The following is a 70,741-nucleotide window of genomic DNA, read 5'->3' as shown; positions in this document are numbered from 1 at the left end:
TATGAATAATATAGCGTAATAATTATGTGTAATAATTTTTCAACAAAAATATTAGGGACAAATTTTCCAAAAAATCTCTATTTTTATTGAACTTTATCTTTTGGGGAACCATTAAAATATTATGGTCCCCTATTTTTGTCTCCTTACCTTCTATTTTCTGTAGTGCATGTAGTTCAGTACTATTATTGATAATTAACTATAAAATATTTAATAAAGGATAACTTGACCCCCTCAACATGGCACGAAATATAAAAAAGGTTCAAATTTGAGAAACTGGATTAAACAGATCCACTATTAGGTCAAATCGGATCAAATACACCTCTTTTCCACCCTCACCCACTCTCACACTGTGTTTGAAACACCCTCCATAAAAAAATTGATAAAAAGACTAAAATAGTCCTCCTATAGTAAGAGGAGTAGTTATGAAACCTGTAGACCATTTCTATGGAGGTGGTGAAGGGAGGGCCCCGATTGGTAGAAAAAAAACCCGCTTCAAATTTTTTAAATCTGAATTTGAAAGACTAAAAAATAATTTCAAAAACTGATATATTAAAAAAATTATTTAAAAAAATTAAAAAAATTATTATATTTTTTTCATCCATTCACCTATAAAAACAGCTGCCTGTATCTTCCGGAAGCCACCGCCGCCGTCTTAGAAGAAGCCGTGCTCCTCCTCCCCGGGGAAGGAGAAGTCACAGTTGCCGGAGGTTTTCGGTGTGTGTGCGGCAGTTTTTGGGGGTTGGATTATCCGGTTATGCATAGTAGGAAAAGAGATATTCTATTATTTTTGAATGTTTTTGATCCAATTTGCCAAATAATGGGTTAGTTTGATTTTATTTCATGAATTGGACCTTTTTAATATTTCGTGCCAAGTTGAGGGATCCAGTGATCTTTTATTCATAAAATATTATTGCATATTCATTGACTTCAATTTTAGGCTTAACCCATCTAGAGGCCCCTGTACTTTACACTTTTTTTTCCGTAAGTCCTTATACTTCATTTTTGTATTATTTAGTCCTTCTACTTACATATTTTCGATTTTCATGTCCTTTTTGAGTTTTTTTCAGTCCCTCTACTTACAATTGTTTTTTCCTCCAGTCCCTATACTTACAATATTTTTTTCCTCCAGTCACACAAAATGACTGAAAAACACTCAAAAAGGACCTGAAAAATAAAATTAGGTAAGTAGAAGGATCAGATAATACAAAAATGAAGTATAAGGACCTACGGAAAAAAAAATGTAAAGTACAGGGGCCTCTAAATGGGTTTGGCCAAAATTTTATAGTATCATAATCTAACACAATATATCTATTACATATGTATAAGCCCTTAGTTGTTTATTAGTATTGATGGCTAAATATAAAATATGATTGAAGATTCATTGACTTCCATTTTATAGCATCATAATCCAATACATATATAATTTTTTTTAGTTGTCCATCCGATTTTTAGGGTTTCGCTCTGACTAATCCAGATCCGATCCGCGTCGCGCGTCTGGTATAGTGGGTGAATCTGCCAGTGGAAATTTTTTGCATTCATAAGATTCGAATCTGAAATTTTATTTAAATGATATCAAACTGTTATCACTTGGATCAACCCAATTAGTTACATATATAATAAATTTACAATACACATCATTGTTTAAATTTAGATGATGTCACTTGCGGAGCATTACTTTGCCATGCACATGTATTTGATAATGTCAAAGCAGTGCTCCGTAAGTGATTGTTTTGTCCGTATGCTTAAGGCTCTCTCATCACTGCAATTATGGAAATCGGGGGATATTAAATTTCTTCAGTCACTTATCCAAAATTACAGAAAAAGTATTATATTTTTAATTTTTTTTTTAATAATTGGGAAGGGGGAGCGCTTGTGGGAGGAATTGAACCCACGACCTTAACATTTTGTGTCTAGCACTTATACCATTTGAGCTATAACTCGTTGGTATTATATTTTTAATTATTAAAAGAAAGTTGCTCACTTATAATTTTATCATAACATGGATATATTAAATAAAAAAATTAATAATAATTGATCAAACTGACAAAAATTAATAAAAATACGTAAATTTATTTTGTGAAAAAGTTAAACTAGCAAGATTGCTATTGTAATTAAAAATAACCATATGCATTGAGTTATTGGCAGTGGAATTATACCTTTATTTTTATTGTTTTAACTAAATAATACTATCAATTATATTATCAAATTGACAATAAACAAGAAGTTTATATGATAATAAATAAAAAGTTTGAAATTGTCAACATACAAGCTTATATAAATAAAAGATGCAAGCTTTTCATTTAGCATAAGAAAATAATGGATCTTCAATTCTCTTTGTTTTCTCTATTTCTTTCATTCCTCTTTATCTTGATGGTAATGTCATTGTTGAAGATCATCAAAACATCAAGAATCACCAAAAATTTGCCACCAGGTCCATTGAAAATACCCATAATAGGAAACATTCATAACCTACTCGGTTCTCTACCTCACCGTCGCCTCCATGCCCTAGCCCAGGAATTCGGACCGATCATGCATCTTCAACTCGGTGAAGTCACCACCATTATCGTTTCTTCTCCGAAAATCGCCAAAGAAATCCTGAAAACCCATGACAGCATTTTTTCCAGCCGATCCTTTAACGTCGCGGGACGTATCATCTCTTATAATTCTTCTGACATTGCTTTTGCGCCATACGGCGAGTCATGGAGACAGATGAGGAAGGTCTGCACTATTGAAGTGCTCAGTGCTAAACGCGTGCAATCATTCAGACCGATAAGAGAAGATGAGATTATGAATGTTATGAGATCAATTTCTTGCAGCGTAGCCGAAGGATCAGAGGTTAACCTCAGTAAGCTGTTGTTTGGTTACGCGTATAAGGTTATCTCCAGGGCAGCTTTTGGTAAGATGAGAAAAGAAGAAGAAGCATTTATTCCATATGTTAAGGGTACAATTGAAGTTATTTCAAGTTTTAGTGTTGCTAATTTGTTTCCTTCTATTAAATTTTTGCATCATATTGGTGGCATGAGAGCTAGAATAGAAAGGCTGCATCAGGAATCTGATAAGATACTTGAAAGTATCATTAACGATCATAAATTAAAACGAAAAGGTTTGCGAAAAAATATTAATGATTATGAAGAAGGTGATGATCTTGTAGATGTTCTTTTGAATATTCAGGAGAAAGAAGATCTTGACTTCACTTTAACAACAGAAAATATCAAGGGAGTGATCTTGGTAAGTCTTCGGATTAAAATTTTATGCGGTTACCAAACTATTTATTTTTAACAAAATTGTTTTTGATGTTTATTTTTTAAAATTTGATAACCAAACTAATATTCTCTTAAAACCGAGGTTACCCGCCCATTTGAAATTGATTTTTACTTACATGGAGAGTTCATCTGCTCATTTCATATCGTTTTTGCTTAAGTGAGAGGTTACCATGTGCCATAGTAGTTAACAAGCCGGCATCCACGTAAACAAAAACCGATATAAAATGCGAAATAACCGTTTTTAAAAGGTATTAGTTGAATTATTAAAATATTACTAATGAAATGTCTTAACGGTATTATTAAAAGTGCATAGTTTGGTAATAGCAGTTCTTTTAACTCTTCTAAGTTTTTATACAATTTAATGACTACATTCATTGGTGTCATGGGGTTGGTTAAATGTCTAGGTGGTGCTTAAATTCCAAAGATTTATTTCAAATTGGTGCCTAAATACAATTTTTTCTTTTCTATATCATATAGTAATTCATTTTGGCAAAAGGATTTTGTATATCTATATTTTAAATCAAAATGATAAAAATATTCCTAAAAACAATTTCTGATAATTTTATCAATTAATTTTTTTTTCAGTTTTGAAAGGATCATGTGAATTTAAAAATGAAAATTGTATATGCCCGACTCCCGAGAACATGTTTAATCTGAGAGCTGAAAATATTTATCACAAATAAACAAATTAATTGATAAGGTTGACATAATACTTAGTGTTTTGGTCAACTTTATGAATGTACGATATCATATTGCCTTAATATTTAGTTAAGGTGAAAATATCATTATTTTATCAATGTAAACTAACGTAAGAAAAAATAATTTTTTTAACAAATTCTCATATCAACTGCTATGCTTTCAAATTAGTGATGTAGTTTCTGGTAATGACAACCGATTTTATTTTATATTTTTAAGGATATGTTCGTCGGCGGAAGTGAAACTTCATCGACAACTGCAGAATGGGCATTGTCGGAAATGATGAGAAATCCAAGAGTGATGAGAAAGGCACAAGAGGAGGCAAGAAAAGTATTCGGCGAAAAAAAATATATAGATGAAGCAGATTTTGGAGAATTAAAATATCTAAAATTAGTAATCAAAGAAACTTTAAGACTACACCCTCCAAGTCCATTAGCGCTATCAAGAGAATCTCAAGGAGAATGTGAGATTGATGGATTTTGTATACCAAACAAGTCTAAAGTTGTTATTAATGCATGGGCTATTGGAAGAGACCCTAGTTATTGGAGTGAAGCTGAAAGTTTTATTCCTGAAAGATTTTTAGATTGCAAAATTGAATATAAAGGGACTAATTTTGAGTTTTTACCATTTGGTGGTGGAAGAAGAATATGTCCTGGCATGGCATTTGGAATTGCTAATGTAGAGCTTCCACTTGCCAATTTACTATACTATTTTAATTGGAAACTCCCTGATAAAATGAAGGCAAATGAGTTGGACATGGCTGAGGCTGTTGGACCTTCAGTTAGAAGGAAAAATGATTTGAGTTTAATTCCTACTGTATATCATCCTCTGCCTGGTATGCTATAAAAATCTCAAGAAAAGATAATTGTTCAAAGAAATAATGCGATCATAAAAATAAAACTATTTGTGCTTAATTCATAATTAATGTGTGATAACCCATATTTTTTTAACATGTTTTCGATATGTTCTGGTGTGTTTGTTTGTTGGGACTTGATCTTGTTGTGTTGAATCTTTGATATTTGATGTTTGAGATGTACTACATGTTGTATTTGGTGTTGATATTGATTCAGGTGTTTAACCATGCTTTTTATGAAGAAAAATTGGGTTTCGAGTGTTTTTTTTATAGGCGAAGTGCCACGACTCAAATTATTGAGCCGAGACTGGCGATAAAAAATGGAAATAGAAATAGTAGTTTCGAAATCCGTAGTAAGCTTAAAAATTGAAAAAACAATTGCAATTCAATCAATTAACAATCATGTACGTACTATCCCTATCAACAGAAGCATTTTTCATAACATTTATGTAGTAGCGAAAACAATACAAGCTACTTCGGATTTATTATTTCCGTATGTCATAAGTACTAACCCGACATACATACTATTAGTGTTTAAGGTCATATCACGGGAATCTACCTCAGTGGACAAAATATAAATGTCATAGCCAAATATTCATATGCATAAAGACAACAATTATATACAATATTAAAATGTTGCCATGCTAGGCTACGACACTAGTCGGACATGTACTATTACAGCAACTACGGAAGTCGAGACTATACATGCAAAATTTGACTTCGGTCAAAAGACGGACCCCTATCCAAGTCCGCAGTCTAGGCATCTGAAAAATATTTAAATCAACAGGGTCAGCTATAAGCTGAGTGAGATATACGTTACTTAATATATTATCAAAATAAGCATCGCGTTTAAAAATATTTTTCACATATATAATCACATTGATTTCAATCAATTCAAATATACAAACAATTTTATCCGATCTTAATTTCAATCCTGGTCAATTTTTAACCTATGTATCTTCCAAAACTTAGCGAGAGTACTGCTTTCTCATGTCCTTTTAGACAAAGTCCCGGGATAGTTCGACCGAATTCAACTTATACTCAGTGATACAATCCTGGAATAATTCACCGAGTTCAACTCGTTCACACTCAGATCCATTCGATACAGGGCGAGTCCCGAGATAGTTCCACCGAGTTCAACTCTTAGGGTTAATTGCAAATTGATACACGAACTTTACCTTAATTTGCAATTACAACACGAACTTTGAAACTTGGCAATTACCATACCAACTTTTATTTTTTTAGAAAATTGGTACAACGACCAATTATGTAACAACACATGGGTGCATATTAAATTGTCTACATTAGTAGTTTTCCAGTTTTGTATACCAATTTGTCAAAAAATAAAAATTGGTGTGGTAATTGTCAAGTTTTAAAGTTTATATAGTAAATGCTAATCAAGATAAAGTTCGTGAATTAATTTAAAATTAACTTTAAATTTTATACACGTGAACGTATAATATTACACCATGTCACTTTTAAATGAGTTGTGGGTGGAACAATATTAGACCAAACTGGCAACGTCTCAATGTCATGATTTATTTGACAAATGAACTATAGTTGTTAGTAGAGAAATATATTTTGACTAATTTCATAAACAACTTTATAGTGTTGGCAATAATTTTGAACATGCAAACGTTAAAACGGTGTAACCTATTTGAAATGTTCGAGTGCATTTTCTGATTTTTATAGTTCAATATTTTATTTAAAAATTTCTAAATTAATAAAATAAAATTGAATTTTAATTGCTAAATTATTTTAATATTTTTATCAAAATTTAATTATTTATCAAATTGTTTTTGATAAATGATAGATAAGCACAACCATAAAATAGTCTAATGCTAAAAGAACCGAAAAGCGAACAAATAAGGTTGGGTTATATATATAGATAGTTATATGTCTTGAGCATATTTAGATGACTATAGATGACTATAGATGACTTTAACAAGTATCATATTCCTTCTATAAATCTCATGAAGATTGATCAACTATATCATATTTCTTTTATAGATCTCATCAAGATTGATCGAAAGTCATCCAAATACATGCTAAAGTCTTCCAAAAAAATAAAAATTATTAGTAATATATTAATAATAAAATGTAAATTAAATACTAAGGTTTATATGACTTTAGCAAGTATTTTTTAAATTTTTCTTTCCGAGTGAATGACTAAATAATTTAATATACAAAGCATTGATTAACTACTCTCTCCCATCCCATATTATTTATCATTTTTTTATTTTTACACATATTAAAATGCATTAGCTGTTACTTCCGCCGGTCCATAATATTTGTCGCATTTGAGAAATTGTTTTTGTCCATAATATTTGTCATGTTATAATATTAAGAGAGTATTAATTGCTATTTTTCCATATTTGCCCCCCCCCCCTTAATTTATTAAAAGAATACAATAAACAAATGAAAATAGTAGTCATAAATATAAACAAGTTCCAATATAGAGTTAACTTAATAAAAGTGTTTATAAATTAAAATATATTAATTGTTTTTTAATTCTGATGTTAAAGTCAAATGCGACAAATATTATGGACCAAAAGAAGTATTTGTTATAGATTTATTTATTTTTATATTTCTCATTCTTTCCTTAGAAATATGATATACACAAACACATTATAAATATTACTCATTAATATACATCAGACTCATTAAATTGAACAGTAAAAAAATTGATAAATTAAAATATATTAAAAGACACAAGAAGTGGCATCTCCAATAGTCAAAAAGGTTACGAACAATTAAGGATATAACTCCAAGCAAAGAGGAAAAAAGAGATAATGTAATCTAGAGGTGGCCATGGGCCGGGTTAGCCCGCGAACCGGCCCGGTCAAATCCGGCCCGAAATCGGTCAAATTCGGAACCGGACTAAAACCGGTCCGGAACAGTACAAAGGGCGGTTCCGGGCCGGTTCCAGATTTGTTGAACCGTGAACCGGCGGTTTTGGATCGGAACCGGCGGTTCAAAGATCGAACCCGTTGATAAAAAAATATATATTATATATTTAAAATATATACTATATCTTTATCATATGATATATTTACTTTTATAATAAAATATATGTTATATTTGTTTTAATTAAATTTTTAGTTAATATTTTACTTTTATAAAAAATTCTTTATTTTTTTGTAATACTATCTCCGTGAGTTATTTTATTGTTAAATTACATTTTTTAGTAATTAAATTTAAATTAAATTTTTAATTTTTTTTCTAAACCGTCCTAAACCGGAACCGAAACCGTCCGGTTTCGAACCGTCATGGAACCATCTCTTTGGCGGTTCCGGGCCGATTCCACCTTTTCTTAAACCGTGACCCGGCGGTTCCGAACCGGAACAGGTTCGGAACCGCCGGGTATGAACCGTGGCCACCTCTAGTGTAATCCAAGAGAATACAATCAGAATTCCTAAAATAATCCTATAACCGAATAAATAGAAGATGGTTATTAAAAGAGCAATTTCAAGAAACCACTATAAATGACATCTTCCACTATAGAATTCATGTTCAGAAAATCCGCTTGTTTCCAATATTTTGAAAATCGAACCGGACCGGCCGGTGGGACCGGGTTAACCGAGAACCGGCTGGGCGTCCGGTCCGGTTACAAGGAAAAACCCCACTGTTAAAAAATCGATCAAAAACCGGGTTGAACCAGTAAAATCCGGTTTCTGACCAAAACCGAAGGAATTCGGTTTTTCATAAAATGAGTCAAAAGTGTCTTTTTTTTTCAAATTAAATTTTTTTGTTCCCCTACACATGTGTCATTACTTACACCATATCTATTTTTTCTCTTACTTACACAATATTCACTTTGTCTTTCTCTTACACAACATTTTATTCTCTCCCTTACACACAAAACATACTTTCTCTCTCTCTCTTAAATAAAATATATTTTTTTTCCTCTCTCTCTCTAAAATACACATTAATTATTCTACATACTTTTAAAATATTATTATTAATATATTTTACACAATATAATTTAATATATAATATTTATTTAAATATATTATCATATTTTTTATCTATTAAATTTGCCTTTTAAAATTAATAATTATTATGTTTTAAAATTTGAAAATTATTTTTTCATACATAATAATCATTTTATATACATATAAATATTGATTAATTATAATTGTATTTCACAAATTTAATAATTAATTTTAATTAAATGTTCCATCATATTTTATTTACAAATTTTAATTATATAATTTTAATTTAAGAATAATTATTATTAAAATGAAAAACAAATCATTTTTCCTCATAAAAAATAAACATTCTATATTTTTTTAAGTTGGTCAATTATAATTATGTTTTACATAATGATATTTTAAAAATAGTTTATATAAATATTTTATCATATTTTCTTATAAAACTAATTATTATTAATTTAAATAATTTATATTTATTAAAATTATAAAAAATCCGGCCGAACCCGGTTGAACCGGTCCAACCGTAAACCCCCGATGAAGCCGGTTTGCTCTCCGGTCCGGTTCTGAAAACATTGTTTGTTTCCGCATTTTCAAATCTTCTAAGTCAAAACAATCCGTCTCTCCGTAAGAGATTCACCCATTTCTCTAAAACTCAACAAAAATCTTTGGCATTACCCAAACAAAACTCATCTTATGAAGCACACCATATACGAAATCGAACGAGCAAACTCACAATGCATAAATAAGTGACCTTGAGTCTCAATTATGTTTGTGAGCGGCGGGATGAGGTGCACCCTCAAGATTTTAGCGACCACAACACTATGGTAAATTAAAACATGAGGCAATACCACTAATTTGAAGAATTAGCACAAAGGTTAGAAGTTGCCTCTCGATAAAACCGAAGGTGGTTGGAATACTGATAACCACACTGACTAGAGATTCATATCAGGGTACTAGTATTTCATAATTAATGTATAAATTTTTATATTTTATTATTTTCCAAATTTATCCAATTTGCGAAACATTATAACACCCGCTCTAAACATACATCTAGCCCTATTGTTTACGATTAATTTTAAAATTATCAATGTCGTTTTGTTAATTAACCCTAATTGTGTTTACGTAAGATTAATTTTCAATATTTACGATTTTTCATGCCTATAATTAATATTAAATATCTATATTAATTGGATTAATTTTATTAGCAGAACTAAACTAACTATTTGCTAACCTAGAATTAATTATGATAAATTAATATGCGGTGATGATTGAAATCAGGTTTGACATACAAAATGTAACATTTTATCTTTTAATTTGACCTATATTTAAAAGTTGATCTAATCTTTTATGAATAAAAAGCCAACGTGTCCTCTGAATTTACGACATGGTGTTATTTAATCAATTTGTACTTTTTAGCAACTAATCCCAAAACTCTTCATTTTTTGGTCAAATTATCCTAATTATATTTTTATTGTAAAAAATAGGTTTAGGATAATTTTATCGTAAAAATTAGGGAACTCCCTAATTTCTTTTTCGCATCCCTCGCCTCCGATTTGTATTTTACGCATTTTAAAAATATAATTATGGGGTAATCTGATCTAAAAATGAAAAATTTGCAATTATTTACTTAAAAAATTATAAATTAAATAATTTTGTGTCACAAGTTCAGGAAGCGCGTTAACCCTTTGTTCAGTCTTTTATTCTTCTATTAGTCACTGGACGCACACAACAACCACTGTTTGGATATTTTTCAAAATGGCAAGGTACATAATAAAATTGGCACGCTCAACTCAATCCAACTTAATATCAACTTTATTTTTAAATTTATTGTGACAATGCAGACGTGCATATTATCGAAGAATTAAGCCCCGCTAACTAAGGTAGACCTGGCCACGGTTCAAGAACCGACGGTTCTGGTTCGAATTCGGCGGTTCACGGTTCAATAAAAATATGAACCGGCTCGAAACCGTCTAAAAAGTCCGAAACCGCCAGTTCAGAGCCGGACAGTTTCGGTTCCAGTTCACGGTTCCGGCCGGTTTCAAAAATTAAATAAATTAAAAATTTATCTAAACTAAAATATACTATTTTTTATATCAAAAATCAAAATTTGAACTACATTGATAAATTCATTAGCCGTAGATTACTTTCTTTAGTCTTTAAAGTTTGAATATATAAATATAATTGAGTGATAACTTACAGTTTCTAAGCAAAATGGGATATTTCATATATTTTTTTGAGAAGATAACAAAAATATTCAAAAAAATGGAAGAAAATAACAAAAATGCTAAGTTTGTTGAAATATTACACGAGCACCTCAAAAAACTGAAACTTTACATTTAATACCTTCCCAATGAGAATGCAACACATGGCACACACAAAACAAGTCAAAAAAAGTCAAAAACGCGTCAGAATAGGTCAAAACGCGTCAGAAACGCGTCTGACATGTGTCTGCCACGCGCATCAGAGCTGTGCACCAATCACGCGTCAGTTTGTCAAAACTATTCAAACATGTATCATTTATGTATCTTTTATGTATCAGATATGTATCAAGGACATATTTGATTATTATTTTTTTCATTTTTTTTAACAAAAATAAATAAATAAATAAATAAATATATTATTAATATGTATTATTTATGTGTCTCGAAGGTGTATGTATAATATATTTAAAATTAAAAGATATATGTATCACATATTTTAATTAAAACTCACGCATTAAATAATATCAATAGCCTCTTATAATAATCCATCAATTTTAATATAAAAATTACAATGTATAAATTATACATCAAACATGTATCTATAATGTATCATAAATTAACATTTATGTTATAACAAAATTACAGTTTAAAAAAAATTTAGTCTGCAATGTATCATAAGAGAGAATGATGTTCTCATTTTCTAACACTGTCTCGAGCATAATAATTAAATTGACTTGTGATCAAAGATGAACTAGCGTTAACATATAATTATCACTTGTATGGGCTACTACACTAGTTTAAAAATCGATTGATGTATCTACGATGTATCAAAAATGCATCGGTAATGTATTATTGATGTATTTATGATGTATCAATAATGTATCTATAATGTACTGGTGGATACATTAAAGATACATCACCTGATACGTCATAGATATATAAATAAAAAAAACTAATAACAATATAATGTCGTCATAAAAATTATTATTAAACAGAACACCATCCTAATCAACAACTCTATCTTCCAAATATGAGGCCAACAAACACTGCAATACATAGGTGATACCATCATCATCAGTCAACAATATCCATAAAACCCACACTATAAAGTTTTTGCACTGTTTCCGAGATATATCAAATATGTATCCAAAATGTATCGAATATGTATAACATGATTTAATTGTATATAAAATATGTATCTAACAAATACATCTAAAAGACATATATTAAGGATGTATATATCATGTATAAATTATATATCAACGATGTATCTGTTTAATACATTTTAAAAATATATCTATCATATATATAAATTATTTATCAGAGATATATCAAATATGTATACAAAATATATATATGTAATACATGTAATAAAATTTTCAATCAGTCTTTGAGATGTATAAAAATATTAGTAATAAAACTTAAAAAAAGACAATAAAAAAAAAGTTTCGAACAACGAATATGTATCAAATATGTATTGCAAATGTATCGGATATGTATTCGAGGTGTACCGTATATGTATCATAGATGTATCAAATATTTTTTTCAAATATTTTTTATATGTATCAAATATTCATCGGTTGATTCAATTAAATTGATAAAAATTAAAAATTAAAAATTAAAAGTTAATTAATTCAATTAAACTTCAATGTACTACATCTAGTTCACTTTTCGATCCAAAATTAAAAAAAAAAAAGATTAACTCATCTATGCGTCGAGTAACTATTTTTCTTAAATAATAAATTTAAAATTATCTAATATATCTGATATGTATCGAAAATGTATTTGAGATGTATTGGAAATGTATTAAATGGTGATTTTCCAACTTGCTGTTGCTTCATACGATTTAAGCCTAGAAATTGAGTATGGATGCTTCAAGGAAAAGAAAACGCTTGATTTAGGTATTATTCTGTGAGCTTCAGATTATCCTAGTATATGGCTTATTGGCATAAATCATTCAATATAAACATAATTTATGAATTTTTTACCCTTCATGATCCAAATTGTAATAATTTCATCACTAGAACTCAATACCTATCTAAAAAAACACAATCTACATAACATTCAAGTGCCACTTCAAGATTAACCTGCATTATTATAGACTAATATGATCAAATTGACCCTTTTAAAAAAATGGTAAAATTATCATTTCTAACCTACTCCATCTCTTTCGTTCCCATCATACCATCTCTTCCATTTTCATCACCTGCACTCATAAAATAATCTGACGGCATTCAAAATCATTTTCTCTTCAAAAACATTTCAAAATTATCAATTACACATTAATCAAACCACAAATAAAATTTAAAGTGTTCTTACCCAAGATCAAAAACCCACAAATCCTTATTCATTCAAAACCTTTTTAACAAATTACTTCATAAATTTCTCAAGAAATAAACACATTTACCAATTAATATTAACCTCATAACTCTTCCTCTTCCATTTCTTCACTGCTCAGCCCCTAGAATCTCGAATCCTCCACCTCAAATAACTTGCTTCAAAGCATCAATACCTTCTAAAACCGAACTAAGCAATTGAAAATCAAGTGAGTCATCAGGCTTTGATAATCTATTCAGTTCGAACAATGAACTCTAAGGCTCTGATAATGAAAATCTCCTTGTCCGTTTGCATGACGCCTCACCAAACAAGGTAATTATTTTCAGAGAAAGAAAAAAATGGCGATTGATTTTGGATTGGTGGTTTTGATATAAAAAATACAGGTTAATCAATAGTCATCTCCATCATTGTCTTTTTTTTTGTTTTAGCTTTCTACTGACAAACTCTTTTTTCACCCACCAAAATCCCACTCAAGCTTCATCTTTATCCCACATCTCACTCACTTCACAAGTGCTCCACCACCCACGCCTCTTCTTCAACTCCACCGTCTCCACCAACCCTTTCCACCGCACTCTCTCCTTAACCCTGCGCCGCCCCTCCGACCCTTCAAACGCCGCCACCATTCGTCGAGCTTCCATCGTCTGGCTGCACAATGACCTCCGAGTCCACGCCGCCATTCGTCGAGCTTCCACCGTCGACCCTTCAAACGCCGCCGCCATTAGCTGTATTGTAATAATAGTTAGATTTGTCTATATTTCATAGATCTTGAATAAAAAATTTTACAGAAAAAAGAGAGAGAGAGAAGAACAATGGAGAGAGAAAATTATGGGTTAGAAAAAAAAGAATAAAAAATGACAAATGTAAGGCTAGGATTAATTATGTAGGAGATGTAATATTTTACCGTTTAGTGACATTTAATGTAAAAGAAAAGTTAGCATAGGTGAAAGAATTGGACACCCTTAGCAAAAATGTAAAAAAGGCCCGGTTTTGGCCCAATACTGTAATTTTCTCTATTTTTTTTTATCAAGAGTATAATTCCACATGGAAAAAGTATAAAAGTAATAGATAAAACTTAAATATAAATATAAAATGTATAAATGCGATATCCATATGTTTAAGAGTTCCATTATTCATGGGCTTAAATGGTAGATTATTATATTTGAAGTTTATAATGTTAAATAAATGATTTTTATTATATTTAAACATATATTTAATATATTTAAATTTTAAAATATTTAAATTTTTACGGTGTGGATCCGGACCCGGCGGTTCATAACCGGAACCAACGGGTCCGTTTCCAAAAAATGTTGAACCGGCCCAAAACCAACCTTACATCGGTTCCGGGCCGGTTTTTGCCCGGTTCTAGGTTGGACCGGTCCCAGACCAGTTCCGAGCCGGTTTATGGGCTGAACTGACCCATGGCCAGGTGTAAACTCGGGCAGTCCGTGGATTGCAGATATTTTAAAGCGTTAGTTATAATTATAAAGAGGGATCATAAAACTTGGACACCAAGTTCAAATTAATAAACTTTTTGTTTTACGAATGAAAGTTTATTAGAATAACACAAAAAATACCAATTCCAAACCTCAAAATTTTACGCAAAAAAGTGGCTTACACGAGGTGACATACTAGAGATTACGACTAAAGAAAAAGTACATCGCTAAAACAAAATGCATTACGGAGCCCGAAAGAATCTATATAATTAGAATAAGAAAATCATGAATCCGGACATCTATTCAAGAAAGTCGTTCTAGTGAAACAATTATAAACTAAATTTTTTATATTTTTTTTCTTTTTATTAAATACGAAAGCATTGTGACTGTCCCAAATCTTCCAAAGCATCATGTCCGCTTAAACATACCATAAACGTGTATAGTTGCAAGAGGGAATCAAAAAATACCACTTAGTATAAAATGAATCGGAGCTATTCGGAAAATCCAAATTAATCCAACTTTTGAAAGAACTAAGTTCCACAGTTACAGCAAAGGAGAAATTAATCTTGGTTTTCTGACAAGACATAAGAAGTTCCAGTAGCTGAAATTAAATTTCAGGCGGCTAAAAATTCCAAGGAAGATAATCTATAATGCAAGGCAATCCACAATAAATTCTAATGCGAGGTGGAGAAATCGAAGTGAAGATGATCTATGAATTTTCTAGAAAAATGGATTAAGTGGATGTCTTGTTGTTTATCTACGGCTACTACTATTATTCTTATCAATAGTAGTCTGGTGGACCCGTTTGGTTTAAAGAAAGGTGTTCGCCGGGGGGACCCGATCTCACCCTATCCTATAATTATTGCGGTGGTAAAAGGGTTAAGCGTATTCTTGACAAATATACAGAATTTTATTTTATGGGGGGTTTTCGTTTTGCAGCTGAGCATGAGCCCATTTGTTTATTGCAGTTTGCGGATGTCACAATTTTATACCTCCCCTATGATATTGAACAACTTAGAAATCTGATTCAGATTCTTCGCTGTTATGAGTTAATCTGTTGTTTGACAATTAATCTTTTATAAAAGCTCTATTATGAAAATTAATGTTTGTGAGACTGTTTTATTGTTGGCGGCTTCTTCCCCAATCAAATATCCGGTTCCCCGTTATCTAACAGGAAACTATCTGTGAGTTCATGGAATTTTGTTGTTGAGCGCTTCTAATTGTGTTTGCCTCTTTAGAAAGGCTCTCTGCTCTCTCCTATATGAAGATTAGTTCTCACTAAATCAGTCCTTTGTAGTGTTCCTGTTTATTATATGTCCTTATTCAGTATGCCTCTAATACTACGTAGTCGATTGGAGTTGTATATGTTGATATTTCTTTGGAAGGGAGATGTGAGTTCTTGTGTTCTAAGCAAGGTTTCTTGAAAGGTTATTTACCAGGATTTTAATAAAGGAGGTATAGGTATCTCTAATCTCCATATTAAAAATCGAAACCTTTTGTTTAAATGGATTTGGAAGTTGAGGATGAATAATGTTAACTCTATTTGGTTCAGGATTATCTCTACTTGCTCTTCGGTTGTAGATTGGAATTTCTTTCTCTATGGTGATGTGAAAAAATTATCTTTATGTGGAGAGGTATCAGGAAATTATGTTGCATTGAGGTTGAAAATTGGCGTGTTTTCATCAGTAATTTGAAATATAATATGGGTGAGGGGGAAGCTACTTCTTTTTGGAACGACAATTGGATGGGTAATGGTTCGGCTACGGTGCTCTTTCCTCAGCTTTATAATCTTTCGAATAAAAAAAAGAACAACTATTAAAGATATTTTAGGTGTTTGTTGGCGATGGAGACATATGTTAACGTGGAATGAGCATATTTTAAATGAGTTGCAATCTTTGCTTAATTCTCTTAGTTATACTTTGGGTTGTAAGGATGAAATTTCATGAAATTCTACCTCGGGCGTTTGCAGTTTAGCTACTCGTCAGCGTCATGGAACTGCTCTTTTTGTTGTTTTTATCGAACGTACAACAGGTCTGGGAGATTGGGGTTCGGCTGATGTTAATGTAGGTGGGATGTTGTCGGAACAGGGAGTTGTTCTTTCATTACAACGGAGAGGTACTGCTTTTCCGATTAACTCTGGTTTGCGTATAGTTACAGTTGAGGCTATTCAATAGACATGGGTTGTTGTATTTGGTGTTCCTTTCAAGCGTGTATGGACTTTAATAGCTCTACTTTGAGTTAAGTTTTTTATTTAATTGGCATCACATAATAGAGTTCCATTACTCCATTTTTTTGCAATCCAATTTATTGTTTCATTGGATATTTCGTTGTGCTCTCTTTGTGGCGTTTTGGAAACAAAGGAGCATATTTTTATTTATTGTAGCTTTGCTAGAGGTATTTGAAATATTATTCTTCGAAAATTTGGGGTGGTTTGGATTATTTCTTTTTATCGTTTTTGGATTTATTGGTTTAGTGGCAGGATATTATTCCGAGAGGTCCGTAAGCAGGTTTTTTTGGATGACTGTGATTTGAGAGGTTTGAAAGTGCAGCAATGATAGAGTTTTTCATAATAAGTTTTCTGACATGGATAGTTTTGTGATCTCCAACTGTTTTTTTAAGGGTGTGTTGTGTTTTTTTTATGGCTTAATTCCTTAAAAAAACCCCACCTTGCATTTTTTTTCGTTTATACCCTGATCTTGTAAAAATACAATTTGTACTCAATTTTGAGTTTTTATGTTTAATCTCTACCCAAAAACATTAAATTGTACTCTTTCTATTTAAAAAGGAGTTTAAAATCATCCTTCATTTTTAACTTATATACTAATTAGATATTAATGTTATTAATAGTAAAAAAATATCATCTTCTTCAAGAAATTAAAAATAATAATAATTTTTTTAATTTTTTATTATTTTATAAAATTAAAAAAAATTAATTATTTGGATATATTTGATTATTTTTTAAGTTTAATAATTTATTTGTATTTTTTAAAATAGAAAAAAGTATATTTTGAACTCTTTTCCAAATGAAAAGAGCACAATTTAATACTTTTAGGTAGGGATGAAACATAAAAACTCAAAATTGAGTACAAATGGTATTTTTACAAGATTAGGGTATAAACGAAGAAAAAGTGTAAGGTGGGGTTTTTTTTTAAGGAATTAAGCCTTTTTTTATTGTAATAGAAATTTCTATTGGATTTCTTTGGAAATTCAAATTGTATTTTGTTCTCGAATTTTTGATTTTTGTCCTTTGTTTAAGTCGTAGCCTCTAGTGCATCACTTTGTGTATATTACTTTTTGTGCAAAAACTTTAGCTCTGATTTTTATCACTTTTTTTGGCTTTTAATATACAAATTATTCATAAAAAAAAAAACATTAAAATCGGTCTTAATTTTTCTATGATACTTTCTATAAAGAATAATAATTTGTAATATTGAAAATAACCATTCTTGCTGCAAGTAAGCTGGTACATGAAAATTTTAGGTCCTAAAAATAGATTGTATTAAGGACACATGTGAAGAAACTGATGACTCTTAATTTCTAACTCAGCTTTATATAGATAAACTATAGATAACAAGTTTCATTGAAATTTTCAACCTAAGACTGTTGCAGTAACCTTTACATAAATTTCAACCTAAGACTATTCCATTTTTGCATAGGATAACAATGGATTTTCAAAGTTCTTCAATTCCGTTGCTCTTTATCTGGATCATGGTAGTATTCTTGATTATCAAAAAAATCTTCACGATCAAAACATCAAGATTCAACAAAAAATTGCCACCAGGTCCATGGAAATTGCCCATAATAGGAAACATTCATAACTTACTCGGTTCTCTACCACACGTTCGCCTCAATGCCCTAGCTCAGGTATTTGGACCCATCATGCATCTTCAACTCGGTGAAGTTACCACCATTATCGTTTCTTCTCCGGAAATCGCCAAAGAAATCATGAAAACTCATGACTTAAATTTTGCCAGCAGACCCTTCAACGTCGCAGCAAATATCATCTCTTCTTCAAACCTTGCTTTTGCGCCATACGGTCCGTTTTGGAGACACATGCGAAAAATTTGCACTATGGAGCTGTTTACTGCTAAACGAGTTCAATCCTTCCGACCCATAAGAGAAGAGGAGATTCTGAATGTTATGAAATCCATTTCTTGTAGCGAAGGATCGGAGGTTGATCTGAGTACGATGTTGTTTGGTTACACGTATAAGGTTGTTTCTGGGGCAGCTTTTGGTAAGATAAGAAAAGAACAAGAAGCATTTGTTCCATATATAAAGGATATAATTGAAGCTATTTCAGGTTTTAGTATTGCGAATTTGTTTCCTTCTGTTAAATTATTGCATAATATTGGTGGCATGAAAGCTAGAGTGGAAATGTTGCATCATGAATCTGATAAGATACTCGAAAGTATCATCAATGATCATAGATATAAACGAAAAGGTTTGCCAAAAAAGATGAACGATGAGGAAGAAGACGATCTTATAGATGTTCTTTTGAATCTTCAGGAGGATGAAAATCTTGGATTCAGTTTAGCAACAGAATCCATCAAGGGCATCATCATGGTAAGTTTTTCTCCAATTTAATTGCTATTTTCATTGGGGTCATAAGTCATGGCCGGCAGTGGCGGATCCAGAATTTTTTTTCAGCCCGGGCTAAAATACATGTAAATATTATATGTATAAATACACAAGATAATTACATTTTGCTAAAACTATTGTTGCTTAAAAATTCATCTATCATTTTGTTACACAAATCGGTCTTAATAGTGTCGATTGATATCATTTCAACTTACGCATAATTGTTACTCCACAATTAAATCATTTTAAATTGTCTAAAAATATAAATAAAATATAATCATTGAAATAGGCATATAAATCAAATTAACATATATAATAAAAAAAATGGTTTGATATTTAAAAAGAAAAATATCAGGGAATTATTAAAATTAGGCCTAATTAGAAATTAAATTCAAATCTTTACGGATTGTTCCAATTTTATTCAAAGCTTTGAATTTTCGAAATAATAGTCTAATTTTAACATATCGTTGCAATTTTAGCTATGTATATTTTAATCGATTTAATTTTCTCAATTTTTCACCTCAATACAATACCTATTAGATTTTATTGACTTTTACGGTCATTTTTAACTTAAATTTTTTAATTTTTGCTTCAATCATTGAGAAAAATAAGTTTGAATTTATTTTGCTATTAGGTTATAAAATTAATATTTTTAATTGAAAGTTTTGGTTTGGTTTTGAAAAAATAAAAAATAAAAAAAAGTTGAAGGATTTGGAAAATTAGGTTAGAATACTGAAGACAAATTTAAATTAAAGATTTTCATGTTTTCACAATGAATTTTGATAATTTCAAAAATAAAGAAAATGAAAATGTATGTAATAAAAAATATAGAAGAATTTTACATTTAATGAAATACTACACCTAATAGAGTAAAGAAAGGCCAAAGCCTGTTTAGGCCCTTTTAGAGCTATAGAAAGGCCGAAGCCCTTCAATTTCATTATATCTTAAATTTTCTTAAACCTAAACTAGAAACAGTTCTTCTTCTTCGTTAACTCAGTGCAGCCAGCCATGGCTGAATCTCTGAAAACTGCCGCTTCAGTTCCACCGCACCCTACTCCATCTTTGATTTTCCGATGTCAGCCCTGGCTCTAGCCTACCCGAGCCTTAACCTAGATCCGCCCCTGATGGCCGGCATATGTCTAGGTGGTACTTAAAGTTCAAAATATGTTTCCAATTGGTACCTAAATACAATTTGTATCTTTTTTTTTATGTCATATCATTGTTTTTTTTGTATAGGTATATGTTCAAAAACATTTAATCAAATAAACTCGTGCGATTTTATTTTGTGTCAGAACATGTTCATCGCAGGGAGCGAAACTTCATCTACAACTACAGAATGGGCAATGTCGGAAATGATGAGAAATCCGAAAATGATGGAAAGAGCACAAGATGAGGTAAGAAATATGTTTAGCAAGAAAGGATATGTAGATGAAGCAGATTTTGGAGAATTAAAATACCTAAAATTAGTTATCAAAGAAACTCTAAGACTACACCCTCCAGTTACATTATTGCTACCAAGAGAATCTCAAGAAGAATGTGAGATTAATGGATATTATATACCAAAAAAATCTAAAGTACTTATTAATGCATGGGCTATCGGAAGAGATCCGACATATTGGAGTGAAGCTGAAAGTTTTATTCCTGAAAGATTTATAGATAGCAAAATTGATTACAAAGGAACTGATTTTGAGTTGATACCATTTGGTGGTGGAAGAAGAATATGCCCTGGTATAACATTTGGAATTGCTAATGTAGAGCTTCCACTTGCTACTTTACTATACTATTTTGATTGGAAACTCCCTCGTGAAATTAAGCCAAATGATTTGGACATGATTGAGGCTGCTGGGCCTTCAACTAGAAGGAAAAATAATTTGAGTTTAATTCCTACTGTATATCATCCTCTTCCTGTTGTATTATGAAAATCTCATAAAAAAAGATGGTTGTTCTGAACAAATTCAGAAATAATGGTGGATTTGAAATTTACGGAAAAATTGGATTGAAAATCCGAATGATAGAATTTTTGTACTTGTGACATAATGTAAAAGTGTGCGAAGGGCCAACAAACTGAGACAAGATAATTCTGTACCTAGCCATCTATATATTCTGACATAAAAGTGCATGTAAGTGATGACGGAACACTATTTTGAAACATACGGTTAACTCATTGAGACATATAAACAAACAGGTTGAAGACAATACAATTTACATTTCAAATTAGTAAAAAAAATTATAAAAAATTCAACCATTCACTCAGCTGGATCATTGGGTAATACAAACAGAACAGCAAAAGGACATTTAATTCATCGAAACCTGAATAATAAGACAAAAATCTTCAAAATTGTTCCAACATTCATAATCAGATCGGAAAAAGAAATCACAGAGATTTGAAGAATGAAGGTTTAGCAACAACAGATTGAAGATCAAGTTTGCGTCTTAAATCAGTAGATTACTCAAATTATGATGATACACGAGAGAGCAACGTCAACTATTGCAACTTGGAAAAGAATAAGAAATCGACACCGAAGAAGATGCAGCAACGCCACGCTGCAGAGGTAGAAATTGTAAATTTCAAAATAAAAAGTAGTATATATTTTCAACTTATTTCATGCAAATCGTATATTTCAATAACTTTTGGTCAATGGGTATTTATGAGATTATTTAGCTAATTGGTAGGTATTTGTCTAATTTTTTTTAAAACTTATGGATTCTAACTCTATGTGGCATAAAAAAACTATAAAATAAATCATATTAGTTAAATAAATCATGAGATTACTTACATAATTTATCATTTAACTTTATTAACACTGATAGTTTATATGAAAAATACAGAAGTAATTATTATTTAAATTGTATTATTATTTAAAATTAAATGATTTTTTTTAACAACAATAATAAGCTAAAAAATATTATATGAATTCAAAATGATGAAAATATACTATTACACAAATCATATAAAAGAAAAGAACATAATATAAAGTAAAATAAAATTACAAATAATATTTTTAGACTACAATGAAGTTTTTAGAACTTATAATTCTTTTGCCATCTTTTCTAGTTCTTTTGCCTTTTTCCGAAAAGACTTTTGTGGTTAGCTAATTTAACTATCATTTATTAAAAAAATATTTTTAAAATAGAAAAAGACATATTGTTTAAATATAAAATGTATTTAATATAAGCTCAAAATATACGAGAGGACCAATGTTATAGTTTAATTAAAAAATGGAGCTAAAATTTAATTTTATCATCTTACTAATTTTAATGAAAAACATGCTAAAAAATTTTGTTTTTGTGTGGTTAAAGTATGTTTGTAGTTCCCCGTATAATTATAACTGTTTTTTTTTATTTTGATGCATATGGTACTTTTATAAATTACTTTTAATAGCCTCTCGTGCTCCTAGAGCATTTTTAGTGAAATCTTTAAATTATCAAACTCTTTAATCTAAAAAATTTAAATAGACTCTTTATAATACTTTTTTTTATGAATAATATATATATTAAGGCCACAAGCGGTGGTAAAAACTCAAACTTCAACCTTTCGCACAAAAAACGTCATACTTTAGGTGGCGCACTAAAAGCTACTTTATAGAGAGAGAGGCAACAATTATAGTTAACTGAAAATTATACTTTCTTAATAAGATTGAATGAAAATTAGACTTTCTTAATGAAATTATTTTTCTAGTTTAGTATAATTCAGTGAAAAATAATATGATCTTTAATTTATCCAAATAAAATAATATGAATTTGAATTATTTTCTGATTGTATAAAATTAAAGATAAAATGAAATTTCTATATTCATCGAATTTGACCAATTTTATCAAATATATTTCTTTTTTAAATATTCTAAGGCCTCGCTTGGTTAGAGGTAAGTGAATAAAGGAAGTTTTACTTCCCGGAAAATAACAAAATGTTCTTACTTGGTTCAATTTATGTGTTTTATTTTCCGGGAAGTTAACACTTTGACTTTCCTTTGATTAGGGAAGTGACTTCTCTAGCCAAATATAGGTAAATAGAACTTCCCTCGTTAACTATGGAAAATACAATTATCTCTTTACATTTTATTAGTATAGTTAGTTATTGAAGCTAATATTGTCACTCAATTTTAATTAACTAAATTTAAAATACAACTTCCCGGAAAATTAGCAAGTAAACCAAGTAAAATTAATATCCATTTCATTCACACTAACTTCCTCAGCAATTAATTTACCGGGAAGTGTATTTCCCGGAAAATATACATTTGTGAATCAAGTGAGCTCTAAATATTTCAATTCTCAATTTAAACCTATTTTATGCACGTAATTCTCATTTGAAATTCAAATATGTTTAAACTGGAAGCAAAAATATATTGTGTAAAACACATATCTATTATATTAAAAGTCTTAAAAAGAAATTTTAATATGATATATAAATAAAAATTTGGTTATAATTATTTCAATTTATAAAATAAACTTATAGAAATATAGAAACTATTTTTAAAAAATATATTTAATAAATTAATCAAAATTGAAAAACCATTTTAAACCAAGAAAAATCTGCCCATGTCACGAGTTTTGTGTTGAAAGAGAAAGAAAGAAAAAAACAAATTAAGGACAGCCCGAAAACCTGAAGCCATGCATGTATGCAACGTTTTCTAAATAAAATTTTCTCCAGCTCAGGAATTTAAGGTAACCGAAGAATACAGTTCAGTTTTCTCTTGGATTTATCTATACCAAGTCACTGTTAGTATATATATATATATATATCTCCATCACCTGCAGTAGCCAGTCACTATATATATTATGAGGTTCCTTATACGGTTTCTTTTCTTACCTTACTTAGCACCTTATATTACTGCAAATAAATCTTTAAATACTTTCCTTTTTTTCCATTTTAATTAAATTGACAACGAAGGGGTTTTAATGCAAGATTTTAAAGGAAAGGAATCTCTATTTTCTGTAAATCCTGCCAAACATATACGTATTATAATGTTAATTCCATATTTAAAATCATTTATTTTTTGGGACCACTCCACCTTCATTAGCCGGTAACAAAAACCCTAGGTTACTGGTATTAGCCGGTTATCATGCTCCTATAAAACGAGCTATTAGGGTTTTGATTCATCTCCATCATCAACATAGATTTGGTTATTATTTTATTGATTTATTTTCTTGAGGTTTTTTTTTCTTTTTTCTTGATTTTTAATATTTCTAGTATAAATGTGTTTTGAACAATTTTTCTAAGAAATGTTTTGGATAACTCTCTTAGAAAAACATTAAATTTTAATTTTTCATTTCATTTTCTTTTCTAGTTTGAAGAAATTGATTCTTTTTGTTTTTTTCACTTTTATCTGGAGAAGTATTAGAGGTTATAATCATGCATCATGCATATAAATGTAGAAATATTTTGAGTATTTTCTTACGTTTTTGTAAGATATTTTTCAAATCGGCCTTTCTTGTTTTAATGTTTTCGTTTCCTTACTGGCTGGCTTTGAATAATTGAAATTCCAATGACTAATACCATTAAAATAGCTTAGAAGTTTCACTCATGTAACATGCTGAAATGTTTTTTTATTGATCAAGTGAGACTACATTATCCGTTTTCGGCATATCCATGGAAAAGGTAATCGGTGTGCGGACTGGCTTGCTAATGAAGGTTTTGGAATTACGTTACGGGATCTTCCGATCGAGCTTGTTACTCGAGGAGTTGCATTCGCTCGTTTTTGTGTGTTGTAAAGGGGAAAAAAGGAAAAGATGTTGACAGAAGAGAGAGAGCACAACCCGGCATTAGCTAAAGAAAGAGTTTAGCTTTGTTGGGAGTGTGCTCTCTCCTCTTCTGCCATCATCGCACTCTTTCTGTTTATTCATGTCTACTTCCCGAAATATTAGTGCATAAATATTACATTTCATCCATAACATATTAATTATTATTTTTTTATATAGAAATCACGAGCTGCGTTCGATGAGCGTTAACAGACATATCGACATGTTAGAAACGCAGCCGAGGCGCAAGGTGAACTTGGGATAGCAAGAACTTTGAATTCCATTTGTGGGCTAGTTAGAGCGGAACGGGACGTCAAAACGTCGTTATTTAAAAGTTTTTTACGTTAAAAATGAAAATGTGTGTTAAAAATATTAAATTTCATTAAATGGATTGTCCGTGTTATTCCTAACTTTTCTTGATACGCAGTACAAGTACCTAATTATTTTCGCATTATTAATAAGAACATATGTTATTTAAATTTAAAAATTTCAGATCATCCCTCTGCTGCAATTATATTTATTATTTTTCTCATCTCATAACATTATATTTATTGGAATGCTATTTTTGGATATGGGATGTACAAATTCTATTTTAGTATTGAGTGTAATTTGTATTCTCATCTGATGTTGACACTTTATAAGGGATCCATCAAATATTGAAATTGCGAAATTATATGCCAAAAAAATGGTGCATACTCGGACTTTATTCTTGGTACTAGTTAAAGATACGAGGGTTTTTTTTCAAAATATTGTGACTAAACTGTTCATACCATCATATAATTGATATTGAGCTGCCAACTTTTCTTTGGGCTCGACTTCATTTCGATAAGGCTAGGTCCATGTTTCGGTCGGGATTATGTTGCGATTATTGTAGAGAATGTCACATTCTATATGCATTCATTATTATTCATTTATTCTAATTTAATGATTAAATTTTAATTTTACGATGGGAAGATTTTACCTTATTTCAAATTAAATATTGCCTACATAGCAATGTTGTCAAACCTGGCTCGGTGATAAAACCGGTAAGACTAATGGGTTAAGGGTTAAAGGTTCAACCGGAGTTCAACCGGAATTAAACCCGTGTTATAAAAATAAATAAATGTAAAATTAATTATCAAAAAAATAAATGTAAAATTATAATTATTATTAATCATATATATATTATGAAATAAGAAATATAGACACAAATAGCAAGTTAGTTTGATTGCATTTAATGCTTCTGCTTAAGTTACCAAATAACCAGGGTTCAATTCCTAGTAATGTCATTTAAATTTTTTATTTTTTTATAAGAACATTGGTTTTTTTGTGGTTGATCGAACCGGACAGGATTTTCCGGTTAATTGGCCGGTTAACCGGTCCAATTTAACAGTTAACCGGCCGGTTCAATAGAAAATCAACGGGTCTCTAATTGAAAGGGTTTTAGAGCAACCCGAACCGATGACATAGCCGGTTCGTAGGTTTTTCAGTAAAACTGGACGGTCCGGTTCGGGTCTGACAACTAGCATAGTTGTTAATCATCAAATTCTTATAATATTTTATTTTGGTCATTGTAACACTTTTATGATAAATCCAACAATAATTACCACGTATGTGTAACATTTAGAATAAAATCAGATAAAACTGACCAGTAACAATAAAAAGGATAAAATTTAGTGTGAGGGTTTTTTCCCTCTTTTTTATGAGAATTAACCTATTCCCGCGGTTAGGGGTTGCACGAGCCGAGCCGAGTTTGAGAGTTTATGTTCAGCTCGATTAGCAAATAAGGTGTTCATGTTTGATTCACGTTCATTCGAACTTTAAACAGGGATGTTCATGTCCGGTTCGTTTATATTTTATAGTGTTCATGTTCAGCTCGTGTTTAGTTGGTGTTCGTTCGTTTAGGTTCTAAACAAAAAAATTCACGCACGAGCTTGGGAACAAGATCGATAAGTACCAAACTAGCCCATTCGCTAGTCTGCACTGTATTATGGCATGTTTGTTCTTGCATGGACTAGGCAATATTATGATTATATTCTTAGGCATGATTTGAAATTTTGGGTTGATGTCGAGCATTTTATTTTGATTATTAGTGATGTTATACATATTGTTGGAGTCTGGATTAACTCCGAACATTGAATTTTATATGATTTTGGTTGATGTTGACATTAGTATTATCTGTTTAGTCTTGCTATGAGTTTCAGAGCTCACAATCTCATTCCTTAGCGTTGGTCATGTCTATGATTTTGGGTCGTGATATAACCCAATAATAATGGTTAGATTTTAGACTCTGGTAGTTGAATTTTCATAGTGAAATAAAATCAATTTTTTGTCAATGTATAAAATGACAAGAGGTCCAAAAATCTTGAGGTCTTGGGTTCAAGTTCCATCTTAAATATAAAGTGAAGATTTATGGAATTATTAAAATTTGGAGGCTATGCACTTGAAGATTGAAGCTGGAAGACGGAAGACTACAAAGAACATAGAAGACTCTGGATGGACATGGGATGCAAGCATCAATATTCCGTGAAATTGGCGTCCGATAAAGCGATACAATTGCAAGACGACGTCGAGTTAATTGTAGTTTGTAGTTAATAATCATTGTATATAGTAGAATTCTATTTTATAACAAGTTAGTCTCAATATGTAATTTTAATTTCGGAAAAAAAAGGACCGAAGGTCACATACTATTAAATTATTATTTATCTTGTCTCTTTTATGTTTTTTATTTGATAGACTCCTATACTTTCAATTTTTTAACTATATGCTCCCTTTTCGAATTTGATGATATTGTTTCTTTTTTTAACATATTGAATTTAGGTGGACATTTAAATTTAATCTCACGCGCCAAGATGAATGTAATGTGTGCTTCTCCATCCAAAAGAAAATGTAAAAGTTTAAAATAAATTAAGCACAGTGACTAGATATAAACAGAGTTTAAAATATTTAGATACATAAAATATTAAAAATATAATGTCATAATGATGAATTTGAAAAGAAAAAGAAAACCATAGAGAAGTGTATATAAAGTTAACCAAAGAGACAAGAATTTTTTTTAAAAATAGACCTTCGAAAGCAATAAGCGAACAACTGTTTCGTCCCAATATAGACTCGGATATAAAGAAAGACTTGGTGACTAGGATCAGTCTTTTTAAAATCCATACACTTGATCAAGATATTCTAAAGAAAATGCTTTATCAATTAATAATTTCAACTTTCAAAACAAAGTAATTTATAAATACATGAATGAAAACAACTTGTTCATGATTGATTGAAATATATATAAATTTATGTAAAACATGTAATTTTGGAAGTGTTAAAATTAGATAAAACAAAAATATGTTTTGAATATTGAGTAATACTAAAAAGCAAAGTTCAATGATTTTATTATATATTTATATAGTATGAAAATCTTATTATCGATTTTCGAAATATCTAATCATCCGAAAATATTAATGTATAAAAAATTATCTATGGTTCAATTTTTTAAAATCTACAATTTTAATTTAGTTTTTGATAAGGCAATATCTATCTTAAAGTTTATGTGCTTTTTTTGACTTTATCCCTCAGAACTTTTTTTTCTTTATAAAACTGCAGAAGTGAGATGTACTTTCAGAGACCAAGTAAAATTGTTCTCGAAATTATAAGGCCAAGTAAAGAAATAAAAGAGATTCGTAAAACAATTTTTTAAAATACAAATACCAAGTAAATAAACAAAAACGCTTAGGGATAAAGAAATTACAGAAACTTTAAAATATGTTAAACCCTTTAATAATTATATTTCAATTGTAGCTAGTTGCTCAACTTTTTTTTAAAAGAGAGAATATTATAAAAATTCACCAACTTCCAAAGAATAATTACCTCCACCTCAGCAAATTATACCAATGAATAAGTGGCACCTCGGCATCGTGTATGAATTTGAAAAAAATAAAATAAAAATTGCTATATGTTTACGAGAAGTTTTAAAAGACGTGATTGAATTGAGAAAACATGTAAAGTTGATAAATTTTTATAACAGTAACTCTTACAAAAAAGACGACATCTTTTTTATTATCTTTATTATGGACATATTTTTTATTTTCATCAACTGTAACCTAATTTTAATAAGCATTGTACAAAAATATCAAATTTGCTTATAAATAAAAAAATCAAAAAGGTTTTTTTTTTAAATATGTCTTATTGGCTATAATTAAAAAATAATTATCAAAATTGGGACAAAATTGACGTTTTGAACGTATATAAAAACAATCGAAAAAGTTAGATATTTTGTAAAGATTAAACCTTTTCTAGATAGTTGGTATATTAAGTGAATTGAAAATTAATTGTTTTAAAAAAAATTGTTACAAGAATTTTCATCTCTGTGGATAACTGTATATGCAAAAATAAAAATAAAAATTGATACATAGCAGAGTACTGGCTAAGGCTAGAGAAGAACAGGAGAATTGAAGAGATCTACACATACCGGTAACGAAACACAAGCATATTATCATGGATATGCAGACCCAAGGACGGAGAAAAAAAATAAATTTTTTTAGGAAGAGCTAGGGAGTGGTGAGAGAAATTAGAATTAAACAAAAACTAACCAGTTTACTTAATTTAAGTAGATTAAATTTAGTTAATTTTTTATTTAATTTAAATCGGTTAAATTTAGTTAAAATTTTCCCACTATACTTTTATTTTTGCACCTTCTGATGCTTTTAACTTAAATTAGTCCAATTTCAAAAAAAAAAACTTAAATTTGTCCCATTATGGAAAAAGCCTCTATATAATGGTAGTTTACTCTCGTATCTATTGCATCCCATCCCAAAATTTGCATTATTATAGAGTTGGCTTTTAATTTAATTTTGTGGTATCTTAATGGTTTCAATGGAGTTTCATCTCCTGCCCATCTTTGTTTTACTCTGTGTAAGTACTGATCATCACACTGAATATATTTTCTCCTTTAGCTACTACAATTTACATATCCATGAAACTAATGCTAATGCATATCTGCAGGTGATGTTTGTAAGAAGCAATGCTTCTGTTCCTGCTGAGGTATATTGGCATTCCAAGTTACCAAACACTGCAATGCCTCAAAAGCTGCATAATCTTTTATATTGTGGTTCGTGTTGGTTCTCATTTATATTGGAAACTAAAAATTAACTTATATATATCATTGTTTGCTTATGATATCAATGGATTCTAATTTGTCTATGTGAGTTGATAAATTATTTGGACCATATAATTCGATTCTAACCCTTTGCATTTTTTTATTTTTCTTTTCATTTTAAGTTTTGTGTTGAGAAATGGTATCATGCCGATCTTAATTGAAATGTATTTGATTACCATATTTAATACTCCCTCCATCCCGTTTTAAAAGTCTTATTTGCCATTTTAGGATGTTCCATTTCCCATTTTGTGATGTCCTATTTTAAACAGTTTCATTTCTATCTTTAAAATATTTTTACATTGAACTTCTCCTTTTATTCTTTATTTGGTCATTTCAGGGGTAAAACGAGAAAAAACATGAAAAGGCAACAATAACAAATGTTTTACTTAATCTTTGTATAAAAGCAATTGAGACTTCTATATGAGAAGGAGAGAGTATATATCAATAACTGACAAACCGAATCGAACTTTCTTTTTTAGTTCAATTTTGGTTTAATAACGGAACAGTTGGATGAACACTTTTAGCCATGGATGTGGCATAGCTGTTATATTGAATATTATTTATATATTAAATGAATAATTTGCAAAAGTAACTAATTTATCAATTTTGCAATTTTAAACAGATTTGGGTGAAAAATTTCCTTTTTGGGATATGGGAGCCAAGCCGTCACAAAGATATGTGAATCAAGACCGAGGATTAAAAAGCTATACCTATAGTCAACCATTCAGAACAAAAGAAAATTATGTTTATAGCGAACCTTCAAAGTCAGAAAGCTATGTTTACAGACATCCTTCAAAGCCTTCTGATGGTTATGTGTATAGCCAATCTTCTAAGCCGACGGAGGAAGGCTATGTTTATAGCCAGTCTACTAAGCCGACGGAAGGCTATGTTTATGGCCAGTCTTCAAAGCCGACGGAAGGCTATGTTTATGGCCAGTCTTCAAAGCCATCCGAAGACTATGTATATAGCCAGTCTTCAAAGCCGACGGAAGGCTATGTTTATGGCCAGTCTTCAAAGCCGACGGAAGGCTATGTTTATGGCCAGTCTTCAAAGCCGTCCGAAGGCTATGTATATAGCCAGTCTTCAAAGCCGACAGAAGACTATGTTTATGGCCAATCTTCAAAGCCGACGGAAGGCTATGTTTATGGCCAATCTTCAAAGCCGACCGAAGGCTATATTTATGGCCAGTCTTCAAAGCCGTCCGAAGGCTATGTATATAGCCAGTCTTCAAAGCCGACGGAAGGCTATGTTTATGGCCAATCTTCAAAGCCGACGGAAGGCTATGTTTATAGCCAATCTTCAAAGCCGTCGGAAGGCTATGTTTATAGCCAGTCTTCGAAGCCGTCGGAAGGCTATGTTTATAGCCAATCTTCTAAGCTTTCAAAACCGTCGGAAGGCTATGTTTATAGCCAGTCTTCAAAGCCGACGGAAGGTTATGTTTATAGCCAGTCTTCTGAACCGAAGGAAGGCTATGTTTATAGACAGTCTTTTAAGCCAACAGAAAGTTATGTTTATAGTCAATCTTCTAAGCCGTCCGAAGGCTATGTTTATAGTCAATCTTTAAAATCGAACCAAGAGCCATCAAGAGCTTATAATAGCCGACCTCTTAAAACAACAGAAGGTTATGTTTACAATCAACCCTCCAAATCAATAAAAGGTTATGTCTATAGTCAAGCTTCTAAATCTAATCAAGGATATGTCTATAGTCAATCTTCGTCTCATGGCTATGTTTATAGTCAACCCTCCAAAAAGAAACATGGAGAAACCATTGATCATTCAGCTATATTTTTCTTCTTACATAGTGATCTCCATGAAGGCAAAACAATGAGGTTTGAAATAACCGAATCAACAAACAAGGCAAGAATTATACCTCGTCAAGTTTCCGAGTCCATTCCATTTTCAGCCGAAAAGTTGCCCGAAATATTTATGAAATTTTCGACAAGTGCTGACTCGCCGCAAGGTGAAATGATCGAGAAAACAGTTAAGGATTGTGGGTTTCCAGGGATCAAAGGAGAAGATAAACTTTGCACAACATCTTTAGAATCCTTAATAGACTTTGTAGTTGCTCACATTGGGAACAACGCTCAGGTATTTTACAATGAGATGGACGAGGTTAAGACAACAGAGCAGGAATACAGTATCATGGGAGTGAATATGATCGGAGAGGACCCAGTGGTGTGTCATAAGCAGAAATATCCATACGCAGTGTACTACTGTCACGAAATCAAAGACACCAAAGTGTACAAAGCTCCATTAATGGGTGCTGATGGGACAAAAGTTGAAGCAATAGTTGTTTGTCACTTTGATACCTCAAATTGGAACCCAGGAAACATAGCTTTTTTGCTTCTGAATGTTAAGCCTGGACAGGAAACTATTTGTCACGTTATTAAAAGTGACACTCTTGTCTGGTTACCAACCGATCAAGTGATGATGGGAGACAGAGACAGGTCAGAGATTAACCATCTCTCTACTACTGCTTAAGACTATGGATGCTTTGTAATTCATGTTTGAATATTTGTGTCGTGCCCCTTTGCTTGCATGTCTTCCGTTAATTCCTTGTAAGCACGTGTGTGTCTATGTACTTTGTAAAAAATGTAATGCAAATAAACCTTAAAGTTTGTGCGTGAGTTCAAGTCGTACGTACTTTGTTTACTTTAAATCTCATCCATGATAGAGATTAAAGCATCTTTTATCTTTCGCATTTTGTTACTTATGTTCATAAACTTGCATGATCAATGGAATATTTAGAATGGAACAAAGGGTCAACGCGCCCCCTGAACTTGTGACATGGGGTCATCTAACCCAGTTTATACTTTTTTGAGCAACTAACCCCAAAACTCTTCATTTTTAGCTCAAATAACCCAATAATTTATATTTTTATTTCAAAAAAATAAATTTAGAATAATTATATCACAACAATTAGGGAAATATCTAATTATATTTTTGTATCTCTCACCTCCGATTTGTATTTTACGCATTTTAAAAATACAATTATGGGTTATTTGACCCAAAAATGAAGAGTTTTGGGGTTTGTTGCTCAAAAAAGTATAAATTGGGTTAGATGACCCCGTGTCACAAGTTCAGGGGGTGCGTTGACCCTTTGTTCATTTAGAATGTGTCGATCCGATATAGATTACTCATAGGGATTTATTTAATTGGTTTAGATAGTAAAAAAACACTTCGTAACTTTAATTAAATTAGAGTTTGGATTTAAGAATTCAAATTCATCAAACTGACACATTAAATATTTCAATTTTATTTTAGAAGTATATCTGTCAAAAAAGAACACTTCACTAAATAACGTATTTTTTTGATGAAATATTTATAACTCTATAGAGTGTTTTTATATTTATCTTGTACACTTTGCCTTATTTTAGAAGATATAACATAACAGTGGTTTATAATTATTTATATTCAAGGCTTAATATATTTATGTGTTCCTGTATTTTTCTCTTTTTACACATAAGGTCCCTCCACTAAAATATCCCATCATTAAATCCCTTCACTTTAACTTTCAGCATCCCGAAGTCCCTCTGTTAACTTTCTGTTAACGCGTGCAGTACATGCGCCGTTAATGAGACTATTATTCATTTTTATAGTTTGATATATACAAATAAGGTCCCTGCACTTTTAATTTTAGGTCCCTTCACTTTTAATTTATACAAATAAGGTCCCTGCACTTTTAATTTTAGGTCCCTTCACTTTTAAAAAATAAAAAAATTAATTAACTTTTTATAATATTTAAATTAACAATAAAAAATAAATTAAATTAATAAAAATATTTTTTTATTTTTTATTAGATTATATTAACGATCAATTAATAAAAATAAATATGATTTAGATATTAGAGTATATATCGTAAAGAAGGATAGACGTCTGTTTACACCTATAAGTGCGATGTTATTATATTATTTAAAAAAATAAAAAAATTATTGGTATAGAATATCATTTTTATAATTTAATAAAAATATTAAAATTAATTTATGTGAGTTAATATTTACAGTTAAAAAAATATAGTTCACTTTTATTTTTCATAATAAAAAAAATTAATTAATTTTATTTAATGCTAAGTAATAATAATTTAAAAATATAGTACAATTATATTAACGATTATTTTATCAAAATAAATATGATTTTTAAGTATTAAAGTACATTTCGTGAATGAGGTCCTTACTCAAGAAATATTCAGAATTAGTTTTAAAAAAAATTAAAGGTGAAATACAAAATTATTAAGAAGTTAGAAATTCATTTAGACTTTCGCCTCATATATCTTTTCTAAAGTAGACATCTCGGACTTGTAAACTTATATAACATACTCAACTTCGGAATTGACATATGTCAAGATCAACGTCCGTTTACACCTCTATGTACGATGTTGTTATATTATTTAAAAAAATAAAACTTTATCAGTATAGAATATTATTTTAATTATTTAATAAACATTAAAATTAGTTTTATTTCTCTAAGTTAATGTTTACTTTTTAAAATAAAAAGTAAATTCACTTATATTTTTTCAACATAATAAAAAGATTAATAAATTATATTTTTCTATTTATAGATAAATAATAATAAATTAAACATTTAGTAAGAATAATTTAAATATTCAATAACATAATAGTTAAAAGATAGAAATTTTGACATTATTATTATTTAAATATGTCAAATTCATACTCTTTAAAAAATATTCTAATATTTTATACTTAATTTTAATTTTATTGAACTAACAATTAATGCATATTTATACACAATCTCTACATTTGAAAGTGTAGAGACGTAACATTAAAAAATAAAAGTGCAAGGATCTAAAATTAAAAAAAAAGTGCGTTACTGGCGTCAACACTCGCCTTAACAAAGGGATCTCGGGATGATGGAAGTTAAAATGTAGGAATTTCATGATGATATATACTTGGATGCAAGGATCTTATGTGAAAAAAGAGAAAAGTACAGGGAGACGCAGATATATTAAGCCTATATTTAATTTAAATAATTCAAATATATGTTTATTTATTTTAAATTTTAATTTAAATATACCTTGTTTTCATTAATTTACTATAAATTATTTCATCTGAATAATTCAACATGCGTTTAATTCCTCTGTGATTTTCCTTTATTTTCCTTTATTTTCCTTTATTGTTTTTAGTTTTATTTAGTAATAATTGTTAGCTATATTAAACTATTCAAGAGACACAAACGAGATAGAATGGCAGCTGACTATATATTGCATAATCTTTTTCAAACATTCGATTAGACTGGTCAAAATATCGTTAGAAAACTTACTCGAATACATGCAGCTTTTATGAAGATAGAAAATTTGGATTCCTCCATTAAAAATGACAAAATCGCCCTTGAAATTGATGCGTGTGTAGAATATGATGAAATCTACATATATTATTTTTTTGCCAAAGATAAAGTACGACTCTTATAGTCTCAATTTACTAGTTATTAGTTACGGAGACAAGATTCGAACACATGACCTCTTAATGCACTTGAAGACATTTTAACCATCTAGGTTAGGCTCAGACTGGCAATCTACATATATACAATATGAGTATTTACGACATAACTTGCTTTCCTGACGTCTGATTTAACCGATCTGAACGTCCCTAGAAAACTGACTTAAATACCTACAGTTTTCATAAAAATATTCACTCCGGATTCGTCCTCTAAAAAGGACAAATTTTGAATTAATATGATTTGTTATTAATTTTTTAATTATTTTATTTCTATTATGTATTATTGTATCTAATTAAATTTATACATGTATATCTCTTTATATTAAACAATTAAATATTAATTATTTTAATTTTAATTAGTTTTTTTAGGATATTTTAATTTTAATTAGTTAGACATACATTAATGAGGGTTTTGGAAGTACATGGATTTTATTAAATCGGTGAATTTTATATACATGGAATGTAGAATCAATGGAATTATGGGTTCCACTGTGTGAATTGAATATAGAATCCATATATTTATAAAAATAAAATTAAGATATTTTTTTTATAAATGATAAGTAGATTAGCACAATCACAAAGAAGCGGAAGGTAAATGGGAGTCAAATACAGAAAAAGCTACTCGGAGCCAAAACAGAAAAAATCAATACAACTAAAAATATCCTGAATAGCTAAAATTAATCTTAATTCCAGGATTTGTAGAAGTCTATTGCTTTGCAAATGCATAAGAAAACTAATGACTGGATATCAATGGCTTCGTCTTTAAAGATCTGTTTGTTTTTCGCTTTCCAAAGACAACAAACGCCAAAAAACCAAATGAGCTTTCATAGGCTACGATATCTGCCATCCGATAATGATATCCATTGAAAGAAGAAATCATCCAGAGTTAACGGGGCTGCCCATCTGACATTACATTTAAATAAAATTGCCGATCAAAAAAAACAAGCAAAATGACATTGAAGCACGATATGAATACTCGATTCATCTTCAAAAATAGGAGGCAAGAAGAGTGATTTTCTTCCAACATACCTCTCTTTATCAAAGTGACATTCGAGGAAATACGATCCCACAATGATAACCAAAGAAAAAATTGAATCTATGGCGGCAATACCTCTTTCCAAATACATTGCAGCAGGAGAGGAGGAGGAGACTGGCTAAAACTCAAGTAGCTAAACCAAGAAGCCCTGAAAGAAGCTGCCGTAAACTGCAGCTGGGACCTCATTCAAGGCTGTCCGAATTAGTTGGAAGAGATTCCAACTACAGGAGCTGCTGAAGCAAGGAAGCCAACTGATGTTGTTCTCCTATCTGATGCATTCGACGCCAAAACAGCCTGCTGAAATTATGTCGTTGCAGCATCCATTGCATCTTGATTTTTGGAGAGTTTAAATAAATATGGATACAAAAACTTCAGCGGAGTAGGCTGTCAAATGCCAAAACCGAATACACAAACCATGTTTGTATGCATGTTTCTGTTATGTAGTGTGCGCCTCTGTCCTTTCTAAAATATGAAATGCTAATAAAACTCATGCAGTTTGAGTAAATATTAGCCATCCAAATCTTAATCTTCATGTCATTATAAGAATTCTGAAATTTCTAAAGTTTAATTTAGCAGATTACAAGAAGCAATTAGAAACTCTTTGTTACAGAAAAATGCAAATTACAAGTGTTAAAGAAACTTTATTCTATATGCAGAATACAATATAGTTCAAGAGAGCAGCATTGAACTAAAGCTGATCAACTCCTACAGTGTATACAATTTTGAAAGAATCAAAGAATCATAGCTTGAAAAGTACTAATCAAGATCAGAAACAATGTCGTCGAGACTCATCGTCAAGCCACAAGAGAATGTGAGAGTCGGTTTCATCTTCGGTACAACCACAGGCTCAGCTTCACCATTTAGAATTTGCAGAACTCTTCTCATAGTAGGCCTCTCCATGCTATCTGGATTTGCACAGCTCAATCCTATAAGCAACAGATTCCTCATTTCTTCCTCCTTAAATTCTCCATTCAATCTTTTATCAGCTGCTTCAATCATTTTTCCTTCACCATACAATCCCCACACCCAATCAACAAGATTCACCATCTTTTGGCTTTCGGGTTCTCTCTCAATCGGCCTCAAGCCGCAAGCCAGCTCAAGCATCACGACACCGTAACTAAAAACATCAGTTCTCTCTGTTGCTTTCCCATAGTGAAGATACTCAGGAGCTAAGTATCCCATTGTTCCAGCTGTAAGCGTCGAAACAGGACTCTTATCGTGATCCATCAACCTTGCCAAACCGAAATCACCGAGCCTGGCATTAAAATTTGCATCCAGCATTACATTACTAGTCTTTATATCTCTATGAATCACCTGCTGCTCACATTCATGATGCAAATAGGTCAATGCAGTAGCTAATCCGATAGCAATGTTTTTTCGATGAGACCACGTTAACAACACGCCATGCTCGGATTCTTGGTATAGCATCTTATCAAGGCTTCCATTTGGCATAAACTCATAAACAAGCAATAACTCATCTTTCTCAACACACCAACCTTGCAACTGAACTAAATTCTTATGCCTTAAACACGCAATTATCGACAATTCAGCAAGGAAATCGGCTTTACCTTCATGGGAGTGCTTGGATCGCTTCACTGCAGCAATGTTGCCACTAGAAATAAAGAAAGCTTTATACACATTCCCAAATGAGCCTTTCCCAATAATTCTGCTCGAATGAAACCCTTTTGTAGCTGAACTAAGCTCTTTATAATTGTATTCCTTCGGCCCCGTCACTAATTCTGCTTTAAAACTCTTGACCTTCTTAAGTTTCTGCCATTTCTTGATAGAAATATACCCAAAAGCCACCAAGAACACACAAAAGAAAGCAGGACCAGCAATTCCAAACCCCAATCCAAGCTCTCTATTATGCTTATCTCCAGATCTCGCAATCGGAATAGAAGGTGTTGTACTAAAAACCGAATTATCAGACACATTATGAGGCTTTTTCGGCCTAAACGAACGAAACCCGTAAGTCCTAAAGCTCCAATTCTCAATCAAATGAACCTCAGTACTTCCTTCAGTAGAGCCAGAGAATCCCACATACATAAACTCTTTAAAATACCCAGAAAGATCAACAGCAACAGACAAAACAGGCTTATCCGGCTTCAAAGGAATATAACTCAAATAAACCTTCAAAACCCTAAACTCATTCTTGTAATCAACCCAAGCAGTAATAGAATTCCCACTCTTCAAATCTATTTCTTGCAAGACCAAATCAGCAGTCTTGATAGAGTCAAGACTGTCAATATCTAAACCAACATGATTCTCATTGGGGTCATCAAAATGAGCGTCGAGCCTCGTATCAAATTCAATAGCCACAAACTTATTCTTGGTTAACTGGGAAGAATTAACAAGACCCAAGAACCCGCCGGGACTACCAAGAATTTGATTATCTTGAGACAGAAAAAAGGTTAAACCGTCCCCGAAGGAACTCGGGTTGACATTAGTGATGGAAAAAGTAAATCTTGTTGAAAAAGAAGCGGTGGTGTTGGATTGTGAGTCAAGAAAAGGAATTGGGTAGTTGTAGATTAGAGTACCGGAGCTTGAAGAAGGGACGGTGACGTCGCGTGTGAGGCCGACGGCGCCGTTTCGGAGATAGGAGTCGCCGAGAAGAGTGAGGTTACGGAGAGTTAACGAGGAGAAATCAAAATTGACATTGAAGGATGAAGCAAGAAAAGGGTGGTCGAAAAGAACGGTGAAAATCAAGAAAATGAGTAGCTTTCTTGATGATGGCATAGCTATTGATAAGAGATGGGTTTAGTTCTTGAGGGTTTAATGATGATAAAGACTGAAGATTAGAGTTCTTGAAGGTGAAATCATGAGATGAGTTGGTGGGAAAATGGAGTTTAAACGGTTAGAAGACATGGGCGCGTGGGGTGATTGAATAAAAGAAAGAAGATGGTGGAATATAACGGTTATCATGGGGGGGTCTCTGTATAAAACGACAGCGTTTTGGAGATAGTGAGCTTGACCGGGCTAAGTTGGTTTGACAATGCGATCAGATGTGGGTCTCACTCTTTTATTCAGAGTGCAATCTTTTCAAAACTGACCGTTTTAAGATTCTTCCAATTATTGAATTATGTATGACCAGCACGTGACTTTTTGGCGCCTTTGATCGTGTGCTGCTCTTTAGGCCACGTTTATACTTGATCCACAAATGCTTAACAAATAAAGTTAGTGGAAAAGAACTGTGAAAGTGTGTGTTTTAAAAAGAGTAATGCTATATAACCCTCTTTTTTAATCCATCTTTTTTAACCCACCTTATGTGGCATTAAAAGAGTGGATGAATTAAAAATTGGAATTTAAGATATACACTTTTGAAGGTGGATTTGACGAATTAAATGCTGACACGTAAGGAGGGACAATGAAGATGGTACAAAATAGTGGGTTAAATAGCATTTCCCGGTAAAAAAAACATTAGTATATTCTTTATTTCAATGTTGAATATTAATTTTATAAAAAGATTAATAAAAAGAAAATACTATTGAAATATTCGTATTATGTAAATTTTTGAACACAAACTATCAAACACTGCTATATTTAAAAAATAAACAGTGTATTAAATTAGAAACTCTTAAAAATCCCTAAAATCATCTCAATATTTTAACCTAAGATTCCAAAAATTCTATAGCTCTTAATTTAAACATTAATAAATACAAAAGATATAGATAATAATGACACTATTAGATTTGTTTATAGCAGTAATGATATATTCAGAAACTTATCTTTTTTTTACCGAAAGCTAGACGGTTTTGCTTTTTACCTTCCACTTCTTGTGGTCGAACTTATATAATCATCATTTCTCACAAAAAAATGACACTGCATTCTATAAGCGAAAACTTTATGATTTACATTTTCTGAACTAAAGTTGTTAATCATGGACGGTGGAATATTTTGGATAAAAGGTACTAATAGATTTAAAAAAAGGCATTGTACAGACTTTGAGATGATTTGCTTTGGAGAACGAGTTACAGACAAACAAAGAAATATGAAATTGTAGTATTATCAAATATTCAAAAGTGACAGTAAAAGGCCACGTGAGCTAGGGTCCAACTTCTCTAATTCAAATGAAAAATGATACTACTACACGTCAGCTAGCCGTTAAGAAGAATCAAAACACTTTTTATCTCACAAAAAATACTTGGACGATTCTAAAATCTAACTAGTTGGCTAAGTGGGACTTGTTTAGCCGTCAAAAGATGTTAGGATCAATGGTTAAGTGCACGCCATCTACTCAAAGTCTCTTCCTCTAGATTTCTCATCTGGCCAGGGCAATGATAAACTACTAGCTACAGAGATTGTTAATCTCAGGTTACTAAGGATTAATAATAATATGTACATTATTATAGATTTACAATCTTCCACTATGAATGTGTTAAAAGAACATCACCTGCTCCTAAATTCCAACCCAGTTGCTTTTTCAAAATCTGTCAAATGAATCAATACCACCATAATCAATCATAATTACAATCTACTGCTGCTATTGACAATAATTTTTACTGACAGTGCCCTCAATTTTCTTCTCTCCCATGATAATTTATAAATTTTATTTTGTAATTATGTTTCCGTTATTTCACTTCTGTTTTCGTCAAAATTTAATGATGTGGCGGCTAGTTAGAAACAATTGTATATGCCGACTCACTACATTTGCTCCCAATTCATAATATTTCAGTTTAAATAGCATTTAGATGGCCGCTATATCACTAAATTTTGACAATAATATATTTGAAGTGACATCATAGACAATACAAATATTATATAAAAATTTAGGGAGAATATAATTAATAAATTAAATTTAAGGACTACGGAGAGAAAAGATAAAAATTGAGGGACTGTCAATAGAAATTACCCATTTCCTAGAGGACGGGAAATTGAATTTTTTTAAAGCTAAAACAGACGAACAATGGTAGTAGGAAGAAAAAGGAGGCAAACAAACCTTTCGGCCTAAACAAAAGGCTCTTGATGCAATGACCGAAGAACAAAGACAGTATAATATATAGCATTGTCCAACTTTTTTGTCATTGCCGGCTATTTTCGCTGAAGCCTTCTTGGCAAGAGAACTATAAAACAAGAAATGTATGTCAGTTCAGAGATGCATAACAGAGTGCCATTATCCCATATTAGCTAGTAAGATTACCTTCAGCTAAACGACCAAAGCTTTCAGGTGGAAAAATTGATTTTGGATCAATTCTTTGTTGGGATAAATCAACCGTAGTCCCACGACGTTTACTGTAAAAATAAAAACATGTATTACAAATTTGGGAAGGCGTTCTTGTCTCAAAATAAAATAGAAGATGTTAACAAATTAAAATTATTTCTCCAAAATTGAAGTGATCTATATGAGCCATGAGAGCTAAAGAAGAGACATTGAAAGTGGCTAGTATAGAGCATATGCATGTAAGGTCTGTTACGCCAAACATAACTAGAGCAAAGACAGTAATATGTTGCAGTAAATTAAATAAATGTTGAGTCACCCATACCTTGCCCATGAAGGGATAAATTTATTTTTTCGTATATCGTCTTCTTCGTACTCATCTTCATCATCTGAACCTTTATATGGAGAAATCTCATATGATTGTTCTCGAGTTATACAGGACATTGGGCTTGTACTCTCATTTGTCTTGCGAATGGATTCCATAATCTGGAATAGATTGAGCAGCTTCATAAGTATATATATACTCCAATATTTAAAGAGACGAATATTCAGAAAATCACAACTAATTAGAAAAAAACGAGCTCTCTTTTCAATGGCTGAAAGGGCCGTGCAAATGCAATTCTAAAACTGCCACTCTTTCCTCCCCTTATGCCATGAGCACATTTAGCTTGTGATGTTTGGAAGAAACACCATCTTAAGACCTCTACTTGGCTTGATCTCTCCAACAACTACCATAAACATAATGGAGTAGAAAATCACTTACTATCTAAAGAAAACCAGCCAGTTCCCTTTCAAAATACAAAGGAAGTTGAATAATTTTATCACCCAACTTGCACAGGAAAGTAGTAACTATTTGTGACTTTGACGTGATTTTGGACAGTTATAAGAGTTCTGGACATGTTAAACATTCTAATGAAAATCATTCTAATACATATGTACCTTTAAGTTCTCTCCAAAATCATTCAAAGCCTTATGGCCTTCAGGAATGACACTTGTGTTAATCATGTCAGTCATTGGCGCCTTGGAAGTCTTAGGTTCAGTCTGAGGCACCATCTGCAGATTTTTGTCTTCCTTTGGTCTTTGAATTTTCTCAAGTTTTCCTAGTCTGGCCTTTGATTCCTTCCTCTTGTGTGCCTTTTCATCCTAAAATGGACATCCACATTATTAGAATATTCTGAAAACAGAAAAGCCTGAAAGAACTTTTGCTGCAAGAGCATGAGATCATAGTAGAGCTTGGAATTTTACTTCTTTCTCAACGTGAGATTTTTTATCATGTGCTAACTGCAGTCTCTTTGCTTCCTCAACACGCATTCTTTTTATTTTTCTCTCCTTTTCATCTTCTCCCCTCTGTCTTTTCTTTGCTGCCATATCAGCCTCCTTTTTCTTTCTCTCTTCTTCTTTCTTTTTCTTCTCTAGCTCCAATTGCCTCAAATTTTCTTCTGCTTTTGCTCGCCCAGCTTTCATGGCTTCCTTCCTCAACATTCTTTCATTCTCCTTCTTTTCTGCATTTCTCTTTGCAGTCTCAGCAGCCTCCAAGGCCTTCACTTTGATGTCTCTCTTTCCTAAAGAAAGCAAAAATAGTTTAAATATGATTACCAATAAAGACAAGGAAAAACACGTAAACCATTTGTACTGGTACAATTATACTAGCAACAATTAACTATTTATAGGGGAAACATGAAAAGCCGAGGAGAAGACCGGGAAGTTACCAGTAATGACTGCAGCAGCAGCAGCTTGTTTTTGTTGCACGAATGGGATAAAGGAAGTGATATTTGACACAATATTGTTAGCTCTGGTCTCTTTCTCTGACACACTCGGTCCATTTCTGAAACTAGCTTTTCCAGATAACTTTGGCCTGCTAAACGTGTTCTGAAGTGATCCTTTGCCTCCTTTAATATCATCCCTTCCTAGTGATAATTTATTGTTCTCGTTGTCCTTTCTAGTAATTCTTCTCTTCTTACAACTCTTGTTTCCCAACTTCGTTTTGGCCCTGTCACAAGTTCCACTAAAGCTGACCTGTGTTTTCATAGAAGCAAGACTCCCTCTATCATCACACATCTCAGTTTCATAAACTGACAACAGATGAGTCAAATTTTTTGAGATATCAGCAAGCGGCTCCCTTTTGACTGAGTCAACCACCAATTCTGCACCAGTGCCTTCCAGAAGTATGTCGGGAACATCATCTGCAGTCTCATTTTCTTCATTAATACATGGAAGCTCTGAAACTGAGCTCACTCGTTTACCAGAACTGCCAGATTTTAAAGGAATTCCATCCCAAAACTTCGCAACAGGAGACATATAAGGTTTTGTAATATCGCATGCAGATTGGTTGCTAGAAAGTGGCAAAGAAATGGCATGACGGTCAGTGTCAATTTCCTCATCCAAGAAACTGTAGCTGCCGCCAAGTTGCTCACTCCCATCACCATGCATATTAAGGGTGTTTCTCATTTCAATTTCCTCCAAGAGCCCTTTTGGAATAGACTGATTTAAAATTAGAGCTTCATTCAAACGGTATGTAGCTGAAAAATGAGAAAGTGGTGTATGCAGGCAAGTGGATTTGAAAAGGCTCTCCAGATCCCAATTGTCAAAGTTGACTCCCTTAGAAGTGCATGGCTGATCTTCATCTGTTCCCATGAAAAAACCCTCAAACTCGGGCATATTTTGATCATTACCAATCACAGGTTGGCACATAGGAGAACCAGATGAAGAATATGGCAAGTTGTCATTTCCTTCAAAATGATATTTAATTTCCTGCATGGCATGTTCAGTATAATTCAGAATTTCTGCATCATCAAATTCTAATTCACCTTCAAGTTGAGATAAAACACGGTTCTCTTCTTCATTACACTCCCCTGAAACTAGGTTCTCTTCTGCAATGTACTCCTCAGCAACTTGGTTCTTTTCTGCTTTGTACTCCTCTGTTACTAGAATCTCTTCTGCAGTATTCTCCCCAGCAACTCGGTTTTGATTCTTTTCTGCTGTGCACTCCTTTGTAACTAGAATCTCTTCTGCAGTGGTCTCCGCAGCAACTCGGTTCTCTGCTGCTGTGTACTCCCCAGCAACTCGGTCTTCCTTCTTTTCTGCTGTGTAGTCCTTTGTAACTAGAATCTCTTCTGCAGGGTTTTCCCCGGCGATTTGGTTCTCTGCTGCTGTGTACTTTCCAGCAACTCGGTATCGGTTCTTTTCTGCTGTGCACTCATTCGTCACTAGGTTCTCTACAGCAGTGTACTCCCCTGTTACTTGGTTCTCTTCTGCAGTGTACTCCCCTGTTACTTGGTTCTCTTCTGAAGTGTACTCCCAAGTAACACGGTTCTCATCTGCAGAGTCCTTCTCTATCTCACCAAATACAGTGCTAACAGAATCAGTAACTTCACCCTTCTCCGACAAACAGCTTTGAGAAACTCCAACAGCTAGCCTTTTCAGATTTGAGATTGAAGATGTTCCTTGTTGTTCAGGCATCAAAGGAGAAGGATTACAAGCACTTCTATTTATCCCTTCCAAGCTTATTTGCACCTGTCAAACAATATCCATAAGATAGCATTTAACATCAGCATCCAAACAGCCTCAGTAAGACGGACAAACATAAAAACCAGCAGGGAGTCCCGTGAATTTAGTAATTTTAGGTAAACAAAGTTAAAGATGACACCAGTATACAATTTATTTCTGCAAAAGGATATCATATTATTCTGTTCCAAACACTGAGATTGACCAAGATATCATATGATTTCAAGAGTTGCTAGCAACTGTGAATTAAAACATACAGCTGAAATCTACACTTGCAGCCAGAATTGGTTATAGGAGCAGATAAATAAAGTTTTCATGAGTCATAGCAGAAACTTGAAGGAAATACCATCCTTCTCATTGTCTAGAGGCAATTACATAAGCTGCCTGCCATTACATTTCACATGATGCTTCAGCTTAGGGGTGAGACTAGTTCAGTTTGGTTTAATTTGGTTTACTAAAAATTTAAAATCATACTATATTTTATAAGATAAAACAAAAACCAAGTCACACCAAATATTTATATAAATTTTCGGTTTGGTTAACCAAAATTTACCATCGGTTTGGTTTGGTTTGATTTATATAGATTTAGATTAAAATTATAAATGATATGATGATAATTAAACTAATATGTATTAGTTTATATTTGTATGTGTATTAATTAATCTGTAGTATTTACATGTATGATTATATGATTATGACATCAATAACATTGTACATACATGTTGACCTGATAGGAATAAACTGACAAGTTTCAGAATCTTCTCTTAGAAAAGATTTACCTCATCAACATGCAGCTTAGATAATGAAACCTCAGATTCCTCAATTTTTTTGTTCTCCACACTGCAATGCATGTCTTCAACTGGACACTTGACATCTAATGGCGCTGAATTTCCCTTCTGAATTACAAAAAAAGCATTCAGTTTCTCATAGTAAATTTAGATTGCCTCCTACAAAATTCAAATATTTGCATCTTCTAGAGAGCTCAAATATACACTTACACCATAAGTGTCCGTTGGCTGATACGGCTTTCTTTTCAAGTTTGGAAAAGAAGAAACTGCCTTGGTATGTTGACCCCCTATCTTTATTCTCTTATGCTGAGGCCACGATCCTGAATCTGCTTCATGATTTTGATAAATGCATGGATCCGTTTGCTGGTGCATATAATACATTGTACTTTCTTTCACCAAAACAGCATCACTCATCATAGGAAACTCCGATGATTCCTTGCAAGATTTTCTAGAAAGTTCATGCTCCTCCAGGAGTTGCTTTTCAGTAGATAGGTTATGCATTTCCTGGTAACCAACAGATGTCAGTTTGTTCATTACATCTGTAGATTGCAAGGGAGAAACTCGTTTCTCTATGTCTTCTTGTATATACTCGGATGCAGGATCACAAGTTTTAAGCAAGCTGTTGTCCTCCAAATCATCAAAATTAAGCTGCTTCGGGTTCACAAGCTCAGCATATTCACTAAGCGACCTCAAATCTAAAACTTGCATTCCACATCTGGCATTCTCCGAGTTACACTTAGAAGTAACAGAATGAACCTGAGCTGGGCCATGACAGTCTTTATCAGTGACACATGTAACGGTTTCAGTACATGGGAGGACATTTGGTTGAGTTCTTGATGGAGCCTGAAAATTAAACTTGTGACCCACACTTGACACTTGAGGGGGTTGTGAAGATTTTCCGAGAGACTCTACAATTGTATTATTATCATCCCTCATCATATCAGAAGAGTTATCCACTTCTGAGAACTCTTTAACATTATTAAGTTTCTGAATTGAAGAAGAGCTTCTTATTCTATCACAATAAGCATTACTTGCTGCACCATCATTCAGGCACTCCCTCGTATTATCTTTCACCCCAGTACTATCACGAACAAAACAATCAATATCTAAATGTTTATTTACGCAATTAGATTGTTGGCTAGAACTCTTGGATCTTGTAATTCTTCCATCATAACTGTCACTTCCCTTGTCATTGACATGTTTATTGCTTGTTTTTGCTTCAAATCTATGTCTTTCATAAGAAACAGCGGAAGGAGAATCCATTAATTTCAATAACTCGCTACGTGAACTAGGCTGCTTAGATGATAATTTGTCAAGAGACTTTTCAGGTTTCTCAGCAATGCAAGAAGAGTTGCCAGCTCCCAAAGTCTTTTTCAAAGTGCTAGGTTGAGATGAACTCCTACCTCTTGTAATTTTATCAGAGCAAACAATGCCATTCGTTTCAGTGTTCCTGCACTCAGCCATATTTGCTTCTTCTGCCTTAAAACTTTCAGTAGCAGGAACAGAATGATCAACCATTTCTGGGATCTCATTGCAATTGTTTGGCTGTTCTATTAACACTTCTGTATATTTAATGCAGTCTACCTTGATAGAGCTGGCTTGTTGAGTAGAATTTCCAGATCCCAATGCTTCACCATGAAAAATATGAATATCCTCCTTGCCTCCACCTTTAGCTACTTTCGCATGCTCTTCTTCAGCACAGCCTCCATTATCTACATCAACTGGTTTATCCAGCACCAAGTCATCAACATGATCATACTGTAAAGAATTTATCCCGGATCCTATTCTTTGATTATTATAACGACCATGGCCATCATTATCTTCATCAGACAACTTTGTTTTTCTTACTTTTGAACTGTTACGAAGCTGCAAATCCCTTTGCCTGGACTTTGATCTTTGAATCTTGACCAATGATCGATTATGATCAGCACTACTATCAAACACCCTAGCATCTCCACGATCTGGCGGAGATGTAACAGTAGGATCCGATGCAGCAACACCATTGCAGGTATTATCTAACTTTCTTGCGTCTCCACAATCTGGAGGAGATGGAAGACCAGAATCTAATGCGGAAACTCCATCATAAGTATTATCTATCATTCTTGCATCTGCACATTCCACAGGGGATGTAACACTAGGATCCAATTCGGCAACACCATTAGTTGTACAGCGAGTATCATCATCATCAGGTAACGTAGGCAAACTAAACAACCTATCACCTGGATTTGTGCCATTATGCGAAGCACCAACTTCTGTGCATGAAGCAGTAGGAAACTCCCTAGTAGAATCATTAGTAACAACGTGGTTTCGACATTGGGAGTGGTAGCTACTTGAGAAAGGGTTTGCAGGCCGTGGACGCGGAAGTAAAAGTTCCGATATAAGCTCCTCTTTATTCAACTCTGCAAACATACAGAAGCTTAACATGAACATATAGATTCATGTCAACAGTTCTCAAATAAACCCTAGATAACCATTCCTAATGAACACTAACAATGCAGCACAAATAAACAAAAACCTAAATAAAACTTAGACACTTAATCAGCATAATCCAAAAGGTAAAACCCTAATAATTTCTTAATTAAGAGATACTAAATCAAATCGGAACTACATAGAACACTAAACCTAACAATTATAAGCCAGAATTCACCAAATTCGATAGAGTCAGTGATTAAGAAACTTACGATTAGGATGTGAAGGAAGTAGCCAGGAAGGGGGATTTAGATCTTGAAGAAGACAGAGAGAAGCGAGATGTTGATCGAATAACTGAGTGTGGTTCTTAACTTGTTCGATTGTTCTCTTATTACTCTCCAAGATCTGCACGAACAGCTTCTCCAGCGTCGTCATTTTCGTCGCCTTTGGTGTTCACAGTCTTTTAGTAACTCGTCGTCGCCATTGTAAGTTTGTTGAATGCATGAGAAATTGAGAATAGAGAGAGAGAGAGATAGAACAGATGAAGTGAGCGGGGACTTAATTAGAATTCAAATTTGGGAAGGCGTTTCCCGTACTCCATAGCCGATTGACGCCGTTAAAGTGATACGCCGTCGTTTGTAACTTATATTTTCCAATATTTACGTATTTCCAATTTTATCCTTTATCCACCCAAACATATTTCACCAGGAAAAAACGGCGTCGTTGCGGCTTCATACCGATTGCCGCCGTCAATATGATACGGCGTCGTTTGTAGCTTATTTTATGTTAGCTATTTATATATTTCCAATCTTATCCTTCTTCTACCCAGGGGTCAGACATCAATAACATTATCAGCTTCCACCACAAACTGAAACGGCGTCGTTTATAGTCTTCTTCTCCTACTTTGCTAAAATCGCCAATCATTACCATCCTGCCTTATTTTTCTTCATCATCTTTGCTTGAAGTAACTGTTTCTGAAAATTTTCATTAAGTTAATTCGTTTCCATTGTTAATACAATGGAATTTGAATTGCCCACAGATAAAGTATCTTTTCCATCCAATAATACAATGGATGAAGATGACAAGAAGAAGATAAATGTTGTTCTTGTAGCTACAGGAAGTTTCAATCCTCCAACTTTTATGCACTTGCGCATGTTTGGTAATTAACTTCTTTTTGTTTCAGTTTCATCCATTTTTATTTACTGTTTCAAGTTGTATTTATTTTTATTTTATTTCTTAATAATACATGCTATGTTGACTCCAATTTGATTATCAGAGCTAGCAAGGGATGCAATGCGTATAGAAGGCTATCGTGTGATTGCAGCTTATATGTCGCCTGTTACCGATGCGTACAAGAAGCCGGTATATATAAATACAGCTCTTTTATCAATTTGATAGTTCTTGATAATGTAGTATAAAATGAATTGATTGGGCGTGAAATTGATTTGATTTCTTGGTTACTTTAGGGCCTCGTATCTGCTGAACATCGCTTGCGAATGTGTAATCTAGCATGTGAAAGCTCCGACTTCATAATGGTTGATCCATGGGAGGTACTTGTTTTTAGTTTTCCAAGCTTTCATGTGCAAATTGCTTCTTGATTTGTTAATTTGATTCTTTAGATTCATGACGATATTGTTAATTTGCTATGATCGACTTCAGCTTAACATGTTTATGCGCCTGAAATTGATTTGACTTGTTTTAATCTTTCTTACAGGCAAATCAAAGTGCTTACCAGCGTTCTTTGACTATTTTGAAAAGAATCGAGAGTTCTTTTATTGATAAACATATATCAAGAGGTAAGGTCAAATTATTTAAATGAAATTACTGCTTGAGAAATTTACTTGATCTGAAGTTTTTATAAAGTCTATTGATCTGTTAGATCGATTTTTTTGAGACTTAAATTGTAATAACAATGGATCCTCTTCTTGCTCCTCGTAGACTCTCTTAAGGTCATGCTCGTTTGTGGTTCTGATTTACTCCAATCCTTTAGCACCCCAGGAGTTTGGATTCCTGAGCAGGTACTATTTGTGCTAAAACAAATGGTGTGACATGGTAATTCTTTGTCATTTTAATATGACAGATATTACTTTTTTTTTTATCTTTAGAGATCACAATGGCCATCACTTAATGGTACTAGAGACGAGATGTCTTTCAATATGAGAGTCTAAAAGCCTCGATTTTGCTTCATTTTTCTATTAAAGCATGTTATTTGCTATGAAGGTGCAAATTTGTTGTGTTTGGAATTTGTATTCATCGTTAACTACAGATTTAACTCTTCACAGGTGAGGACTATATGCAGAGACTATGGTGTGGTTTGCATCCGCAGAGAGGGGCAAGATCTCGAGAAAATCATATCCGGTGATGAAATTTTAAACGAATGCAGTGTGAGTACACATTTTGGATGTGGAACATACTATCATTGTTTTTTTCTTTTGGAATATTTATCTTGCTTCGTTCCTGATATTTTTATTTTAAATTTTCCTTTTGCAAACAAAGTCAAAACGAAGATTAATCTTTTTACTCATATCTGAACTAATAATAAACTTATAGAGATATCTATTTAGTTAGTTTTTAGGTCATGTTTGAAGAGGAACCTGAGTCTTCCAATTCTGAGCACTGTTTGTTAGAGGCTTGAAATTAGTCCAAACTTCGGAAATTTTAGTGGCTGAAAATGATAGAATTAAGAGCATATCCTATTCTTAAGGGTTCGCAAATGGTTGCGGATTAATTATTTGTAAATCTCATACCTTGGAGCTCCATCAATATAATGTTCTTACAGGGTAACATCAAAGTTGTGGACGAACACGCACCAAACATGATCAGTTCTACAAGAATCAGGTAAAAGAATTGATTCGCTGACAAAGTATATATATAATATAGGGATTGTAATTTAACAGCCACCAAAATTGATGAACCTTTTATGATCTCAGGGAATGTATTTCCAGAGGGCTGTCCGTAAAATATTTGACTGTAGATGCGGTGATTGACTACATCAGAGAACAAAAATTGTACTTGAAAGTCTGATGGTAAATGATGATCAATGATCATATCAGTATAATGTGTTCCACTTATTGTTTTTTCCATGAAAACTGTAATAAGGAAAAGCATGCTTGAATCAAAAACATCAATTGTTATTGTTTATTGTCTGAATAATTTATGCTAATAATTAGCAAGACACTGATTAGATGTTGTTGTGCATCATGCACGATGTAACCTCAAAGCAATAAGAATTCTTATACTGATTATAGCTATATATACTATATATCAAAGAGCTGAATATATTAAGCAATTTTTTTTAACCAACTTTAGTTAGTACAGTACAGCGCTGAACCGATTAACAAATTAGACCTAAAATGATTGGTCTGACTTATTTACTATAAATTATTTTAAGAATTTGATTAAAGAAACTAAAAGAATGGAAGTATTAATATATAATACTATATTTTCAATAAAAAATATATATTAAATTCTATAATTCAAGTACGTAGTTAAAATGTCTACTATATTATCGTTTGTTTAATTAGATTCATGGATTTTTTAAGAACAAAATTCATTGATTGTGCATGATCGATAAATTTCAAAGAAATTTATTGTTTGATAAGAAAAAACATCATAAAAATCTATAAATTGTGAAAATCATAAATCCTCCAAAATCCCCATTTAACATTCCACCTCCTAACCAACGAGATGTAGCTCAAATGGTATAAGCACTGCCAAGGTCGTGGGTTCAAATCCTCTCATAGGCGCTCCCCCTTTCCAATTATCAAAAAAAAAAAAAACATTCCACCTAGATGGGAAGGTTACAATCCATATTTTTATGAATGATGAATTAATATAAAAATATTCCTATAATTAGTTCATGGATAACATATTCAATTCAAACGGTGGACTGGTATTTACAAATTCACAAATTTAATACTCCCTCCGTCCCGTTTAAGAAGTCCCATATTCTATTTTGGGATGTCCCATTTAAAAAGTCCCATTACTATTTTAAGAGTATTTTTCCATTGAATACCCCATTTTACCCTTATTTTAGTTATCTTAAAAGAGTTCTATGAAAAATTCCACTATCATTAATAGGGGCAAAACATGAAAAAACATAAATAGACAAGAATAATTAATGTTTTCTTAATCTGTGTGTAAAGTCAAATGGGACTTCTAAAGTGGGGCGGAGGGAGTAAAATTTATGAATTTTAGAAACTTTCAATTCAAGTGGTGCTTATATTTTTTCTTTAAATAACTGTATTTGCTTTTTGATAGAAGCAAAAGTTAAGTGAATCATACTCTCTAGTTTCTAGTTCAATTCGATTTCTATTTCTTTCAAAAACTGATCCGGTTTTCAGAAAACTTCCTTCCAGACCAAACCGAAAATTGATCACACCCCTAATTTCAGAGGTATGTATGATAATTAAATTAAGACAAAATGAGTTTATTTACCCACAACTTTCGTGTTTTTTTCAAATTTAATACTATAACTTTTAAATTTTGCCATTTTGGTACATCATTTTTTCGATTTTTGCCAAATATATTCATAACTCATTTTTGAGCTGATGTGGTATATGTTGTTCGTCTATATATTTACAAATTTTATCCTACTTGAGGTATAGAACCTTACGCCACATCAACTCCAAGTGAGTATTGGGTATATTTGACAAATATTTAAAAGATGATGGATCACAATTTAGAGATCGTGATATATTTGACAAAAATGTTAAAATGTTAAAATTGTAAAGTTTACTTTGCCATAAAAAACGAGCATTCAAATTTTTTACGACATCGAATCAAAGATGACTAACATGAGTCATGACCGATAAATTTCTTTCCATTTGCTTTCATCTAGTGTTAATTATAAAGAATTCAACTTCATAATTTTAATAAAAATTGAATTGAAAATAGAACTTTATCGAAAAGATTGGATAAAATAAATTTATTCTGAAATACTTTAAATTCTAAAATCAGTTTAATTTTGAAAAAAAAAAAAGAATATAACAATTTTGATTTATTTGGATTTAAATGAAATGCCCGACAAAAGAACAACAAACATTCTCTCTTATTATATTGCCCGCTTATAAAATACTTATCGTAGCAAGCAACCAATCAGAGAGGAACAAATCAAATAAATTAATAATATAGTTATATAATACTATCTCAACAGCGCCATGCATACACTCCATAATCAGCTATATAAAAAAATCTGCAACCATGTAGTTTCTAAAAGCCCTCTTAATTTATTCCTTTGGATCAAGCTATCAAGATTAATTAATGGGTGTCACTTAAACTGTGAAAAAGGATCATAATTATGAACCAGAGGATTTTGAGAAGAAGATGACCCACCAAGATTACTAGAACCAGGACCAGAACCACCGTCAGAAATATTATTCCGGTAATACCCATTCATCATTGCACCATCAAAAACGCCTTGCGGGGGAGGAGGAGGAGGAGCAACCATCGGAAACGTCGGCATAAACGGACTCATCATACCATAATTTCCATAATTCCCATAATCCAAAACTCCACCAGTACTACTCCGCCGGAGAATCGGCTCACGAATGGAGCCACGATCGTTCTCCATTTCCCGGTAGCGGTTCATAAAGAGCTTAAGCGGCTCAACATAGTCGTCAAACCCTAGCTTTCCCATGGCCCAAAGAACATCCTCGGCGGTGATAGTCTTGCGCTGCTCGCGCTGGCAACGGTCGTTGGCTTCGCCGGTGATGAAGCTGATGTACTCAGAAACACATTCTTGAATAGTCTCTTTGGCATCGTCGGAGATTTTGGCGTGCGGTGGGAGGATTCTGCGCATGATTCGTATCACGTTGGCGATGGGCATGTACTGGTCCTGTTCGCGGACCAAGCATTGAGAAGCTGATGGCTGTGGCGTTGGAGCTGTGTTGGACATGATCATGGGAGTGTTAGGGTTAGGGCTGAGTGTGTTTTGGAGATTTATGTTTGATGAGTTCGTTGCGTGCATTAAACCTATGCCTGAAATCAAAACAGTAATGAACCCATTAATCAAGACAACAGTTTTCAAAGTAGTCAAACTCAAAATGATTTAATTATAACAACAACAAAATCGGCTTAATGTTTAAAAAAATAAACTCTTTTCAGCATTTTATAAATCTATTAAAAAAAATTAAAATTTATAAAATCATGATAATTTCATCGTGAATTTATCCAATTTTGTTTCTATCAATTTAATCATCTAATTTTTCAGTTGATTTCTAAATTGATTCCTTAATTAGTAAAATTTCTTTTTCAAAAATGCAAAATTTAATTTTTAATTCAAAAATAATACTCCATCCATTTCTTTTAAAAAAAGGCTCATATTCTATTTTGTGATATCTCATTTAAAAGGTCTCATTTTTATTTTTAAAGTATCCAATGAATATTTTATTTTACCCTTCATTTAGTCATTTAAAATAGTAACTATGGAAAATTTCACTATCAGTAATAGGGTAAATTATAAAAAAAATATAAAAGTATAAAATAGATACAGAATTTAAAATTTGATTCTGCTACTTTTTTCGTTTCATTTTAGAAATTTTATTTAGTTTTACACATAAATTAACGGTAAAATAAAAACTAATTTAATAAGGATTTTCTTTTTATATAGAATTATGCTACATGTATAAGGATGTGGTATCTATGTGTGAAAACCTCATGTCTTTTTGAGCAAGAAAGTTTGCGACTGAGCAGACTCTGAGGTCAAAACGACCTCTTAAATAGAAGCATCATGCATTCAGTTTCACTGTTTTGTCATTTTTCAAGCCAAATCAGCATAAAACGACAACACAATGAGCAACGATAAATGGAAAAAAAAAAAAAAAAAGAGAAGAGAATAAATGCCAGTTCACGTGCCTGTATTAGACAAATGGGTCCCACATCAAATAGATAGGTGGGCCACATCTAAAACATATCACCCAATCCAGCTTAAGTCAAACCTTCCGTATGCTCTTTATCTATAAATAGTCATTAAATTGCTTTTTATTAAGGTTAATTTGACTATTAATTCTAATTTATTTTATAATTAAAAAATGAGTTAAAATTTGAACTGTAATTTATTGGTAATTCTAATTTTTTTTATATCGTAAAATAGAATATTTATTATTTCAAACTCTTTGAGAATAAAAATAATACTTCAAATCCATGATTATGAATTTTGGAATTTTAAAATGGAAAATGGAAAACAGTAAAGAAACTTATCATAAAAATCTCATTCAAGTTAAAAGCAATAGACTAGTACTCTAATCATCCAACCAATCACTGAGTGAGTCAGCAAGTATTGCATGCATGCGTGCCACGTCATTAACATAAACCCGCATTAACAAACAAATCAAAGTTATGAAAGTCTTACAATTAAAACAAAACCCTAAAGATATGAACTGAAGAACAAATAAATAATCAGTAAAGAACAAGCGTTACTGTGTAAACAATACAATAGTCAAAGTAGTCGGTATCTTTCATTTCCAAAATTTGGTTTAATTATCCATATAAAAGCCTAAAAGTAGCTATTACCACTATAAAAAAAACAATTCGATTCATATGCCATCAATCAAAAACTCAAGAAGAAAAATGAAGAGTTTAAACTGGATATTATCTTTAATTTGACCGAGTGATAATTTAAATATAAAAAAATCTTAATCTGTGCACTATAAGATTGTAAATAAATGGCTACATTCAGAAAAACAAAATATTTCCAAGAAAATGAGATACAAATCAAGCCAAAGTAATTAAGATTCAATGTAACATTCATTATCTTCGTATGCATGTATTAAACTTCGAATTTAAGAGATGAATCTCAATGCTTACGCATGGAAAATTCTTTGCAGAAAAAGAGATGTCAAAACCATTTTCAATTTTCCAAATAAATCTTCTTATTTTTATATATAAACGCCGGTTTATCAAAATACACGACAAAATAACACTTCGAATCGACAAATAGATTTGAAATAAAAACCAAATAAAAATAAGAACACATGTAAATCAAGATCAAAACAACAACAAAATAAAATCAGAAATGGCAAAATAAAATAAAAAACGTGGATGTACAAATATATATATAGATTACCAGAGTTAGTGTCAAAGGTGGCTGTTGGTGGTTGAGTTGCATGTCTGCGATAGCGATGGAGTCTGCCTCCACGTTCCATAGATATATAAATTTATTTATTTATTTTTTGTCTCTTCAATTGGGTTACTTCAATATTTCTTTCATTTATAGGCTGCTTCACACTTTAAACCTACACATGGCAAACCGGCGTTTCTGACTAGGAACTCAGTATAGCCGGTTAAACTCTTCTCTGATTGGCTACTCATCTCACCTTCACCGGCTCAAACAGGTGGCTGCCTGGTCAGTCAAGTCAAACCAACCTCTCTCTCAACTTTGTTGGTATTTGAAAATTACAGTAATTGAAGGTTGATTACGAGGTCATAATGGTCATCTCTGTAATTAATTACTACTAATTTGGTGGATTTTTTTTTATTTAATTGTAATTTATCTAAGTATAGTGAGTGAGAAACTGTGTATCCACTTAAACTTGCCTTACTTTGATTGCTTTCCTTTTTAGCAAATCTATACTCATTAATTACCTTCTTTTCTTCTTTGCCAAGTTCACTTTGATTATTGTCCATTTTTAGATTATTTTCATTTCTTTTCTATTTATAAAAAAATTATATTTATAAAACGTTCGAGAAGATTCGAAAATCAAATTCTAAAATTTGATATTAAACATATTTTTTCCATTAACATGTTTGATTCGCAAATTTACTTATTAAAAAATAAATTATTAAATTGTTTTGCTGGAAAAAAAAGTCACCAATCGAAACATAATACTCACCCACAAATTGATTTGTCATATCAAACAGTCATGACATTTAATACTACTACTAGAAATTTTACTTTTAGCGATGGATTTTTCCGTCGCTAAAAGCAGGAAATCCGTCTTTAAATTACTTAAGCGACAGATTACCGACGGACGCAATCCGTCTCTAAATTACTTAAGCGACGGATTACCGATAGACTCAGATTTTTGATAGCTAAATTATTTAGCGAGAGAACAAAAAAAATTCCACTAATTTACGCATTATGACACAACCTCAGCTATAAAATGGACAAAACTAGTTAGTTTAGATTTTTATTTTTTATTTTTCCTCAATATATGTTCGTTTTGATAGAAAGTAATTCTCTTGTAGATTACCCATATGTGGTTATTTTTCATTCTAAAGTTTATAATGTCATGAGAAATTAGATAAATTGGCACCATAAAATCATTTACTAAGAAAAATCAAAGATTCCATATACGATACTAACAGTTGGTTCGTACTTTGAGAACGTACCATCACAATATTTAAGACCACCTAAATTTTTATAACAAGTGATTTTCAAATTTAAAAGACGAATGGGAAAAAATTTATAGAAAAGAATAAAAATTTAAATATTTATAGAGAGCTAACATAAAATACATAATTAATGTTTGGATGAAAAAGAAATTAAATTACCTTTATAAATTAAATAATTTCTTTTTAAATCAAGAAGATTCAAATTCCAACATTTTCTTCCTCTTTTTTTATTTAAAAGAAAAAAGAAAACTTTTGTTGGGAAGATGATAAACACAACTAAAATTACAAATGGAGCAGAATTATACAAAATCTAAGTGAATCCAAGTAGTGATATGGAAGAATCCATTAGTTTGTTTGGAAGCTAGATAACGGAAACGGAAAACGGGAAACAGAAACGACACGAAACGGACACGAAAAAACAAAAAAAAATAAAATAAAGGACACGAACGTGGAGAAAACGTGTTAATAATAAATTTATAGGGATACTATTAGAAATTACAAAATGTTATATACATACCAATTAATAAAATAAATCAAATATAATCCAACAAAAATAAAAAAAAAATAAGTTTTATTGTAAATGAAGTAAGCAATAAAAATTGTGGGTAATTAATTCAAAAAAAAAATATTTGTTGATAATTCTTTAGGTGTTTTTTTATAACTATATTTTTTATTTACGGAAACGGCCCAAAATGTTTTCTTATGAGTTTCCGATTTCCGAAATAGGACACGCAACTTCATCAAAGTTTATGTGCTTCTTAGTTTGGAAGTCAGTGAAATTTTATAATATTTTATTTTGATCATGATGTTATAATTTATTTCAATTTAATAATTAATCTTTTATTATTATTTAAGAGGGAGAATGCTTGTGAGAGGAATTGGACTCGAAATTTCTAATTAGCCTTAAACTATTGGAGTTACCTCTCATTGGTTTAAGTATTAATTTCATTATTACATAAATGTTTTATTTTATCTTATTTCAGGCTAAATATTACCTATATGTGACAATCAGTGTTGAATTTTAATTATTTAATAATAGAACTATTATTATTAAAATTATTATGTATTTTAATAATAATTATTAACAAGATTGGAATATAAAATTAATACTAAAACTAATAACTATTAAAAAGTTAATTAATTCAAACTATGTAATTATAAAATACTAAATTGATAATGGATCAAAATAAATAACACACCATTTTACAAAAGCCACTAGTAAAGTTTATTATTATAAAATTATAATAATAACATCTATTATAGCTAGTTTACTTGTTAGAGTTATATTTATTTTTTATTTTTTACTATCTAATAATAGAATTAGAACTATAAAGTTATTTTCTATGTTTATTGTTACTGAGATTGAAGTACTACATATACTAATACTAAAATTAATTGAATTCTTAAAAATTAAAGTATAATTATAAAAATTTCAAAGTCAATTGAAGCTACAACAATTTAAAATAATTATTAATTAACATATCAAATAAATTACACACATAAAATTACAATAACCACTATTAAAATTTACTCATTGTAATTAGTTTAATAATTTATTTCACAATATTTAATAATAGAATTGTAATTATTATCGTTTTTATTACTAACTACTATTAACATTTTTTTTAACATAACTATTAACAAATTTTAGTGGGATTATAATAATATAAGAAATACTAAAACCAATATATAATAATTTAGTAACAATCAAATAACTACAAATGATTAAATTAAATTTAAATGATAAGTAATTATAATAACAAATTAAATAAATAACACTCATATGCATACTACGTGACTAACAATTACTTATAACTAATCGACCTTCCCTCTATATTGTTAAAAAAACATAATATTCACAAAACTATTTTCTAGAACATCATAAATATATCAATACATGAACAATATATGTCTTCATATATATCTCAAATTATACTACAAATTATGTACATTTATTTTGTCCACTCCTCCAAACAGGCAAAACAAGCCCCCAATAACAAGTAATCAAAATAAAACCCATTGTCAAAATATTTGCACCTTTTGAATCAAACCGTTTCCAACTCTTAACCCTAACCCTAAACCAATACTTCAAACAAACCTCACAAACAATACAAATTCCTTGCAAAACAAAGAATTTGGTTACTTCCCAAGTAGGTTTTTTGCCACAAGTAATGTAATAGAACATAAGCTCATGCATTATACCAGAAACAACAAGTGTAATAATTAAGCTCAAAATTTTTGCTGCTTTAATTCCAAGAATACCCTTTAAGAAATCTTGAGTTGGATTATAAATTGTTTGCCTTAAAATATTTGAAGACAAACGGTTCCATCTTCTACCCCAAAAATCTTGCAAAGATGTAGCGAAATAAGGTTTGTTAAATAGTTGTACAAGCTCATATTTTAGGGTTTTAGAAGGGTTATCTTCTTTGATTTTGATCGGAAAAACAGAAACGAGAACAAAATCTAAGTAATTTTCGCAGGCGAAAAGCGAACCTTGATCGAAAGAAAAGAGTAAGAGTTTGAAGGAAGTGATCCAAGTGATGAAAAATGAGAAAATTCCTCTAAGTAAACTAGAATGAAAATTCCAAGGAAATATATAGAAAATGTAGAATACAGGAAAAATAAATGTGACTCTTGAAAACCCTTTTGGTATATAAGTAGCTAAATAATAACAATAAGCTAATGAAGCTAATAGAAGAGCTATTGGATTAATTTTGGAGTTATAAAATTCTTCCTCCATTTTTTTCTTTCTATCTAACTTTTTTTTTTGAGGTAGATTAAGTGGTCATTTTATATTCAGAACGGACAGTGCAATTGTTATGATACTAAAAGGTAGCCCCTAATTTATGAGCAAGTACAACTATTGTGAAAATCATATGTTGATAACTCAAAAGGTTCAAATATGCCCCTAATATATAGGTTGGAGTACAAATAAGCCCCTCATGACTTTTTTGAAAGAAAAAATAAATATACCTTTTTATTTATGTTTTGATAAGTGGGGAGGGGAGCGTTTGTCGGAGGATTTGAACCACGGCCTTGACAGTTTGATGTCTGATGCTTATACCATTTGAGCTACAGCCTAATGTCTACCTAAGTAATCTGCAATTCTAGAGTTTAGAGTTCTTTAAAATTAATATCCTTAATCTAAAATTTTAAAATTAAAGTTTTATTTGAAGATAAAAGTTGATAAAAGATAAAAAGATTCAACTTTTAAAAGTGATTTTGCCAACAAAATACATATCTTGTTGCTCTATTTCTACCCGTTAAAACACAAACAACTCCAGAGAAGCCTGACATGGAAACACTAGATATTTTCAAAAAATTCACATGAACTGCACACTGCAGCTAAGGAGACCGAGTGTGGAATATCTAGCAAAATTCACCCAGTCTCTCTAACTACAAAATCTAATTCTTCTTATATATATATATATATACAACGATTAACCGCAAACAAACAATATATTCTAAAATCTTGATTTACGCTTCCGACTATTTGATCTTGATCGCTTCCGAGATGTCTCCACACCGTTCGAGTTTCCCATCAGTGTTTTTATATCACCATTACTCAAACCATCAGGTTCATATGCTTTGATGTTGGTTACAATGGCATGGACTGTGACTTCACTTTTCGGGGCTGCGCTGGTCTTTCTTTCGATCACTGCATTCTGACCGCAACTGAAATCTTGAATTGCCTGTTCTCTCAGATTTTGCATCACAGTGTCCTTCTCAAGATCGATACAGCCGTTCAAAACCTGTACAGCAACAGGGTACAATTTTCTTACGCAACAATTGAGAGGCTAGCAAATACAGAAGCAAATTCATTCTTCTTACCTCAAAACTAAAAGGAATTTTGATTTCTGTGTATAGACAACCACATCCATCAATTAAATGGAGTTTCACGAAAATGTCAAATGTTTCTGTTGTCCCGGTTCTCCTGATGCATAAAAGTAAATAAATTTTGAAGGAAAATTTACACGAAACAGAAAAATTGCTCGGACATATAACATTCAATACTGGAAGTGAACATTAGATAACATAACGCCGTGGGTTTAATCCAGTGTCACATTTTGTACATACACGGCCGGTAAGCCCTATGGACGATCTAATAAATATGAAGAGCACATAAGTGCAGTAAAAGCAGAAGATACAAGCTCAAGGTAATTAGACGTGGTCATGGGGTTTATAAGATACCGTACTTCTAACAGTATAAAGTTTTGACTGCTATTTATATTGACTGAAATGCCCACGAGTAATTAATGCATTAATACTTCAGACTACAAGCGTATTATATCCTCATTAAATATGTTCATAAACAGCAAGCACCAGAATAGGAGCATTTGCTCACACTCAGATGCTTGATAACTTGGAATAAAGGAGATGGAATACAGAATCAGAAAGAAAATTATTAAGTACCTAATTTTATTTATTCTCATTTCAATATTCAGGAACCAAATAGCTTAGATGTATGTTTAAAAATGAGATTGAAGTAGACAAACCTTTTCAGGTTGAATGGCTGCTCATCTAGAATTGCTGCTTTGTAATTTCGTGCGTCTGGGAAGGTAACCTGGTAAAGTACCATTTGTATAATAAAAAAAGGGTAGAACTATTGTCACATATTAAACCCTGTGAAGTTACTATGTATATTAATAAGAGAATTTAGTTTAAGAGCTATTCTGAGGAGGTTTTGTTCGAAATGATATAGAATGGAATCTAAATTCACCTCAACAGATTTTATGAATGACAATGTAGCTTTCAATGAATGTACACTTGCTATCCGGAGGGTCCAGTTAACATATTTTGTATCTGTCAAGTAGATGAATCACATTGAAGTTAAAGGTCCGGACATGTCATATCTACGAAAGAACAATAATAACAAGGCTAGGCTTGTTCTTATGCAGTAAACACGTCCGACACAAACTAAAAGGCTAAAACTGAAAAATCACAAACTCAAGCATACTGAAATCATAGGCAACTCGCTCTTAATGGTATGTTTTACATACATTAATGTTGGAACTATAAATTTGGCCCGACAACAGACAGCATTACTTAAATCTTTGTTGAAATACAGTCTCTCTATATAATAGGAAAGGGCGATACAAAGGGCCAAAATTCTAGTAACTTGGAAAGTTACCTGCACTCAGAGACTGAGTTATGATGATCTGGAGCATATCAATCCTAACAAATGGAGAAATCCGCATGGTAAGGATATTCATAACTCCTTCAATAACCTGCTCCGACAATTAACAAACATATATCATAATGTATTATATGCATGTCAATACAAAATTACAATACACTACCTTATATATATATATATATATATATATATATATATATATATCCAAGATTTCTAAGCTTTTGCATATGAAGAGTATATTAACCCCTGAAGAGTAAAGAAAATGGGGGGGAAACAATTTAATGTGTGAACTTAGAAACACGAATACCTTATCTGCAAACCCATGGATCACCAAGCTTGCTTTCTTGTCCTTTGGAGTTTTCTGTAAATATGAACAGAACAATCACATAAATGAAAGATGCCATCCTAAAATAATAAACCAATAGAACAGACATTATTAACCCATGATTCTTCCATGTAACAAGTACATAAAAATGCTTAAATCTCACAAAAACAAGAATCAAACGTAACTGCTGCAAGATGAATTATATCTCTATCATTAAGGTATAGCTTACTGCTGGTTTCACAGCTATTGGAACTGAAAGCGTACAAAAACATCTTCTCTAAAATAAACATGTTCAATGATCCAGTATGCTTCCAACTCAAAAAGGACGGGAAGGCATGTTTCCAGCAACAACAGCATAGCGGCAGACTCGCTATGCTTGAAATGATACAAAAAAATTCCTGAAAGTTTGAGATAAGAGCAGTGACAGAGCTAAAAACACAATTCTTTGTTTGGTTGGAGACATTTGGCAATTCCCTGCCACCAAATTTTACCAACTCATACAAATATGTCTTTTTCTCCTTCACAGTATCACACTCTTTTTTTTTTCCCAAGCACAATCTCTCACGTGTCCTAAATATTGACTTTCACCTCCTACATGCCCTTACCCGGCCCTATCAGGCAACATCTACCTACACAAGCTCGATCAGGTATTTAAATTAGCAAAAGTAGACATCCAAGTAAAACGAAGGAGGAAACATAGTTTTTCAAAATAATACATATAGATTATACTATTACATATAGCAGCAAAAACATTAATAATAGGTTAAAGGCAATGTTCAAAATTCTAAATCTAGAAGCTCTTGCAAAGAAATTTCAAGAAAGAGTACTTTAATTTATCATTGTAATGTTGTTCTGAGAGACTGGAAAAGAATTAAGCTCTCAAGGCACTTCTAAAAAAATACGTGAACAAAATCCATATGCAAATATGGAGGGGAAATACCTGAAGATTAACAATTACAATTTTCCCCCCACCGCGGAGACATTTCAGTGGTAGATTGCACGCAGGAGTTATCTGCAAACTGTAAGTAGCAGTCAAGTCACGACAGTAAAGTAAAATGTAGCAGAGAAGAAGGTACAATTAACAAAAAATCTGCGTACCAACATAAGAATTGGTTGCAAGTTTACAAATGACACTTAACTCTGGCAGCTGGCCAGTATTCGAGCTTAAACTTGTAACACATGTAAAAATGCTTCTACCAAGATACAATTTCTTTCTGGATCCTAAATACCAAGGGTGCATATTGAACTTCTATTTTCACTTAGTTTATGTTCTTGGTGCTATTACCAACAAAGTCTAAAATTCCATCAGAGCTAGAAAACAAACTATGACCAAAATCATAGTAAATCTTCTCTTCCTTCTTCCCCCATTCCATGGTATTGGAAAATAATATAATTGAGTGGTTCGGCTCCCTTGGCTAACGCATAAGTGCAAATAGTACACTATGGTCTTTTGGTTTAAAAGATCTTGTAGTAACCAAAGGTTGAATGCATATTGGGTTGCGAAGGATACAAACTGCCCAGAGTAGTTGAAGAGACTTGTTCAATTCCATAAAGGTCTCAAATGCATTAGCATACATGAACATGGTCTTTTTGTCTTTCAATGTTTATATGCCCAAAGAGAGGGGTTGTTTAGGTTGTCCAGAAAGCCATAACTTAGATGACACATAACTACAACCTCATCAGGAGAACTCAACAGCTACATATTGTGCAATTCAAACAACCCGCCAGAGGTTCATCTGGCACAGAGCTTTAAGATGCTAGTTTTGCTTTGTTTAGACTCAACAAGAAACATATTGTGTATATCAACTAAATCAGCCAGGTCATTACTCATCCTAGTTTAGATTTTGAAATGACAATAACAATCTCTTTTATATTTAACAAAAAGTAAAGCTTTAAGATGACCAAACTGTTCATATATCAAACTAAGACAGATTCTAAATAATTTGGAAAGACTTCATTCTGAGTCAAAGATGTTTCTGTCAACCGGCAACCATTATTACCTTGTCCCTAAACATAATACTAGATCAGCCATCCTGCAGTGCTTCTCAGCGGGAAGCATCTCTTTTTGGGGCATTGCATCCTGCAGGGAGGAAGGGAGATTCTCAAAAGCAATGCTTTTAATTAAACTTGAGAAAGCAAAAGCGTTAAAGCAGGCCATCAGAATCAAATAACTCTCTTGTCTTTTCTAGACCAGATCATTAGATGCTGCATTTGGTTAAATGGTAACTAGACATTTATTTTTTTCAGTGCATGTTGTAGCTGCCCAAACTTGCTCAATACATGATTCTCTAGAGATTTTGTTTCATATCAGCCCTTGTCAATCCAAAATTTACATCAAATTTCGAACCCAAACTAAATTTTCTTACGGCATCCTCGGTGTTACATAGATATTTTTGTTCACAGCTTATTTCTGGGGACATGAAAGTTCAACCATCTTAAAGGAATTATGCATCTGCTTATAAATTTAGCATAGAATTAGACAATACAGCACAGATCAGAGAATAAAAAAACCAAGGTTAGATACCAATTTCACTTGATCAGAGTAGAGACTAAAAAACTGGAACGTTGGAACATAGAGAGGTCTAAAGTAAATGATCCACTGTCAGTCTAAAACCCTAAAGCTTTCACCTTATTGAAGGCAATCTATAGGCTTTCATCCTCTAACAAACTGAATTTGATGCTCTAAAAAATAATTGCAACTTCTAACTTCAAGATGTCAAAGTGCCTATGAACAAATTGCAACCACCAAATAAAGAGAATATTACCTCCCAGTCGAGAACTGTATCCTTTAGTTTTGCTCCACATTTCGTATCAGAGCAGCGGCGTGATGTCTCCTTCAATCCAATAGTTTCCACCTCAAAATCCCGGAAATACCTTTACACGTTTGAGAATGATTCTATTATGCATTCATAGAAAATACAAATAACCAAAGAATATTGCCTTTGACTATACAAATAACAGCAAGGAAAGACTAAGGTACAAATATCGTATATTACTCAGCTCCACATGCTGGGCAACTTTCCATGAAAGAGTTCCCATGCAACTCAGAAAGTTTCTCCCTTGGTATCCCAGACCGAAGATGGAGGCCGTCAACATTCTGGCCCAAAAGCACAAGTAGCAAACAAAAGAATCAGGAAACTTTGCTTGTTTCTTTTGAATAAGTATAAAAGCAACAGAATCAAGAAACTCTTGGTTATGATCGACTAAATTAAAAAAAACACAACAAAAGTCGGCACCAGTCTCGTAAGGCTAGCACAATTAAGCAATGAATAATAGGTGGGATTAATGGGTAAGAGAAAAAATAGAGCAGGTAATAATGGTGTAAACAGATGATAATTATATTTTAGAATGTTCCATAACTCGAGGAGCAATAGAAGTGAACGAGGTGGGTATGAAATGTTTAACTCACTAATTATGCAACAGAATGGAAAATTACTTGACTCCACTGATCTCTCTCTGTCTCTCACCCTCCATCACTCCTCCCTATCTCCTCAGAGTCCTACATGCATGATCTCTCCATATGTGAAATGAATGTTATTTAACGACTCACGTCACTTATTTAAGAAATTAATTTATGTCCCAGAAAAGCAGTAGAACATGTGGCATACAGCTGAAAAATGAGAGAAATAAGCAGTACCTGACTAATAACAAACTTTAAAATACCAGCCTTTTCAAGTTCAACCAACGCCATATGGGTTATGCTTGGCATTGCTCTATGAAATGGCAGAGATGCTTCAGGTAAAGATTTTCCCTCGCGCTGCATTCAATCAATTAGAATTAGAGGTACCACTCATAAAAACTGACTGGGATTCGTACTCTTCTTTTGCACTTTAACTGCACACTTTTGTGTTCCTTTGATAAATGAGGACATTCAATACAGCACACTTTATCTCTCTCATATTTTCTGTTTTCAGAAAACAATAGCAGAGCAATTCCTATACATTTTTTTTACTTAGGATTTACTTTGTTCCTGACTTGACAAAGTGGTTAAAATGTGTGTCTCAACTCAATACCTTATACATAAACAATTTATAGGAGAGAATATTAGCCAATATAATAGAGTAAGAAAGGCCTGAATAAAAAAAGAAGCCTAGTGGCCAACTATCAACTCTCTTAATGAAAGAAATCATTTACAAGTTCCTTAGAAGTTGCAAAGGCAAGGGGAGAAGCAGTAATTGGTCGAAGAGGCTTTAAAAAAAGAATGAGTTCATTCTAATACTGACTACTAGTAATGAGTCAAAATTTTCACCTGCATTGTCCAGATACCCTTGGGACCTCGAAAATCAGGTATGCCACAAGAAGTTGATATTCCTGCACCTGTAAACACCACTAGATGCTTACTCTGCAAGTATGAAAAAGGAACTTCAAGAGGTTGATTGGATTAAATGACGTAATACAAAGTACTTTTGTACGTTATCTCGATACAATATTTGCTAAGTACTACTCCCAATCTTCATATATTGTCCTTATTTAAAGTCCACTATTTATTGTCATTATCCCAAGAAAGTGAACTAGTCATAGTATTAATAAGGGTATAATAAGAAAATGAAGATAAATTTGTAAAAATTTAAATATTAATAGTGTTTTTTTAAACTGCGTGAAAATGACAAAATGGACAATTATTTTGGGACGGGGGGAGTATAAATTAATATGTGCAATGAACAATATGAGTGAATTTTGTAGGTTCAAACCTTTTGTATCATCTTGGCAAGTCTTTCAATCTACCAAATACAAAAATGTAGGAATTAGCAAGCAAAAATTGAGAGCACAAATAAATTGATTATAAATTTCCATTAAACATCATTTTTTCTGGGGAACATAAATACAAAATTTAGAAGCACTTATCAACATTATTAAATGCATAGAATCAGACAAATACATACTAGATCAGATATATCCAAATTCATGTAAGCAATAAGAGTGCTAATTTTAAGACACCAAATATTTTAAGTTAGGTTGATAAAGAAATCCACTCTTACAGGATGCACTTATGGCACTGCGACAAAAAACTAAAATCCAACCTAAAAGACCACAGAAGCTTTTATCGAAAATACTCAGATTCCCAACTTTTCCTTCTCAAGTATCAGAGAGGGTAAAGCAATACTAGGATGAGAACATTCGAGAACAAATGTCCAACAGTCCAACAGTCAAATGCAATGAAAACCTAGAGAGGATTAACCCTATAAAGTATAAACCTATCAAATAGCATTCTGCTCAATCTTCCCTAATCCAAGTATAGAATGGCTGCTCCACTCAGACCTGGTAAACACGTTCAAGCTATAGAAAGGCCACTAGTATAGCTTATAGGATACTACATAAAACTTCCTCCCAAATCGTGCAGTGAAGCTCATAGACCTGGTACGCCTTTTTTTTCATGCCAATGCAGCATCAAGGCATCAATGTATCACCAATACGGATAATTTGGATACTGGATACAATTTCCCAAGCCCCAAATCTCAAAAATTCAATATTTAAGTGGAAGAATATACAAGACACTTCATATGGCATTTGGTTATCAAGGACAAAGATGAGAACGAGAATGTTGTTGCAATTGCATTCACAAATTCAATCATCTCTATCCATAAGAATATAGAAATCAAAACTGCCCTTTCTGTATTCTCTTATTCCGAATAATCAAATGCAGAAGCCATACTTTGCAGTTTGCATTCATTGCTCTCTGGCAGCAGCATATTGTTCAATGAAATTCAATCTCAAGCAAGCCAAACAACCAATCAGTACATCACTTTTGTATTCACATTACCATGCACATCCTTCATTTAACATCTAATCATTACAAAAATCCTACAAACTGGAACTTAAAAATCAAAATCAAGAAAACCAAGAACAGACTCACCACATAACACACCTCAAAACCCAATAAAACCCAGCAAAACCCAGTTCAGAATACACCAAATGCAAGTACCCAGAAACTTGGATCTCATCAAACAAAACTCTACAGTACTCCAAACAAAAAATCAAATGCAAACAAATGCTAAAACCCCTGAACTTTCACCAAGGTTTAAGCTGATCATCAATTAACTATAGCACATTAACATCAAACAAAAAACATCCAAAAAAACCCCATTTTCATGGAAAGTAAATAAACAAAAAAAAACTTACTTTATCTTGTAAAAGATTGGAAGAATCAAAAAATTCTTTCATTCCAACATTACCCACATCTTCTATGAAAGAAAGCTTCTCTGCATAGCCTAATGACATGGCTAATTACACTGAAAGCACACTCTCTATCAAACCCTTTAATCTTTAAGAAAATTTGATCAAAGAATTAATGTTAGGAAATAAAAAAAAAAAGAGAGTTGAAAGAAAGGTTTATAGTTTAATTTTTTTGTTTTGATAATGGTTTATAGTTTAATTTAGTTTGCTGAAAAAAGAATGAGTTTTTAGTATTTTTTGCTTCTTTTAAGGAGACCCCCAAATAGTAGCTTATTTGCCATTCTTAATTTGACTTATGTCAGGCAACTATTTATTTCTTACGCATTATAATTACATCAATGCCCTTTTTATCCTTTTCTGCAATTTCCTGATTCCTTTTCTGCAAATTCCTGAGATTTCTAGACTTATAAATAATCGGGAAAGGGTATAAAAATGACCCTAATGTTTCCGCCTAGGAGTAAAATGATCCTGATGATTTTTAAGGTGTAAAAATAATTTTAATATTTTGAAAACTAAAATTTAGACCTTTTTGGGGTCTGATTTTGGAGAAATTCTTAGGTAGACTCGGTTTACCACGTCATCCGTGGACTAAACCAATCCTATCACAACACCTCATTAAAATAAGGGTATTCTTGTAATGAAAAATTCTTAGGTAGACTCGGTCTACCACGTCATCCGTAGACCAAACCTATCACATTATGACACATCATTAGAATAATGGCAATCTTGTAATATTACTATTCAAATGTGTAAATAAGTAAAAAACGAATTTACAAGATTGCCAACATTTTAATGACGTGTCATAATGTGATAGATTAGTCTACGGATGACGTAGTAGACCGAATCTACATAAGAATTTCTCTCTTGTAATATTATTATTCAAAAGTGTATGCAAATAACAAACAAAATTACAAGAATACCCTCATTTTAATGAGGTGTTATGATATGATTGGTTTAGTCCACGGATAACGTGGTAGACCGAGTCTACAATTTCTCCTGATTTTGCTATTAAATTGATCGTCATTTTTGCACCTTTCAAATTATTAAAATCACTTTTACGCATTGATGGTAACATTAGAATCATTTTTGTACATTTTTTTATAAATGACGTGACTTTATAATTATTAATAATGGATTGCGTGTTTCACTTCAACGAACGTGACCTATAAAACGGAATAGATGGCTAATCAAATGTTGGTTATTCGATTGGCTCTCTGATACTTAAGTCGGTTTAGGATTAAGGTTGGAAAATAGTGTATTGAATGTG

The 70,741-nt window shown here is 32.0% G+C and overlaps 9 protein-coding genes across 9 annotated transcripts; 4 read left to right on the top strand and 5 right to left on the bottom strand.

The window, feature by feature from the left end:
- The first annotated feature begins 2,314 nt into the window (after window positions 1-2,314).
- On the top strand, window positions 2,315-4,880 carry LOC126667149 (desmethyl-deoxy-podophyllotoxin synthase-like). The gene is made up of 2 exons (XM_050360113.1): window positions 2,315-3,228; window positions 4,179-4,880. The coding sequence occupies exons 1-2, from the start codon at window positions 2,317-2,319 to the stop codon at window positions 4,803-4,805; spliced, it is 1,539 nt and encodes a 512-aa protein (XP_050216070.1). The 5' UTR covers window positions 2,315-2,316; the 3' UTR covers window positions 4,806-4,880.
- A 13,437-nt stretch (window positions 4,881-18,317) lies between these two features.
- On the top strand, window positions 18,318-21,933 carry LOC126667150 (desmethyl-deoxy-podophyllotoxin synthase-like). Its single transcript, XM_050360114.2, has 2 exons — window positions 18,318-19,281; window positions 20,589-21,933. Exons 1-2 carry the CDS (start codon window positions 18,382-18,384, stop codon window positions 21,213-21,215), a joined length of 1,527 nt encoding a protein of 508 aa, XP_050216071.1. The 5' UTR covers window positions 18,318-18,381; the 3' UTR covers window positions 21,216-21,933.
- Window positions 21,934-29,797: 7,864 nt separating this feature from the next.
- LOC126666875 (uncharacterized) lies at window positions 29,798-32,787 on the top strand. The gene is made up of 3 exons (XM_050359759.1): window positions 29,798-29,916; window positions 30,007-30,112; window positions 30,783-32,787. Exons 1-3 carry the CDS (start codon window positions 29,869-29,871, stop codon window positions 32,639-32,641), a joined length of 2,013 nt encoding a protein of 670 aa, XP_050215716.1. The 5' UTR covers window positions 29,798-29,868; the 3' UTR covers window positions 32,642-32,787.
- A 4,477-nt stretch (window positions 32,788-37,264) lies between these two features.
- LOC126666634 (probable L-type lectin-domain containing receptor kinase S.7) lies at window positions 37,265-39,713 on the bottom strand. The gene has a single exon (XM_050359464.2). The coding sequence runs from the start codon at window positions 39,383-39,385 to the stop codon at window positions 37,406-37,408; it is 1,980 nt and encodes a 659-aa protein (XP_050215421.1). The 5' UTR covers window positions 39,386-39,713; the 3' UTR covers window positions 37,265-37,405.
- Window positions 39,714-40,629: 916 nt separating this feature from the next.
- Window positions 40,630-49,079, bottom strand: LOC126667473 (uncharacterized). Its single transcript, XM_050360455.2, has 10 exons — window positions 48,778-49,079; window positions 46,307-48,495; window positions 46,088-46,204; window positions 43,514-45,317; window positions 43,050-43,366; window positions 42,744-42,947; window positions 42,130-42,290; window positions 41,787-41,878; window positions 41,586-41,709; window positions 40,630-41,076 (listed from the first exon to the last, which is right to left on the bottom strand). The coding sequence occupies exons 1-9, from the start codon at window positions 48,938-48,940 to the stop codon at window positions 41,678-41,680; spliced, it is 5,079 nt and encodes a 1,692-aa protein (XP_050216412.1). The 5' UTR covers window positions 48,941-49,079; the 3' UTR covers window positions 40,630-41,076; window positions 41,586-41,677.
- Window positions 49,080-49,328: 249 nt separating this feature from the next.
- On the top strand, window positions 49,329-51,758 carry LOC126667474 (nicotinamide/nicotinic acid mononucleotide adenylyltransferase). The gene is made up of 8 exons (XM_050360456.2): window positions 49,329-49,664; window positions 49,782-49,867; window positions 49,972-50,055; window positions 50,220-50,301; window positions 50,444-50,523; window positions 50,788-50,889; window positions 51,285-51,343; window positions 51,436-51,758. Exons 1-8 carry the CDS (start codon window positions 49,523-49,525, stop codon window positions 51,527-51,529), a joined length of 729 nt encoding a protein of 242 aa, XP_050216413.1. The 5' UTR covers window positions 49,329-49,522; the 3' UTR covers window positions 51,530-51,758.
- Window positions 51,759-53,619: 1,861 nt separating this feature from the next.
- On the bottom strand, window positions 53,620-56,662 carry LOC126669959 (nuclear transcription factor Y subunit B-9-like). The gene is made up of 2 exons (XM_050363609.2): window positions 56,571-56,662; window positions 53,620-54,484 (listed from the first exon to the last, which is right to left on the bottom strand). The coding sequence occupies exons 1-2, from the start codon at window positions 56,647-56,649 to the stop codon at window positions 53,775-53,777; spliced, it is 789 nt and encodes a 262-aa protein (XP_050219566.1). The 5' UTR covers window positions 56,650-56,662; the 3' UTR covers window positions 53,620-53,774.
- Window positions 56,663-59,672: 3,010 nt separating this feature from the next.
- LOC126669975 (acyl-CoA--sterol O-acyltransferase 1-like) lies at window positions 59,673-60,601 on the bottom strand. Its single transcript, XM_050363630.2, has one exon. The coding sequence runs from the start codon at window positions 60,576-60,578 to the stop codon at window positions 59,781-59,783; it is 798 nt and encodes a 265-aa protein (XP_050219587.1). The 5' UTR covers window positions 60,579-60,601; the 3' UTR covers window positions 59,673-59,780.
- Window positions 60,602-61,117: 516 nt separating this feature from the next.
- Window positions 61,118-69,687, bottom strand: LOC126670507 (NAD-dependent protein deacetylase SRT1). The gene is made up of 14 exons (XM_050364258.2): window positions 69,421-69,687; window positions 67,992-68,021; window positions 67,550-67,642; window positions 66,938-67,057; window positions 66,297-66,397; window positions 66,066-66,174; window positions 65,301-65,380; window positions 64,241-64,319; window positions 63,283-63,336; window positions 62,970-63,066; window positions 62,559-62,641; window positions 62,335-62,402; window positions 61,670-61,772; window positions 61,118-61,590 (listed from the first exon to the last, which is right to left on the bottom strand). Exons 1-14 carry the CDS (start codon window positions 69,517-69,519, stop codon window positions 61,303-61,305), a joined length of 1,404 nt encoding a protein of 467 aa, XP_050220215.1. The 5' UTR covers window positions 69,520-69,687; the 3' UTR covers window positions 61,118-61,302.
- Window positions 69,688-70,741: the final 1,054 nt, after the last annotated feature.

Source organism: Mercurialis annua, linkage group LG2, assembly GCF_937616625.2.
Source record: "Mercurialis annua linkage group LG2, ddMerAnnu1.2, whole genome shotgun sequence".
NCBI lineage: Eukaryota > Viridiplantae > Streptophyta > Magnoliopsida > Malpighiales > Euphorbiaceae > Mercurialis > Mercurialis annua.
Note: the sequence above shows the minus strand (reverse complement) of the source record. Positions and strands in the feature narration are given on the sequence as shown.

What these genes read in the sequence shown, in the direction of transcription:
- LOC126667149 (XM_050360113.1), top strand. Translation starts at nt 2,317, where the DNA reads ATGGATCTTCAATTCTCTTTGTTTTCTCTATTTCTTTCATTCCTCTTT. An exon ending in ATATCAAGGGAGTGATCTTG is followed by an intron (nt 3,229 to 4,178) that starts GTAAGTCTTCGG and finishes TATATTTTTAAG; the next exon opens with GATATGTTCGTCGGCGGAAG.
- LOC126667150 (XM_050360114.2), top strand. Translation starts at nt 18,382, where the DNA reads ATGGATTTTCAAAGTTCTTCAATTCCGTTGCTCTTTATCTGGATCATG. An exon ending in CCATCAAGGGCATCATCATG is followed by an intron (nt 19,282 to 20,588) that starts GTAAGTTTTTCT and finishes ATTTTGTGTCAG; the next exon opens with AACATGTTCATCGCAGGGAG.
- LOC126666875 (XM_050359759.1), top strand. Translation starts at nt 29,869, where the DNA reads ATGGTTTCAATGGAGTTTCATCTCCTGCCCATCTTTGTTTTACTCTGT. An exon ending in CCATCTTTGTTTTACTCTGT is followed by an intron (nt 29,917 to 30,006) that starts GTAAGTACTGAT and finishes GCATATCTGCAG; the next exon opens with GTGATGTTTGTAAGAAGCAA. An exon ending in GCATAATCTTTTATATTGTG is followed by an intron (nt 30,113 to 30,782) that starts GTTCGTGTTGGT and finishes AATTTTAAACAG; the next exon opens with ATTTGGGTGAAAAATTTCCT.
- LOC126666634 (XM_050359464.2), bottom strand. Translation starts at nt 39,385, where the DNA reads ATGCCATCATCAAGAAAGCTACTCATTTTCTTGATTTTCACCGTTCTT.
- LOC126667473 (XM_050360455.2), bottom strand. Translation starts at nt 48,940, where the DNA reads ATGACGACGCTGGAGAAGCTGTTCGTGCAGATCTTGGAGAGTAATAAG. An exon ending in TGCTGCTGCAGTCATTACTG is followed by an intron (nt 43,367 to 43,513) that starts GTAACTTCCCGG and finishes TGCTTTCTTTAG; the next exon opens with GAAAGAGAGACATCAAAGTG. An exon ending in ATTTTGGAGAGAACTTAAAG is followed by an intron (nt 42,291 to 42,743) that starts GTACATATGTAT and finishes AATCTATTCCAG; the next exon opens with ATTATGGAATCCATTCGCAA.
- LOC126667474 (XM_050360456.2), top strand. Translation starts at nt 49,523, where the DNA reads ATGGAATTTGAATTGCCCACAGATAAAGTATCTTTTCCATCCAATAAT. An exon ending in TAATGGTTGATCCATGGGAG is followed by an intron (nt 50,056 to 50,219) that starts GTACTTGTTTTT and finishes TCTTTCTTACAG; the next exon opens with GCAAATCAAAGTGCTTACCA. An exon ending in GAGTTTGGATTCCTGAGCAG is followed by an intron (nt 50,524 to 50,787) that starts GTACTATTTGTG and finishes AACTCTTCACAG; the next exon opens with GTGAGGACTATATGCAGAGA.
- LOC126669959 (XM_050363609.2), bottom strand. Translation starts at nt 56,649, where the DNA reads ATGGAACGTGGAGGCAGACTCCATCGCTATCGCAGACATGCAACTCAA. An exon ending in CACCTTTGACACTAACTCTG is followed by an intron (nt 54,485 to 56,570) that starts GTAATCTATATA and finishes TTTTGATTTCAG; the next exon opens with GCATAGGTTTAATGCACGCA.
- LOC126669975 (XM_050363630.2), bottom strand. Translation starts at nt 60,578, where the DNA reads ATGGAGGAAGAATTTTATAACTCCAAAATTAATCCAATAGCTCTTCTA.
- LOC126670507 (XM_050364258.2), bottom strand. Translation starts at nt 69,519, where the DNA reads ATGTCATTAGGCTATGCAGAGAAGCTTTCTTTCATAGAAGATGTGGGT. An exon ending in TCCATGGGTTTGCAGATAAG is followed by an intron (nt 63,067 to 63,282) that starts GTATTCGTGTTT and finishes TTGTCGGAGCAG; the next exon opens with GTTATTGAAGGAGTTATGAA. An exon ending in AACTCAGTCTCTGAGTGCAG is followed by an intron (nt 62,642 to 62,969) that starts GTAACTTTCCAA and finishes TCTACTTGACAG; the next exon opens with ATACAAAATATGTTAACTGG.